Here is a 70,348-nt window from a genome sequence, read left to right as displayed (position 1 = left end):
GTCGCTAGAGGAGTCCGAGTTACCAAGGAGGGGCCCTGGTTACCAAGGAGGGGACCGGAGCGAAGTTACATACATTAGAATTCAATTTTCGTATGTGCATTTAAAAATTAATATGCTATCAAGGCAGCTACGTGAGCTGCTTCCGGGCAGCTTTGTTCAAACCTCATTACCAATTGATGGTGCATCCTGGGGGCACCGCGTGTTATGGACATTAACCCCTGGGCGTGGCTGGCAGGGAGAGCGAGCTAGGTGGGGACACCCCACCGACTGCTCCGGCCGACTCTCCATGCTTGGCGAGCCGTGGAACTGGGAGGACGGGGATTGTCAGAGACAGCAACACCATCCAATGGAGGAACCCTGGGAGGTCAAAGGTCAGCCTGCCCAGGGGCCAGACCCGGAGCCCTGTTACTATGGGGTAAACCCTGGGTCACGCCACTGACTTTCCTGGAGTTCTTGCACCTTTGCAGCACTCGAACTGACAGATGGCTGGCCCTGCAGGTCTAGTCCCACTCTGACACCCACCTGGGCAGCTTGGGGCCCGATTTTTCAGAGAGCCCATCCCCCGTTTAGGCACCCAAATAAGGCTCAGCCTTTCAGCCGCTCCCACTGCAAGGCCCACAGCCAGATCACCCTGAGACCTCAGCACCCAACGTGTGCCCAACACACCCAGCTCTTTGGGCCCGGCTCCCCTCCCACTAGTACAGAGCCGGGTGACGGCTGAAGTCAGCCACTCTCAGTCCCTTTTCACCTACACTAGTTGCATAAAGGGGCCTCAAGTGGGGTGGAAGCAACCCCCAGGGGCTCCTGAGCTGATGGGTTGTGCCTCAGCTCTGCTCCTGGCCCCTGGTGTAGGGATGGGTCTGGATTGCATTGCATTACAGTTATCCTCGGCTTCCCAGAACCCATTGGGAGCACAGCATAAGTTAGAGCAACCCTGAGGCTGCTCTGACACTGGGCCAGGCAGGGCCCTCTCCCTGGCATAGCCCAGAATACAGGAGACACAAAGACGACTTCAAATCACCTTCACCTTCACACATACACACCATCCCAGCCCCACATGGAGGATTGGAGTATTTTAGCCTCAGGCCCCATAGAATTAAACTGGGCTAAAGCCAGCATGAATAGGGTGAGAACCAGGCTTTCCCACAGCTGTATCAGGAGGTTAATCACAGTAATTTACCCTACGGGCATTGCCAAGACACTCACTGTCACACACTGGGAAGGTGCTGCTGCAGGATCCGGTCAGTGTCTGTGTTGCATGGAGCGTCCCCTGGCCCTGTGTCTGTCGAGCGACATCACCCAGGTTAGCCACCCCACAGGGCGAAGGAGGGAGGTTTGGTCTGCAGTGTCTCTTCTCCCCCACCCCACTCCAGTCCCTGCCTGCAGAGTGCACTGCAGGCCAAGAGGGGTCCACGCGGCTTGGTCCCCCTCAACATGCATCATTTGCACGAACAACCCCTTAATGGGTGCAACCCAGGGCCCACAGGAAAGGCCAGAGGGATGCCGGGGAGGGGAGCCCAGGGCCTGATCTGGGGGAGCACGGCAGGAGAGGATTCTGCTAGCCTGGGGGGGTTTAAATCCCCACTGGTGGGCTCCAACGTATGGCAGGAGAATGAATGTCCTATCCCTTTAAGGGACAAACCCAGACACAACAGCCCTTCCCTCAGCCACAGGGCTCAGCAAAGGGGTAGGGCCTGGGACTCAGAGAGGGCCACTCAGCTTCAGCCTTTTCCAGAGACCCTCTCCCAGCCCCGCCCCCCCTGCCTGCCCCCCCCCCCCCCGCACAGAGCTAGACCCAGGGAGGAGTGGGAGTAATTCATCCCCCACAGCTGGTCCAGCCCTGCAAACCCCTGCACCCAGCCAGCAGGAGAGGTTTAACCCCTTCCCTCCTGAGCTCTGGCTGGGGTCTATACACCCCTATTCCAGGGAGTCCCCCCACACTCTTCATTAATTACCCGGCTCCTCGTCCCTGGTGCGATGCAATCCGCCCCTGCTGAGCTGGGCTCTCAGGCAGGACAAGCAGGCACCAGCTGCAAAAGGAAACCCAGGGGAGCCGCAGGAGATGGAGCTAGTTACTCCAGAGGTGGGGCTGTCCCTCCCCAAATCAGTACTGGGCTAAGGCCACAGCATGGCACTAGGGGCACTGTGCTGCTTGTAGGACCTGAGCCCTTGTACCCATTAAAGATCCCCTAGCTTTTTTTTTTTTTTTTTTTTTGCTAGACTGGGAGGTTAGCCCTGGGGTCCTGGCCAAATCTTCACTCAGGCGATCACATCCCATCTCCCTGCATTCCCCCCAGCAGTTTCAACAGGATGCAGGATTCTTCTTCGCTTCCTGTCCCATAGCAAAGTGTTACTGTGTGACTGCTAAGCAGTGGCCATGTTCCACCCCAGAGGTGGCTGCATCTCAGCAGGGGGAGAGGCGATTTACATATGTCCTTTGTAAAGCACTTGGGGATCCTTCAGCCGACAGGGCTTGTTATGAACTGAGGTGATCACGGTCATTTTGCTTTGCCATTTCCTGAGCTAGTCACCTCTTAGCCCAGCTGATTTGAACCAGACCACAAGTGGCCCTCGCAGGCTACTTGGGCAGGGACAGGGGTTGAAAGGGAAAGCAGGAGAATTACCAGCTCCCTGCCTCTCAGGCATTTACCGTGCCCAGTTGCTCCTGCTGCAGGGAGTGAGATGCAGTGTAGGAGCTTTGCTAGCGCTACATGCAGCCCCGCACGGACATGCTCTGGCTTTTAACACATCCCATGAGAGCACGACCTTAACCACAACCAGCACAATCCCCCCACGGCTCAGAGAGAGAGAGACAGAGCGCACCCTGATGATTTGCCAAATGAAAGAGGCTCTGGCTGGCTGACAGATGAGGTCTTCAATCACCCGGAGTTATGGATCATGCATATTCATCTCCGGCGCACGGAAAGCCCGTCCCTTGCCCCACAGCTTGGCCTTCCATCTGGCAACGGGGCTGCCGCTGATGAACCCAAGCCAAGTGCAGCAGCTGTCAAAGGGAAGCCTGGCCCAGTGGGCCATCGATCCCCTTCTTTCACCAGCTCAGTCTGGAAAGCCAACCGCACCCTCCCGCCCTCGGAGCAGGGGAAATGGGCAGTACCAGGGAGAGATCAGAGCAGGCCCCCTGCCCTGGGCAGCACAAGGCTACTCAGTGTATCACCAGGAGATGGCATTTTCCTTGGGAGACTATGGCCAGTCCAGGGCCCTGGCTACATGGTTGTGGCCATGCCATAATATGGGGAGCATCATGGGATTCACTCACCGCTAGGGCGCCTCCTCCTGGCTGCTCTGGGAATTAGCGCCTTCCAGGTCCAACATCCCCTTCCGTCGCTCATTTGCGCACCCCGCAGCCTCTCTCTCTGCAACTCGGGGTGCTCTCTCTGTGGCTTGGCCCTCTGGCCAGGTCAGTGTGTTTTCCCCCTTCCAGGGTATCAAAGACTCTCCCAAGAGGTCTTCAAATTCACTGCCCTGACTGTGCCACTTCCCCAGTGGCTGGTAGGGGAACCCGGGCCCACCCTGTACTCCAGGTTCCTGCTCAGGGACCCTCTAATCAGCAGCCAAGGACTCAGAAGATTTCTCATAGCCAGTGAACTCCTGGTGCTGCGCCTAGCACCGGTGATCGGACAGGGCATACTGCTGGATGGCTGCATCGGGCAATTATCCTTCCCCAGCTGGGAGGGGGGCCAAGGTGGGATATGGCCCCTGAGCTGAGTAAAACAGACCCCAGGCCTGTGTGTTTGCTGCACTTAGCTAACACAGCTCCAGACCCAGGCCAGGCTGGGTGCAAATTCCCTTTCCCACGGTGGGATCATCCCCTGCAGTGCAGGCTGTGCCGTGGGGGGGGGAAAAGAGGATCACAGGCCAGTGCAGCGCCAGCCCTTCCCCCACCAGCTCATTTCTCGGCGCTGGCTGAAATATTTAGCAGGCATTAGTAATGCCGCAGCCTTTGCAATATCTGCACATCACACTCAATAGACAGCACGCTGCCTAAATCAATTCCTGGAGCCTGGACAGATCATCAAGATGGAATAGGGACAAAACCGCCCTGAACCAGCCCAATTCCCCCCCCCCAACTGGGAATGCGAGGGATCTCCCTCTAGTCCCAGAACAAACCCACCTGCCATGAGAACCCCAGCCACCCAGAGCCAAAGGGAACGGGAACTGCCAGCCACAGGGGAAGGGGGCTGGGAGGGCCAGTGCTAGCAGCAGAGAAGGGGCTGACGGGTCGCTGGGAAGATGGATGGTTTGATGCATGCAGCACTAGCTAGGGCAGTGCTGGGTTATTGGTACATCTGTGTCCCTGCTGGGCCAAAAGGGGCTTGTTTCAGTTAATGCTCTTGCTTTTTTTATTAGCCTTCCTCTGTTGTATTAAAAATAATCATCACTTTCCACTCAAACCTCAAATGAAGCCAGGGGGGGTTGGGTTTTTTTTAAAAATGCTAGAATGAAATCCTCCATGGGGCGGGCAAAATACATCATGACGCTTATGAATGAAGGCAGCGTTAACCCTCATTCATCTGCCACAGCAAGCCTCAAAAGGCCCAAAGTGCGGTACAAGGGAGTTGCTCCTAACTTTCCAGCACTGCTGAAATGCGGCCACCTCTGGGGGAAGGCATAACAGGTGTTTCAACAGCATCCAGTGGCAGTTATGGGGAAGGGGTGATGGTGAATCCTGCATGCCAGTGGAGAGCAAGGGGGAAAAACAGCAATGGAACGCACTAAACTAAAAGAACAGGAGATGAAGGAGGCCCCCATAAAAACTCCCTCCACTCACCTGCAACTAGAAGCTACGTCCAGCTCAGGTTCTGGGCTCGAGGCAGGAGCCACCAACAGAGGGTCTCTGCAGGAGTTCAGAGCAGATGTTCCCATCTGGCTTTGAAATCAATGAGGCCATGAACATCTCCCCTGACTTCAGGGCCTTCAAGTGGGAAGCAACCAACCCTGACAGAGCCGAGCTCTCTAGTCAGAGTCCTTTGGTTCGACAGCTTGGGAGATCCTGGATTCAACTCGCTGCTCTGCCACAGGCTCAGTGTGTGACCTTGGGCATTTAGCCTCTCTGTGCCTCAGTTTCCCCTCTGTACAAGAGCAAAAAGAGACCAACCCTGTCTTACGGGGTCTGAGGATAAATTCATTAAAGGCTATGAGGGGCTTAAATACTGTGATGACAGGGGCCAGATAAGTTCCTTAGACAGACGGTGATGTGTCCTTCAAACCCCTCCCTGTCTATCTAAGGACAGATGGCTAGAGTTGGGTAGCAGGGTGCCTGTGGTGATGACAGATGAAGGGGGGCATATGGTGAAAGGTGACAGAGAACTCCAGGCAGCTCCACTTTTCTTTCCTTTGTCATTCCTTTTAATCCATTCCAAAGCTCCAATTAATTAAGCCCTCCAAAAGACAGCCCCCTCCCCCTAGGGTCAAAGGGCACATGCACGCTCTGAGAGAGGAGGGGATGGGGACAGGTTTGCAAACAAAGGGGCTGACGAAGGCCTGAGATGAAGGCGAGAGCGCTCTGGGGACCTGAGCTGGGTCCCCGCTGCTCCTTTGCTGGTGCTGGGCTCCCCAGAAAGCCACCCGTTACTCTAATTGGCTAATTAGCGCCTGCATTTCAAATGGCACTTCAGAGTTGAGGTTAAGGAGGCACAAGAAATGAGGCAAGATTGTCAAAGTGCCAGCTCCTTCTCCCACACTGCCACCCCCAAGCTCCTTTCACACGGCCAGGCCCGAGTTCCTATGGAAAAACAGGGCGGTCGCCTTTTCACATCCCCCAGATCCTCAGAGGTATTTAGGTTGATTTCAAGAGGGGTTAGGTGCCTAAAGACCTTGAGGATCTGGTCCCTAAGAACTCCCTGGGCACTTTTTGCAATGTTATTATTTACGCTAGGGTAGCATCTAGAGTCCCTAGCTGAGATCAGTGGCCCCGCTGCGCCAGGCGCTGCACGGATCCTGACTGAGATCAGCAGCCCTGATGCGCCAGGCGCTGCACGGATCCTGACCGAGATCAGCGGCCTGTCACGCCAGGCGCTGTACAGACACAGTGAGGGAGAGACCCTGCCCCGAACAACTCGCAATCCAAGATCCTGTCTATACACAGTTTTTGTACCACTTTACCCATATCCATTTGAGAGTGGAACAAAAACATTTGAAACCCCCTAGGGTGGACGCCGTTATACCAGTGCATTCTCCTGCCCCCCTCAGAACACCTTTTCTGGGCTGGGCCAAGCAGCACCCTCCCTTGGGCTCCTGTCAGTGCTGCTCCAAGCTCAGCCAGGGAGGAGAGTCACTTTGCCTCAGTTTCCCCCTCTGGAGAGTTATGTGGAGGGGGCTGGCTGTGGCCCCTGCTCCCCAGCCCAGGAGTGGAGTATGACAGGCCCAGACTGGAGTGGCTCCCAGCCTGAGTCCTGCCTGGCCAAGCCATGCAATCAGCAAGCCCTGAGGGCAGCGTGGACTCAGCCAGCGCTCAGCGGGAAGAAGATCCACTCCCAGTAGGGGCTGTCTGCTGTGACCACACAGGGATTTTCATAGCCTGCTTTTCAGGCTCAATTAACCTGCCTGACAAGGACACACTCCATAAACCATAACTGCTTCCTGCCACTGGGCAGGGACCCAGACCTGGGGGGAGCCGGCTCCGGTCAGCCGGGGGGCCAGAGCACACGGGCGTTAGACACAGGAGCATCAGAGACACGTCCCCCGCGTTCCCCATCACCACATGCAGTCCAGAGCTGAACTCTGGGGGTGCTCCTAGATCCCGTCCTCTTCTTCCCCACCCCCACTTTCTGTCCTTGCACCACAAATGGGGAGGGGGTCAGATAGGCTCCCCCTGCAGGTCAGCACAGCCAAGGGGCATACGACTGGGCAGGGATAAGGGGATAGTGTCAAGGTGGCTTGGTAAAAACTGACCTGCCTGGCCAGCAGGGGGTGCCCTCCCTTCCAAGTGACAGCTGACCCCGGGGCCATAGGTGCAGGCAGAACACAAGGGAGGTGAAAGCCAGCGTGTGAGTGTGAGCGGGTGTGAGTGAACATGTGCGAGTATCTGTGGCATACGGCCTTCCCATGGGCAGCACGTGAGACCAACTCTCGTGTGCGACTGTGTCACCCCCCAAGGGTTGGCATACGTCACTGCAGCTAAAGGGGAATCACGGCCTCAAGGCTCCCAGGATTCCTTGCGGCAGCAGCAGGGGCTGCGAATCTGGACAGAGGTGCAGAGAGAAGTGACACAGCCACCTAAAGAGAGAGGGAGAGCCTCCCCCAGCAGGCTATTTGAAGAAGACCATGACGTGGGAGCATGGGGAGGAGCGCACACTCCGCCCTGCCAGGGAACAGCCGGCTCTCCGGAGCCGCAAATAGCCCTTAGCCAGGGCTAACACAGCGCCTGAGGAGCACCAGGGTCTCACCCTCTGGGAGGACACAGGCCTGGCTTCACCTGGCATCCAACTCTGTTACTGGAGAGGTGTCTACTGGTTACGCTGGGAACCAGGGCTCCTGGGCTCTCTTCTTACTGGGAGTGGGTTAAAGCCAGGGGATTGGCAATCAGGATACCTGGCATCTATTCCTGCTCTGGGGGTGGGTTAAAGCAGGGGGGTGAGGGGCTAGGGCTCAGGACGCCTGGGTTCTCTTCCAGCTCTGGGNTAGTCCTGCTCTGGGGTGGGTTAGAGCAGGGGGCTGGCAGTCAGGATGCCTGGGTTCTAGTCCTGCTCTGGGAGAGGCAGGGGTATCTGGTGGTTAGAGCAATTAGTGCCAGAGGCCTAAGAGTCAGGACTCCTGGCCTCAGCAGTGAACGGTGCCCTTCTCCCCGTCTCTGGTTTTCTCCCCCTGCCTGTGGTTCATCACTTGACTCTCCAGCTAGGTCACTCAGCGCTGGGGGTGGGCACAGGCGCCGAGTGGAGCACGATCTATCGTGCCGTGTGACTGGAATGCTGAGACCCGCCACTGTCGATCCCTAGCCCAGACTCTCACCTTCGGCCTGGTGACAGAATCCCTGAGCGAGTCCGGCACCATCCTGCTGCCGTGAGCAGCTGGGCCCAGGCCACTCCGCTGAATTTCTTCCTGGGGCACACGGCTCTGCCTTTGCAGCCGCCATGGGTAGTGGACTGCAGGAGCCGTGAGCAGCTGGTAGGGGACAGCACCTCCTCCTGGCTGGGCTGATGAAGCTGGGCAGGTGCTGGCGTAGGTGGGGTTGGTGTGGGCTGAGGACGATGGTGGCCTCCAGCTCCAGCAGCCGGGGACTGGCACCTCGGCTAGACTCCCCTTGCTGTGCGGCGCCATCACCTGGGGAGCAGCCGCACCTTGGCTCCCTGTGAGCTATTTATTAATGATCTCTAGACCTGTCTATGCATGTGAGCTGCTGCCCTCTGGGGGAGCACAGGTGTATAACAGGCCTCTCTGCTAGCTGCTCTCTGCCTGCGGTCTCCGGGGCTCAAGGTCACCTCTACAACAGCACTGCCAGCCACACGCGGTCAGAAACCAGGATCCAGGCCCCCCGGAAGCAGGAGTTTTAAAGGAATCACAATCCACGTGGGGTACTTTGCCTTCTGGTGTCTGAGCCTTTTCTCCAGCTTCTCTACAAGCATCCGGGCTAGAAACTTTGAATGCTGCGGTGCTCACATGACTCCGGGAGCTGGAGCTTTAAGGAAAAAACACCAGACTGGCATGAGTCAGACTCCATGTGGTTGCCCAATGTTGGGAGGTCTTATTTCTGTGCAGAGCCTGGATTGTTGCCCCTGCCGCAGGGACTGCCACGGGGGGCTACAGAAGGGAGCTGACCCTCCTAAAGAGACGCTGCCCTTCCTAGGGGATCTCTGCACTGCAATAGCAAGAGGGGGCAAGGAGTGGGAACGGGCATCCTTCCACTGCTCCCGGCCCCCCACCCTCTGCCCCAGCCAGTGCTAACCTCTCCAGAGGCGTCTGACGAAGTGGGCATTCACCCACCAAAGCTTATACTCCAATACATCGGTTAGTCTTAAAGGTGCCACAGGACTCTCTGTAGCCTGAATGATGGAGGCTGGAGGGATTCTATTGTTCTTGCCCCCAGCAGCTTGGCTTCTCCAGCAGCTTGGCTCCCCCTCTTCCATCCCTACCACCACCACCACCAACTCTGCACCAAGCCCCATGACTCACTCGGCTCAGTGGGTCTGCACCTGCTGCCCTGCACCAGCACTCCCCCTCCGGGCAGCCAGCGGTACCAGCACAGAGCAGGCAGGGCAGAGAAAATTCCCCTCCTTCGTGCCTCTGGAAGGGGTTTCGCCCATGTCGCTTCCCCACTGCACCCCGCCCAGTGGAATCAGGTGTCTCAGGCATGGCACAGTACAGCCAAATGGCTCCGGCCTCTCCTAGCTCAGCACAGGGGGTCACTGTGCAGGTGTCCTTTCATCTGGGGGCTCTGCAAACAATGCCCCCAACCTCAGCCCCTGCTGGAGCCCTGAAGGGAGAGGGAGAGGCTTAGATGCTGACTCCCAGCATGTTTGTAGTGCCCCACGGGGACCATACGCCCTGGGGTGGGGACTGGCCTTGCTACAGTGGCGTAGATGCCAAGGCTAGGGTTAAACAGGTTCCAAGCTGGGGCTGCAGGGTAGGGTGACCAGAGGTCCCAATTTTATAGGGACAATCCTGATATTTGGGGCTTTGTCTTATATAGGCACCTATTACCCCCCACCTCCTGTCCTGATTTTTCACACTTGCTCTCTGGTCACCCTACTGCAGGGATCCAAGTGACCAGGCTGCTCACACATCACCGGCCGGTGATATCACCGTGGGAACCGCCACAGGGGCCATGCCAACCCCTAAAGAGTAGCAGGGTTGCACTTGCAGCCTGCTCTCAGGGCTGTAGACAAGCTCATTCACAGGCATCTGGACCTTGCTAGCCAGCTGTGACTCAGTGTGGGAGAGAAGGAAGCTGTTGCATGACAATTCAGACCTGGAAGAACAGATTCTAACTGTCAAGCTTGTAGGCAAAGAAACCACAGCTCTGACTCTCACGCACATCCGAGTGCAGATCCACACACCCAGGGGCCCGTTTGATTGCACACAGCATGAGACACACACCCCTGGGCTGTTGCACACAGCATAGATGTGCATGAAGACACACACGTGTGCAACTGGGCACATGGAAGACACATGCACACACAGACCCAATGGCTGGAAGTTGAAGCTAGAATAAAATCAGAGTGGAAAGGCGGCGTACATTTTTAACAGTGAGGGTCATTCCCCATTGGAACAACTTCCAAGAATTGTGGTGGAATCTCCATCACAGGCAATTTTTAAATCAAGACAGGAATATTTTTTCTAAAAGATCCGCGTTAGTTCCGCCAGGAATTAATCAGGTCTGGGTCTGCGTTAGACAGGAGGGCTGAATGGAGGATCACAGTGCTCCCTTTGGGCTTTACAATCTATAAATCCATGATTGTGCAAATGCACACAGCACAGACACACTGGGGACGTGCCCAAAATTCAAGAACATGTCCATGCACTGCATAGATCCTAGACGCACCGGGACGTGTGTGTGCAGTTATATGCATCATAGCGAAGCATGCATACACAATTGCACACAATAGACACATGCACATTGCACACAATCATGCAAATACACACGACCCACACACATACACACACACACACAGGCACAAACACATGCAAAAGCACAGACACACACCCTCATAAAATCTGCAGATGACACTAAGCTGGGAGGGGCTGCAAGCACTTTGGAGGACAGGATTAGAATTCAAAACAACCCTGACACATCGGAGAACTGGTCTGAAATCAACAAGATGAAGTTCAATAAAGACAAGTGCAAAGTACTTCACTTAGGAAGGAAAAAAATCAAATACTGTACACAGCTACAAAAAGGAGACTAGCTAGTTAGGTGGTAGTACTGCTGGACAGGATCTGGGGGGGTATCATGGTTCACAAATTGAATAGGAGTTGACAATGTGAGGCAGTTGCAAAAAAGGTAATGTCATTCTGGGGTGTATTACCAGGAGTGTCAGATGTAAGACACAGGAGGTCATTGTCCTGCTCTACTCAGGAGGACTATGAGGCCTATGGAGTACTGGGTCCAGCTCTGGGCAGCACACTTGAGGAAAGATGGAGACAAATTGGAGAGTCCAGAGGAGAGCAACAAAAATGATTAAAAGGTTTGAAAAACCCGACCTCTGAGGAATGTTTAAAAAAACTGGGCATTTTTAGTCTTGGCAAAAAAAGATCATGGAGCTGATCAGAGTCTTCAAATATGTTAAGGCCCGTTAGAGGAGAGCGATCAATTGTTCTCCCTGTCCACTGAAGGTAGGGCAAGAAGGAATGGGCTTAGTGTGCAGCAAAGGAGATTGGGGATTCGATAGTTGGGGATTCAGTTCTAATGATAAGGGTAGTTAAGCTCTGGAACAGGCTTCCAAGGGGGGTCGTGGAATTGCCGCTGGAGGTTTTTAAGAACAAGTTGGACAAACCCCTGTCAGGGCTGGTCTGGGTTTACTTGGTGCTGCCTCTGCGCAGAGGGCTGGACTTGCTGACCTCCCGAGGTCCCTCCCAGCCCAGCTCGTGGGGCTGCAGCGTCTCTCATGCCTGCCTCTCACACAAGCTACCTCCTTCCTGACACAGCCGGGCTGGCTACTAGTTCTGCTTTGAAACAGGCCAGTGACCAAAATGCACCTAATTCAGTTACAGCAGACTTGAGGCTGGCGGCCCATCTCTCCCCAGCATCCCAGCAAGCAGCACCCGCCTACCCAGAACCCAAGGCAGACAATGGCTGTCCACAGGCAACAGCAGAAACCGCCAAATGCCTTGGCCAGTCTCGTCAGCAGCACTACGCTCCCTCGCCAGAGGGCACAAGCTCAGTCCCTCGAGAGCCACACCACAGAGGCCACCTGCTCCCAGGTGAGGCAAGCCAGGCCCCAGCTGGGAACTGCAGCTCTGGAGATGCCTGGCGTGGGCCTGGGCATCTTGCCTGGGCTTGTTGTCACTCAAACGAGGGGGGTTGGCAGGATGGGATGGGCTGCGAAGCTGGAGTGCCTGGCAGCAGGGCCCCACCGAACAGCCCACAGAAATGAGGCCCACGGTCGGTGCTATCTGTCCTACCAGCAATTATCCACGGAGCTCAGAGCCAGAGCCAGCACCAGCCCCGCTTGTGCCAGCGGTGCTGCAGGGTGATAGACAATAGCGTCATGTGCTGTCTCAGAGCATGCAGCCCCCCGGGGACCGGTGAGCCCTGGCTCCATCCCTCTGCTCCCCTGTTATAGCCCCTAGGACCCACCGCCGATGGCACTGACTTCCCAACGGCACCATGTGTTCGCCCAGCTAACACCAAACAGTGCCCTCTGCCCCCTTTCATCCCCCAGCCTCCCAAAGCACCTCACCAACCGCATGCACACGCCATGCACTGCAATGTGGTCACCTCTGGGGCAGAGGGCAGCAGCCAGGCATACAGCAACGCCGCACACCCCGGGGGGGGGAGGGAAACCCTGACCGAGGACTCGGGGCCAGCCCTGCCTGCTCTGACGGGATGCGCCACGAGGATCTTTAACATCCACCCGGTGCAGACGGGACAGGACATTGGGAGGTTCCAGGGCACACAGCGCCAGGCCGAAACCTGGGGCTGGGGAGACCCTGCTGCTCAGGGGGGCTCGCTGCATTGGGGCTGGGGAGTAAAATTAAGTACCCAAATAGCCTCATTTGGTATCAATGAATCCGGGGATGGGGGTCAAACACCCAGCAGTTATTAGACACACATGTGCAGACGCAGAGCCAGTTAGTAACATCCAGCCATAGAGGGGGCGTTGCTAGGTAACCTTCCCCACAGCTGCTACTAAAGCCTCCCCCACGGGTAAGCGCCTCCCTGTCAGTACAGCAACCTCCCTGGGTCACTACCCACTCAGGGCTATGGATCCACCCCCCTGGAGCAGCTGTGCCACCTTCCCATTAGTCTGGGGAACTGCTACTAGAGAGTGAGCTACAGATATCTGTCTTCAGTCACCACAAAGGACTGCATACAACGGTACCCCACGGGGCCCCTGGCACTAGCTGTCTGGCTTTCTGCCGGGGGAAGATGCATTGAAGGGACCTTACAGTGGCCCTGTAATAAGGCACCCAACCTGAGGTGCACGTGCCTCAGTTTCCCCTCAGCCCAGCCCCCCAAAAAAGAGCAGTCTCTCTCACTGTCTGCTATAAATGATGCCACCTCTGGGCAGAATTTATTCATGTACACGTGCACTAGTCCATGGACCCCTCATGGGAAAACGCTTCTCCCAGTTCCCCCAGTAAAACACACCAGTGCATGCTGGTTTTCCACTCCCCTTTCCAGAAACATCACTTCCAGGTCACTTGCCCGAGAGCCCATCAGCACCCAGTCCCCAGTGCCTTTCCACCCTCAGCGCAGGCCCCCACTCACCCGGCCAGCCACTTGAGAGTGACCACCTCATGGCTCTTCGACCTGACCACAGCCCCGGCTCTCCGGCTTAGGAAGGCCAGTGGCCAGGCTCCTGCTGGTCTCCAGGCAATTCCTCCTTGCTCCAGGGGGCCTGCAGCACCCCAACTCTCCCAGCACCTCTCAACTGTTCCTCCTCTTGCTTGTCCCAGGCAGCTCTGACCCTCTAGGTCCCCAGCTCAACCAGTCTCTACCCCTCTAAGACCCTAATTAAGCCTAAGTGAGGGTCAAGTGACCATTCACAGGTGCACGGGCTTCTTCCCTCTTAAAGGGCCAGTGTCAGCCTATGACAGACCCCATGTCAACAGGCCCTTGGGGAGAGCAAACCCCAGCCTGACGATGACCCGTCCCTGCTGGGCGCTGGCTGCAGCGCTCCGTTCCGGCCGCGCCAAGCAAGGAGACGAGGTAAAGAACTTTGAGGAGAAAACGCAGTTTAGGCACAAATTCATGTGCCTCGTTTCCAAGCAGCTTTGTCTCCAAGCAGGCGGGACCCTCTGTCCTGCCCCTGCTAGAGAGGGGGCCTGGCCGTGGGTATTACACCAGATTCAAAGCCATGCATTCCTCCCACCAACTCACAGCCTGTCGTAACCCTCTGGGGCACGGCCCCATCAGGAGGGCCAGGAGCTGCTATTGCTCAAGTCCCCACGATCCAGCCTGGGTGAGTGACATGCCCTGAGCAGTGATGGTAGGGGACATCTGCCCAAGGAGGGTTTAACCCACTGGAGGAGCAGGAAGGCAAGGATGGGGGCCAGCTCTGCACCCGTGCTGAGCAAAGAAGGAGTTCCAAAACAGGCAGGAGCAGCCCTGGAGAAGCCTTTCTCCCTGGCAGCAGCATGAAGGCAACAAGGCCAGCACTGCTGAGGAGGGAGACGTGCCACCGTCCACATCCCTCGAATCTTCAGATCCAGCCAAAGCCCTGGGAAGCCCATGTCCCAGAGGAGCACTGGGGGCTGGATCGCCTGGGGGTGGCAGCAAGTGAGATCCAGGTGGGCCGGGTGCATCCGGGCAGGTTGGCTCAGACTCGCCAGCAGAGCCGTTCCTGCCAACCTCCTGCCACAGGGCATGGTGTCAGGGAGCGGATCTCCAGCTCCCACCGGGCAATTGGTCACCCACCCATCAGGCCAGGGAGACACTGTTACCAGGCGACCTTCCACATCCAACTGGAAGAGCTCTGGTGGCGAGTTCAGATTCTCACAACGGGGCCAAGGCACTGGAGGCTGGTGCCAGGGTGGACCAGTCCCCTGGAGAGGGAGCCGAGCTAAGCCATGAGCCATTCTCCCAGTGGCCCCACTAGGAGGAGGTGAAGGAGGAGGACCGGACGTTGGGTATGGATCTCTCCAGCGGGGACAGGGGCAGTGGGAGGCACCGGACGATCTTGCGCGCCGTCCTCCACAGATCAGCCCGGAAGCACTTGATGGAGAAGCAGTAGATCAGCGGGTCGATGCAGCTGTTGAGACTCAGCAGGGCCACACTCAGGGTGTGCAGGATGTCCAGAGTGGAGGGTGGGCTGCAGCCGGGGGTCTGCGTCTGGCTGGCCACCCAGGGGGCCAGGGTGAGGTGATAGGGGGCCACGCAGACCACGAACACCAGCAGCATCCCCAGCACCATGGCCCGGGCCAGCCGGCGGTGGCTGCCCTGGGAGGCAGTGGCCGAGAGCAACCTCATGATGGAGGCGTACGCCCCCAGCACCACCAGGAAGGAGACCACGAAGAAGCCCACCATGGCGTAGGCGAGGTTCCTGTGCCACGCCAACTGCTCAAAGCACTTGGTGCCCCGAGAGCCCGCCCAGGTCTGCTGGGCCGCCAGGAAGGGGATGGCACAGCCCAAGAACAGCAGCCAGACCGTCAGGCAAGCTGCCACGGCCCCGTGGCGCCGGTTCAGAGCCAGGTCCAGCCTGGCCACCCGGACAGTGCAGTAGCGATTGAAGCTGATGAGGGTCATGAAGGCGATGGCGCTGTAGGTGGCTATGTAGTAGGCAGCCCCGGCCAGACGGCAGGTGGCGTCCGAGAGGGCCCAGTGCCCCCCGGCCAAGTAGTAGGGAATCCAGAGGGGCAGGGTGAGGTTGAAGAGGATGTCGGCCAGCGTGAGGTTGATGAGGTAGATGCGGATGGCCTTCCTCACCTGGCCACTCTGCAGAAAGGCCACCAGGGCCACCAGATTGCCAGGCAGCCCCACACAGAGCACCAGGCAGTACACCAGGGGCACCAGCACAAACTGCACTGGGTCACTCGGCTCACACTCCCCGCGGGCAGCGCCCAGGGGTGCCTCCGTCGCCTCCAGCCTGGCCGTCCAATTGTTCATCGCGGCACCACTGGAAGACAAGAGGGGGCAGGGTTAGAGGGGAGGCGTGGGCGGTGTGCCTGAAAGGGGGTCAGAGTCCTGAGCTGGGCGGGGGACTGACACTGATTAGGAGCTCCTCGTAAAGCTGTGTCGTCAACCTGGCCCCAGCACCCCTTGCTGGGTAGGAGGAGCCAGCCGGCCCCCCTCAAACTCCAGAGAAGTTCCATCTATCCCTATGCCCACGCCTCCACCTATCTATCTCCCCCTCCACCCATCCCCTCTATTGATCTATCCAGCCAGCCAGCTCCAGAAATACCCCTCCAGCTATCTCTCCATCCACACCCCTCCAATCAGCCATCCAGCCACCCACTCCTGTCTCCATACAGCCCCTCTAGCTATCCATCTCCACACACGCTCCTCTATTCATCCAGCTAGCATCTAAGCACTGAACTCCCAGCAGAGCCTAGAAGCATAAGACTCGGAGCAAACACGAGCACAGCGGCCACAGGTGGAGTTTGGGGGGTCATGGAGGGCTTTGCCCCCCCAAACTGCAAGCCTCAGGCAGGCATCCTGAGTGTGCAATGCAGTGAGTGCTGCAGAGGAGACAGGAGATGAGCTGCTCCCAGCTTGTGCCCTGAGGCAGGGTCCAGGACTCAGAATTTTGTTTATAAAGAGAACAGGAGTACTTGTGGCACTTTAGAGACTAACAAATTTATTAGAGCATAAGCTTTCGTGGACTACAGCTCTAATAAATTTGTTAGTCTCTAAGGTGTCACAAGTACTCCTGTTCTTTTTGCGGATACAGACTAACACGGCTGCTACTCTGAAACCTGTCATTTATAAAGAGAGTGATTAACAGCGGATTAAGATAAGAAAAGGGTGTTAGGAGGTTTCCTAAAGTTAAATGATCTGTTCCAAGCTTGGTGAACTGGGAAAAGTAGCCTAAATGATAGAAAATAATTATAGATTTTTCTACAATTGTTTCAATTGTTGTATTCAAGAGGCGGTAACAAAGTTACTCATGTCTTTCTTTGAGAAGAGAACTGATTTTTTTAGACAAAAGAAATGCAGTAGATCTAATCTACCTGGATTTCAGTAAAGCCTATGATGCCGTTCCACGTGAGAAATTAATTAAATTGGATAGGATGGGGATTCATATGAGAACTGAAAGGTGGGTAAGGAACTGGTTAAAGGGAAGACTACCACAAGTCATACTGAAAGGTGAACTGTCAGGCTAGAGGGTGGTTACCAGTTGAGTTCTTCAGGGATCAGTCTTGGGAACAATCTTATTAAACGTTTGTATTATTGACGTTGGCACAAAAAGTGGGCGTGTGCTAATAAAATATGCAGATGACCCAAAGTTGGGAGGTATCGCTGATACCGAGGAGGATCAGAATATCATACAAGAAGAGCTGGATGACCTTGTAAACTGGAGTAATAGAAATGGGATGATATTTAATAGGGCAAAGTGCAAGTACTTAGGGACTAACAACAAGAATGTTTGCTATAAGCTGGGGATGTGTCAGTTGGAAGTGACCGAGGGGGAGAAAGACCTGGATGAATGAACCATCAATGTGATGCGGCTGTGGAAAAAGCTAATGTGGTCCTGGGGTGTTTCAGGCAAGATATTTCCACTAGAGACAGGGAAGTGTTAGTACCATTATACAAGGCACTGGTGAGACCTCATCTGGAATCCTGTGTGCAGTTCAAGTCTCCCATGTTTAAAAAAGACTAATTCAAACTGGAACAGGTACAGAGAAGGGTTACTAGGATGATCTGAGGAATGGAAAACCTACCTTAGGAGACTCAAAGAGCGTGGCTTGTTTAGCCTAACCAATAGAAGGCTGAGGAGAGATATGAATGTTCCCTATAAATACATCAGAGGGATAAATACCAGGGAGGGAGAGGAGTTATTTAAATTAAGCACCAATGTGGACCCCAGAACAAATGGATATGAACTGGCCATCAACAAGTTTAGGCTTGAAATTAGGTGAAGGTCTCTAACCATCAGAGGAGTGAAGTTCTGGAGCAGCCTCCCAAAGGGAGCAGTGGGGGAAAAAAACCCTAACTGGCTTCAAGACTGAGCTTGGTACATTTCTAGAGGGGATGGTATGACAGGACTGCCTACAATGGCATGTGGTCCATCGGCGACTGCCTGTAGCAAAAATCCCCAATGGCTGGAGAGGGACACTAGCTGGGAAGGGCTAGTGGTGGGTCTTGCCCACATGCTCAGGATCTAACTAATCATCATATTTGGGGTCAGGAAGGAATTTTTCCCTGGGTCAAATTGGCAGAGACCATGGGAGTGGGGGAGGGGTTGCGCTTTCCTCTGCAGCATAGGTCACAGGTCACTTGCAGGTTTAAACTAGTGTCAATGGTGAATTCTCTGTAACTTGACGTCTTTAAATCATGACTTGAGGATGTCAGTGACTCAGCCAGAGGTTTGGGGTCTGTTACAGGAGGGGGTGGGCGAGGTTCTGTGGCCTGCGATGTGCTGGAGGTCAGACTAGATGATCACGATGGTCTCTTTTGACTTCAGTAAGAGTATCTGAGTACGACTAGACATTACAATTTAAACCTCACCAGTGTCCCATAAGTGACTTGCTACAAGATGTCAGAACACATTAGTATTGGAGCTGAGTGGGTCTAATATTGATTGAATTTTCTTTCTTGCTAGGGAATTGGATACAATGCTCCTGTGAGATAATTTCTAAGTTATTATCTGCCAAAAAACAAGTGTTTTCAGTTGCCTAAGTAGCTCCTGGAATCATGGTTAAAGTTCTCCCCCTCCTCCCCCCCAGAAAAGTCTGAAATGGTGCCCCTGCGGGCTGGCAGGGAATTCGCCCACACACACGCGCGGCCCCGTTGGCCTGACTGGAGCCCACCCCCCAATCATTGAAGTCAAAGGACACCGATGCTCAGCGCTCCATGTGAACTAGGCAGCCCACCCTGGTTTGAAAAAGGGGAAGAACCTGGCCCTTAACCCAGCAGCTCTCTGCAGAACAGTGATAATCAGGATGGCCCATTGCAAACAGTTGAAGGTGTCAACTGTTTGCAATGGGCCATCCTGGTCATCACTACAAAAGCTTTTTTTCTCCTGCCCACCTTAATTGATTAGTCTCGTTAGAGTGGGTATGGCAACACCCATTGTTTCATGTTCTCTGTGTATATAGCTATCTTCCTACTGTATTTTCCACAGTATGCATCTGATGAAGTGGGTTCTAGCCCACGAAAGCTTATGCTCACATAAATTTGTTAGTCTCGAAGGTGCCACAAGGACTCCTCGTTCTTTTTGCTGATACAGACTAACACGGCTACCGCTCTGAAACCTGTCACCACTCTCTACGTGACTCTCTGCTCATCATGACCGTCAGCAGCCATGCGGCAGTGGGGGAATCACCCTAGAACCCTAACCTCAAACCACAGCCCGGCACCTGACAGACAGACAGACAGATTGGCCGTTAAGTTCTCAACCAAGCCAGTGCAGTGCTTCCCGCTGCTCGCACGAAGGCAGACGGTTGGTGCTCCAGGAAGCCATGTGGGTTAAGGAGGAAGGGATTGTCTCTCTCTGGATCCGTGCTCCCCTCCTGTCCAGGGCTGGCTCTAACTTTTTTGCTGCCCCAAGCAGCAAAAAAAAGCGCCGCCCCCTGACCTCCCCCGCCGAGCACCACGCCGCTGGAACCCCTCCTTGAGTGCCGTGCCCTGCGCTGCCCCCCCGCTGAGCGCCGCGCACCGCGCCGCCCCCCGCCAGGCGCTGCGCTGCCGGAGCGCCCCCCGCGCATAATGCCGCGCCGCGCTGCCCCCCCCCACCCCAAGATTGGCCGCCCCTTACCAGGTGCCGCCCCAAGCATGTGCTTGGTTGCCTGGTGCCTGGAGCCGGCCCTGCTCCTGTCCATCCAGCAGAGGGGGGTCAGAGGGGTGGGGGGAGTCATCCTCTCTGGCCCCAGCCCCCCAAACTCCTCATCCCAGGCCCCACCCCGCCAAAGCCCACACCCCCAGCCAGAGCCCTCACCCCCCCGCATCCAACCCCTCTGAACCACCCCTTACCCCTCTTGAACCCCTCACCCCCGCACCCCAACCCTCTGCCCTAACCCTGAGCCCCTCCCACCCACCCCCGCCCAACCCCCCCCCCCCCAGCCCTCCCCCCCCCCCCCCAACCCTCTGCCCCAGCCCTGAGCCCCCTCCTGCATCATAAACCCCTCACCCCTCCGCCCCAGCCCTGAGCCTCCTCCTGCATCATAAACCCCTCATCTCCAGCCCGAGCCCTCACCTCCATCCAGAGCCCTCACCCCCGCCTGCATCCCACCCCTCTGCTCCACCCCTAACCCCCTCCTGAACCCCTCATCCCCGGCCCCACCCCGCACCCCTCACTCCCGCACCCCAACCCTCTGCCCTAGCCCTGAGCCCCTCTCACACCCCAAACTCCTCAACCCCAGAGCCCTCACCCCCCCACTCCAACCCTCTGCCCCAGCCCTGAACCCCCTCCTGCATCATAAACCCTCATCTCCAGCCCCAGACAGAGCCCTCACCTCCATCCAGAGCCCTCACCCCCGCCCGCATCCCACCCCTCTGCCCCACCCCTCACCCCCTCCTGAACCCCTCATCCCCGGCCCCACCCCGCACCCCTCACTCCCGAACCCCAACCCTCTGCCCCAGCCCTCAGTCCCTCCCACACCCCAAACTCCTCAACCCCAGAGCCCTCACCCCCCCACTCCAACCCTCTGCCCCAGCCCTGAGCCCCTCATCCGTGGCCCCACCCCAGAGCCCTCCAGGCTGTCACAGAGAGAGGGATTTTCTGGGGGATTTACAAGCCCCCGTGAGTCAGAGGCACAGCTGCGTCCAGGGCCGAGGGTCTAAGCCACCCAGCGAAGATCCCGCAGAGACGCTGCCCCGGCTCCAGCTCGCAGCTGCAGGGGCTTAGCGCTCCTGCCACAGCCGCGTATGTGCGCCCGTCGGAATGTCCCTGCCTGCGTCCTGCTCCAGTCAGGCAGTGCGGCTACGTTCCCACCGGGAAGGAACGAGCAACTCAGATCGGATCAGCAGCTACTGCCCTGCCCCAGAGAGGGGCCAGCTTCCAGCAAAGGCACTCAGCCACTTGTTCAGTGCTGAGACCAGGGGGTCGGACATTCCTTCCTGACCCCAGCAGGCGATCAGTTTGAGCCCTGAAGCTTGAGGTTGAATCACTGCCCCTGTGACCCTGCTTCCAGCTCGCACAGCTCTAGGACTTACTGACACCCAGAAAGGTTTCCTGTCTCCCCCCACCGCACGCTTTTGAAACACTGACACACTGGACATTGGCGGGGCCCCTCGTTAGCAGTCTCAGCAGCGAGGCCAAGCACACAGAAAGACTGTCCCTGCTCTGCAGCTATTCAGAGGGCCTCCGTCTGCTGGGCTGGCACATTTACCAGCTCTGAATGTGCAGGAAGCAAATAGGTGTGTACGCCCTTCTCCTCCCCAGAGCCAAGGCAACTAAGATCTGGAATTGCCCTGTCTGGGATGGCGCTTTAGGGTGCTACGGAGCTACCCCAGCCATGCCATCTCCAGTGCATCTAAATCCCGCAGGAGCTGGCTCTGCAGGGTTTGGGCCATGCAGACACACACACACACACACACACACACCGTGGCTGGGCCCACAGGCAGCAGGGGAAAGCCCCAGAGATGCAGCAAAGAGCCCCCCCAGAGACCAAGTGGTAAGAAAATTGGTTTGGTCCTTACCCACCGTGTCTGACTTGTTCTGCAGCAGCCCTGCCTCAAAGGGGCAGATAAGAGCGTGAGTCGGGGAGAGAGAGAGAGGCTTCCCCAGCCCAGACACATCTGCTTGCCATGGACTGGCTGTCACATCCTCACAAGGAAGCTGATGTTACTTACGCCTGTGGCTTTTTTTGGCGCGAGTCATTTCAGCCCCGTGCTGGGAGGCCGAGACGCTGCCAGGCCCCCTTAGCTGACAAACAGCCACAAAAGGCAGCGGATTGTCTCAAGAGACTCAAACCACCCGAGCTCAGCTTTTCGTCCCAGCCACAGAAACGGTCTGTGCTACAGAGAAGGGATCTCCAGGCCACCGCAGAGTTCAGGCTGCCCTGACCCTTTCACATTGACCTGCACGAAAATCACTCCTCCCTTAAGTGTCAGTATTTCCTCACCAAGGCCCTGATCCTCCGAGGTATTTAGGCTCCTAACTTCCACTGACAACAGCAGGATCTTCCCCTAGACTCTGAACATGCCCAATTTTGTCTGATTTCGGAAGCAAAGCAGGGTCAGGCCTGGTTAGTACTTGTATGGGAGACCTGCTGTGTGGTCCTGATTTTCACTGGATTTCTGGGAGCTCGGCACTCGCAGGTGAGGATGAGTTTTGAACAGATCGGCACGGAGTGCGGGACCTAGCCCCGCGGGTGGGTGGAGAGCCCACAAAAACCTGGTGCTCTTTTAAATGTCACGATGACACAGCACATGTTAGACTATTCTGCAGACACCAGCTCTGTTTCCAAGCCCACTGGCAGAGCAGTGAGTTTGATAACAGAAAAAGATTTGGCCCTCTTAAGCTTTCCCATTAGACTGTTTATTACTAAGCAGTAGTGGCCCTTAGCTTGGAATATAGATCCTCATAATGCACCCTGGAGCAATAGCAGTAGCTCTCAAAGCTCTCTACAAAGGTGATACAGCCATATCCCTCTTGAATGGATGGGGAAACTGAGGCACAGAGCAGCAAAGTGACAGGCCAAGGGGAGAGAGAGAGAGAGAGAGAGAGACTCTTCACACCCACACCCACACCCACGGCACCCAGGATACAAATTCCAAAGCTCACTCTTACCCAATGCTACCCCGCTGCGTTCTGCAGCGCTTAGCCAAAAGCGTTGTTTGTCACAGCTGAGCGGCCGGCCTGTCCCACATCGCAGAAGAAGGAGCCCAGTGATCTCTAGGACTTTCCCATCGCTGGGAATAACAGGGCTCCACCATTCCATGCTCTACGGCTGGTGTAGAAACCAGAGCAGCTATGGAGGGGCAGCCAAATGTTTTTTCAAGGAGGGGAAAGCAGCCTGCCCTGCTAAAGCCCCCCACCCCCAGCCAGTCGCTCCTCTTGGAAGGGGGGGGGAAATTGGCTCTGGGCCCTACCCCTTCTTCCGAGGGCCCCATCCAAAGAACTGGCTAGTTCTGAGCACTCCCCTGCAATGCAATGTCGGGGGGGGGGGGGTGCAGTGGGAAACTCAGGTTCCTGGGTTGAAAGGCTGCTCCAAGCTGGTGTCTTACCCTGCGAGGCTGGCTGGTGGGTCGGCAGCGTTCCCGTCCCTGCTGCACTTCGCCGTCTGGCTGAGCCAGGTCTCTGGGAGGCTTTAAAGAGCCCAGCCAGGCTGCGTGGCACGTCTGATCTCCGCAGCCCTGAGCGCCGTCTCTCTGTCAAGGGTTAATCCGCCCGGTGTCGCAGGGGATGGGGCGGCAGCTGGAGGCAGGGCAGGGCACGGCACCTGTGCATGTTTGTAAAAGGGGACTCCGAGAGGAAAAGCCCTTCTAAGTCTTCCCCAAGCCCGAGGAGGCCGGCAGCACTGCAAGTGGGGCTGTGGGGACGCAGCCCTGGCTCCCAGAGACAGCTCAGCCATGGTCCCACATCAGCCCCTGACCTACGTCATGCACATCTGCCCTGAGTGGGCTGCAGGTGGGAACAATGGGACCTAACAGCTAAGGCGAAGAGTCCAGGGCCCAAAGCACCGGGGGTCACTCTGTGCAGAGGTGAAGGGGGTTCCTGTTTCCCTGACCCAGCCCCCCCGCCCACACCGGCCCGTAGTGCTTAGCCCAGCAGGAAAGCCTGGTGCCGGCTGGGATGAATCAGCCGTGTGTGACTGGCAGGGATAATGGGCCTTTTCATTCCCTGCTCTCCAGGCCAGATTGACTGAGCAATGTGGCAGCTGATGGTGCAAGCCAGGGTCTGCGCTGGCCTGGACTGTGGTGGGGCTCAGGAATCTAACCACAGAGCACTCGCTGCAGGATCAGGGATGGAAAGGAGGGACAGAACTTGGAGAAATTAACACTTGTCGCTCCCCCACCCCTGCCGAGAGCTGGGTGTTGCTAGCCACATTTACCAGTGGGGAAACTGAGGCACAGAGTGAGGCAGTGACTCACCCATACGCAGTAGGAGAGTTGAACACAGAACCCAGGTGTCCTGGGCCCCTTTCTCTCACAGTTGTGAAGATTCTTCCTAACCATAGCTGGGATACAGAACAACAGCACCCGCCCCCATGGGTGAGAATTTGCCCCCCCCCCCCCCAGGACTGGCACTGGTTACACCTGTTGATAGCCAACTACTCAGGCAAGACGCACAGCTGCAAATTAAAGTGCATTGTGTCTTTGCCCAGCTGTGCTAGGGTTAACACCTCTGGCTGGACCTGGGGCAGTGCCTGAGTGTGACTGGTCCTGACCTCAACCCCAGACTCCAGCAGGACAACACTCACCTTGGGAAGGAGGGAGGGATAGCTCAGTGGTTTGAGCATTGGCCTGCTAAACCCAGGGTTGTGAGTTCAATCCTTGAGGGGGGGGCATTTAGGGATCTGGGGCAAAAATCTGTCTGGGGATTGGTCCTGCTTTGAGCAGGGAGTTGGACTAGATGACCTCCTGAGGTCCCTTCCAGCCCTCCTATTCTAGGATTCTATGAAATGAGTGACTCCCATGGGGATTCCTAGATGCAAAGGCCAAGAGAGACCTTCAGATCAGCTTGTCTGACCCCCTTGCATAGCACAGACCACAGCCCCTCACCCAGTTACCCCTGTCCTGAGTCCAGGAACTTGTATTGGGTTAAAGCCTCTTCCCAAAAGGCAGCCAGGCTGGACCATCAAGAGATGCAGAGGTCAACACTTCCTTTGGTAGCACTTTCCAACAGCTACTTACCCTCATAGCTAAAAACATGCACCTCCTTTCTGTTCCCACACGTCTGGCTCCAGCTACCAGCCACCAGTTCTTAGAAAGCCCTCTCAGAGCTGGTATTTTCTCCCTGGGAAGTTATTTGTGCACAGTAATCAAGTCACCTTGCGATAAACTAACCAGAGGGAGCTCTTTAAATCTCTCATTGCAGGAGATTTTCTACGGCCCTCAAATAACTTTTGTGTCTCTTCTTTGCCCCTTTGCCAATTTTTCAACATCCTTTTTAAAATGTGGAGCCCAGAACTGAATGCACTATTGGTCTCACCAATGCCGTATACCAAGGTAAAATCCCCAGCCTGCTCCTGTTGTGAAGGCCAAGACTGTAACAGGGTTCCAAAAAGGAACTAGACTCTAAGTTCATGGAGGATAGGGCCATCAAAGGCTATTAGCCAGGATGGACAGGGATGGTGTCCCTAGCCTCTGTTTGCCAGAAGCTGGCAATGGGCGACAGGGGATGGATCACTGGATGATTACCTGTTCTGTTCATTCCCTCTGGGGCACCTGGCACAGGCCACTGTCGGAAGACAGGATACTGGGCAAGATGGACGTTTGGTCTGACCCAGTACAGTTGTTCTTATGTTCCTACTCACTACACCTGTTTACACCTCTAACGATCACATTAGCTGAATTATGCATATCCCACGGGAATGGGGGGAGCAAGGATCATGGCCTGAGGGGTTTGAACCCCCTGGGCTCTGAGCCAAACATTAGCGGGAATCCCTGAGACCCGGGATCCTGCAGAGACCTGCAGTGGGAGAGCCCACGGGGCAGGAACTAGCATGCATTTGGTGCAGTGCAGCCCGAGGGATGGATGGGGAGCATGACAACTCCATGTGGTCAAGTTTCCACAACTCACCAACGGTGCTGAAGGAGTGGCGAGGGGAGAGCAACGCTGGAGTTTCTGTTCCTTTCAGGTTTTGTTCCTTGTTCATTTCAAAGTGACGTTCAGAATTAACACGCGCTCCTGGGAGGCCCTGCCAGACAGGTGCGCAGCACTAGATTGGTCTGTGCTCCGTCAAAGGCTCCAGCACCGGGGCTTCAGGAGACCTGGGTTTTGTTCTGAAACTCGCAGCATGACCTAGGGTACGTGACTTCCCCCTCTCAGTGCTTCAGTTTCCTCCCATCTGAGCAACAAGGTTTGTGCAGGTTAGTTAGTTACTGCTTATAACGTGCTTGGAGAACCTTGGCTGGAAGGGAAGGGATACATTCTTAGAATGGTTTCTTTTTGGAACCTGTGGGCCCCTTCCCAGCGATGGGTGTGTGCGCCCAGAAACCACACAGAGGGGCACTGTGCCAATGTATGATCGTAGACCCAATAGCGGGCCTGCTGCTCTGCGTTTGTGAGTGGGAAGCAGAGAGTAAATAATTTACTGATCCCCGGGCCCTCCAACCCAGCAGAGGTCAGGCTGTAGAGGGAAAAGTAGTCATCCTCTATTCAGGCTCTGCCCACACCACCAAGCTCCACCCACAAACAGTGAGTCACTGACTTCTTGATTAAAAGGATCCGCAATGAAATGTGCTGGTGTTTGTTTACATTTGTCATTAGGTTTCAGAGTCAACACGCCATGGTGATCGATGCTCACATCCCTCTTGGAGTTTCAGTCTGTCTGCAGACTCAGGCACACAGCACTGTATGGGCCATGTTTTGCAGGGGTTTCTTTGCAGACATAAGGAGAAGTGATAGCGTAACACACACTGTGTTGTACTGGCCAGAACCAGTTAAATAGGACTTCCATTTCCTCCAACGGACCGATCTCCCAACATCCCTGCCACCCTGCCTGTGAGCTGGGAGAATCAAACCTCTGCCAATGGGGGACTTCTGCCCCCTCTGTGATGAGCACCAGACACTGGGGGTCTCTTTGCTGAGACAGGGAGACTATGTGCACCAAGGAGCTTCCTTCCCATCCACTCAGCAACTGAGTAATCAATGCTAGTAGAAACACACCAAGAAAAGCCCTCCCTGCAGCAGCAAAATGTCCAGAGCTGGGGACCGGTGCCACTCTCTGGGGTTCAGATGCCTGGCTGCAATCGCCCAGGGGATTCCAGAATAAATGCCTCACAGGGCTGTCGAGTGTGTTCCCTCATGTGTTCCCCGGTCTCAGAGCCTGCCCGGCTCCCTTCTGACTGGGCGGGGGCGGATGCAATGAACGAGGCGACCTGGTTCTCAGAGGTTGTCCTGCCCACAACTTTCCCAAAAGTTATTTCTCTGTTCTCAGAAACAAAGAGCAAGAGGGTCAGAGGCGCCGCTCTGAGCCCCTGTGCAGGGGGGCTGGAACAATGTGTGTAGTGGGGGTGCTGAGATATTGAACCAAACTGTATATAATGGAAACCACTTCAAGCCAGGGCGTGCGGCAGCCCCCTCCGCACCCTTATTTCCAGCACGTATGCCCCAAGACTGTTTCGCATGGTCTCCTTCTGGCCCCAGTTACAGATACTCATCTCAGGCTTGGGAAGGGGGTAAATAATTCCTTTTGATCATCAGCGAAAATCAGACCAAGAAGCAGTTTGCGTCACTGAGCTATGATGTGGTGCTGGCAATTCAGACATATCAGCATCAGGGTGACGCATAGATGGCTCTTCTTTTATTTTCAAAATGAACCTAGTGCTTTCTCATGCAGCACACAATCGACCTGTGGAACTCCCTGCTGCAGGAGTTCTTTGAGGCAAATGCTGAGGTAGATCACCAACCAAAGATCAGATTCTGAGCACTCTCAATCCCACTGACTCCAGCAGGCATTTCAGGTGCTCAGTAGGTGGATAGGATTCAGCCCATCTTTGTATCTCTGCAATGTAGGATGATGGTGATAATCAACTCCCAGGCTCCACGGTGTAAGCTGTAGGGGTCAGGAAGGAATCCATCCCATTCAGGGAATCAGGGACACCACAAGGATTTCCTCCTCCTCTTGAGGTCTTGGATGTTAGCTAGACACATCCTGTCTGAGCTTGCCTGGCCAATCCTCTGGGCTTGATTCTCCACGGCCCTGATCCTGGTGTAGCTGTTTCCACTAGTGCAGCAGTTCTCAAACTGTGGGTTGGGACCCCAAAGTGGGTCGGGACCCCATTTTAATGGAGTCACCAGGGCGGGTGTTAGACTTGCTGCAGCTCGGGGCTGAAGCCAAAGTCTGAGCCCCACTGCCCAGGGCTGAAGCCCTCGAGCTCTGGCACCCCACGGGGAGGTGGGGCTTTCCCCCCTTCCCGGGGCCGTGTAGTAGTAGTTGTTGTCAGAAGTAGGTCACGGTGCAATGAAGTTTAAGAAACCCTGCACTAGTGCAAAGCGAGTGCCACTATTTGGAGTTGCTTTCCACACCCATGCAGGGCAATGGAGAATCAGGGCCTATATTCTCAGTCTGACAGGGCTGTGTGTGTGTGTCTCTCTCTCTCACCCACACCCACCCCCCCGGCCCTGTGACAGTTGGCCCGGCACATATCTCAGAGGCCCCAGCTTGCCGCCTAGTTCCCGCCCCCGCGGTGGCTGTGCCTCCCCTGCCATCCACCCACAGGCTGATTTCTCTCAGATCTTCTGCTCCCTGGGGGTCTCGTCTGCGCTGTGGTGGCTGATGGGAAGGCTCTTGCCTGGGTCCAGGAAGCTGTGGGGCCCTGCTAGAGCAGGCCCTGCCCCTGGCCCCCAAGACAGATAAGCACAGACCCACCTGCCAACATGCCACTCCCCTGCCCCGGTAGGGCCAAGCAGGGAGCTCGGTCCTCGGGGCTACGCAGCCCTTGGCCTCTGGGTCCGCCAGCAAGGGGTCACCAGAGAGAGCAAACCTTGCTCTCAGCCCCCAAGCGGGGAAGCCTGGCCCATCTCTGCCCCACACGGAGGGTATCTACCCCTGGTGCCATCCTGCTGGATGCGTGGCAAACACCAGACTCACCAGCAGAGGAAGGAAAGTGCATTCTGCTCCTGTAAGAGCAGGAGCCCCAGAGGCTGGGGAAAAATGCTGGGAATGTTACAAGTGATGGAGGGGAGAGGGGCAGGGGTGGGGAGCCAGCAGGAAGCTCTGAGCCTCAGGCAGCCCCCAGGGGCCAGGGCTCCCAGAGAGCCACCCCAGCCCAGCAGCTGCGGCATGAACAGTCCTCCCCCTTTCCCCACCCCCCTGGACCCTGAGTCACAGCTGCACCTGTTGCAGCCAGAATCCCTTGCAGCCGGGCTCTGGGGGCTGTCAGGGCGGGGGAAGCTAAGTGCTGCCAGGTGGGGGTGCAGAGGAGGGAGCGAGGCAGGGGTTTGTCTCCCCCCCAAATTGCCAGCACCTGCCCTGTGATCCTGCGAGCGCAGCGGGGGCCGCGCCACCTGCTCTGGGGACGCCGGCAGCTCACAGACATGCCCTCGTGCAGGAAGCGGTTGTCCCCAAACCAGTCCCTGCTGCAGCTGCATCTTCTCAAGCAACCTAGGGACTAGAAGCCCCCTTCTGCCCTGCGAGAGCCCGCAGCAGGGGCTACGGGAGACCTCATCCTCGAGGCACCAGGAGACCTGCGTCGTCCCTGGACCCAGAGCACCTACCACAGTCGCCAGCTTCGCTCTTGGGAGCCACAGCCCTTTGCAAGCCAGAGTTGTGACCCCACCCCATGGCCGGATCCTCCCCTCCCTGGGTGCATCAGCCAATGCAGTTACAGGGGCAAGGGAGAGGCCCCTAAGCCCAGAGCTGACCACTAGTGACCTACTAGGATCCGCTGCCCACAGACCCGCAGCACTGCCAATGTCGCTCTGATACCTGGGCGCTTGCCTCCCGCCACGGTGCTGCAGCCTCAGGCTGATGCCAACACAGTCACAGCTGCACGGAGCATGCCCAGAGGAAAGGGAAATGTAACCCGCTGTCCAGCGTGTCCATTACAGACCCCAGCCCGCAGCAGCAGGGCAGGACAAGACAAGCTAGGCTGGGCTGCCCGCTTGCATGTGACTGAACTAGGCTGCAGGGGCCTTGTGGCACAGCCCACATCATCGTATTCATCTGGATGGACGCTGCAGGCCCAAAGCATGAACACGACCCCGTCACTGTCCAACATTAAACAGCACTAAATGGGGTGGGGGTAAGCTGGAGACCTTGGCCGCTCCGGACACAGCAAACACCGCAGGAAATCCATGCCAAAGGCTAGAAATTTACAGACTGAAGCCCAGGAAAGGAAAAGAATCAAAACAAGGCAAACACTGAAAGTGGACTTGAGAGATTATGCAACACAAATAATGAAACCTGTTCAAAGTCTCGTTCTAGAGAGGGTGATGGTGGGTGAGAGTCTCATTCTGCCAAACAGCCCTCCCAGCTGGGGAAGAAATTGTAGTTCTGGTCAATTTTGAGTTAGTAACGTCAGTTCCTCGCGTTTGATGAAACACACAGACGCTGAAGGAAGAGAAGAGATAGGATAGCAGTTGGGGGAAATACAGATTTTGACGTTGGCAGGATACAGGGTGGTTGATCAGTTACAAATGGATGGTCTGGACTGGCAGGCCGGCAGTGACAGCTGTTGTTCTGGGCCCTGGCTTGCTTCCCCAATTGGGGACATCATCTGGTTGGTCACGGCAGGTCCCTCTGCTTTATTGCACTTCCTTAGAGCTGGCTGGGGCATCTCATCTTGCCTGCGGTGCAGCCGCTCCCAGGATCAGGTGAAAAGCCAAGAGAGGAGAGCAGGATGATCATGGGGGATGGAAAGCAGACAGAGCGGGCTGGGGGCAGAGCAGGATGTCACATGTAGCAGGCTGGGGTCCTCGCTGGTGCAGCAAAGATGGTCAAGCATCGTCACTGGAGTATTAAGGTCTGAGCATGGCAGTAAAAACCTTGCCCCAGCCGCGGTGGTGGAAAAAGTCCCTTCCTTTCTCCCCAAGCCTCTTTTGAGGGGCCCCAAAAGGGGTGATAGGGAGAATGGTCCCACCTCTCGTTTTTTGCCTACCAATTAGGCCTAATTTCCAACGCACCAATTTTGGTCCATTAATTTCCCATCCCTTACTCCGCCTGGTTACCCGTCATAATCTTACCCAGTCCGCGGGGGCAAGCCACAGACCCCCTCTGTTTATGTTAATTCAGTCCGTCCGTCTGTCTCCTTCGTACGTCTTTTCTTAAACAGTTCTGTAGAACAGGCCCCTTCATGAACCTTCACCACCACTCTGGCCACGGCTACACACTGGGGCTTTCCCCAGCTCTGACCACTGGGGCTCACGGCTGCTTCCCACCAGGTGTGACTCAGAGCCCAGCCCCCCTTCTAGGGGAAGGGGGGAGTGTCATAGCTATTGGATGGCCCCTCCCTGGGCAAGCTCCACCCAGCTGCTCCCCTCCCCCCCAGCCCCACCCACCTGCACCATCCCCTGACCCCAGCATCTGCAGGCACGCATCGCCCATCCACGGCATGGTCAGGGAGTCTCCCCAGAGGCCTGTTTACTCCTCCGCATGCCTTGCCCACCAAGGGCTGAGGATGGAGCTAGCACCCCCCACACCCCATTCCCATTCCTCAGCGGCGAGGATAGCACAGTCCATGGCAGCGACTCACCTGTTTGCAGCAGCCGCTGAGGCCCAGACCGGGAACAGAACAATAGGCAGCCAGTTGGAAATAGAGGTTTTATTTAAAAATCAGCGCTATGTGGCCCCCGTCCAGAGCAGTCAGCACCACCTCCTCGCCCGAGGCCTGGCCAGACAGCTCCATGGGGCACTGGCACCACAATACGATTCTTAGCGATAGAGCAAAGTGGGCAGCCCCTGACCCCCGGCAGAGCATCCCAGGCGGGTGGCACATCCAGTGCAGTGCCAGGCGGCTCCCCCTGCCCTGTGTCTGCCAGGTTGGCTGGTCCTAGGACCGAGCAGACTTGGGCTCTCATTGGAGAAGCTGGGGTGGGCAGCGGGGAGAAGGGAAAAGCAACGCGGGCAGCTGCTGGGAATCAGCCCTGGAGCCCTGCAGCCTGAAGGAATCAGCACGAGAGAAGCCGGGCTGGCTCCTGGGGCGAGAAGAGCGGGTGGGGAGAACTGAGACTGCAGAGCAAATGTCCAAGTTCAGGGAGCGGCCCAGTGGGGTTTGGCCCAGAAGGCCTGGAGAACGGAGGGGGCAAGACGTCTCGCTGGCAATGGTGGCACCTCAGTGAGGTTTGGGGCTGACCTGAATGGAGGAGGTGTCGGAGTGGAGAGACCTCACGACATCCACCCCGGAGAACCCAACGCAAGATCCGCAGCCTTCCGGCACTGCCTCGGAGGACCAAGCTGCATCTCCGTTGGCTCAGAGCAGCAAGGACGTTGCAGGGTGGGAAGGTTCCTCCTTCATTCCCGCTGCACGGAGTCCTTACACACCACTCTCCCTGGCCAGCGGAGAAGGGTGGGCCCCCCAAGAGCCAAAGGTTGTGTTCACCTCAGCTGCTCCCACTGAAAACCCAAGCTGTCTGCGGCTCCCAAGGAATGGGAGCTGCAAAGATTCCCATCAAGAGCATCCCACAGGGCCTGGATGGGGATCAGTGATGGGATGTCAGTGGTTCAAATCCAGCCAGGAGCTGTCTGGACGTGAGATGAGTTTTCTGGGTCTCAGCTCAGTTCCTAGGGGGACTCTCCCCCCAGCACTAGCTGGCAGAGAGGTGAAGGGCTCGCTAGGCCATGGGAGCTTGACCCCCTCCCCCCCGACTCACCCCAGGTCACGCTGGAGGGTGACCCATTGTGGGAACTCACACAGCTGTTACCCATTTGGGGCACACTCCAGAGCTTCCCCCCATGAGGTCCCAGCACAACGCACCACGACCCAGTTCCAATTACCCTGCCCCACTTGGCAGGTCAGGACGGGCCGCCTTCAAAGCCAGGGCAGAAAGAGAAACTTCCCAGCCTCTGTGCAAAGCTTCCAGCCAGGCAGCTGCTCCCCACGCAACCGCAGCAGGTCCCCCAGGTCCCCGGATTAGTCAGCACTGGGCCCCAGTTCTGCTGGTCCCGCCCCAGGATTTTTGAGTTTGTACTGCGCATAAGCGGCGAGTTCATTGGCAGGAAGCCATGTCATTGCAACACTTTGTTGGGGGGAGGACACCATTTCCTGCCAATCCAGCGCCCCGGCCCCCCATTTCATTCCAGTCACTCAAACTTGGACTTGGCCCTGCCCCCTCTTCCTCGTATGTTGAGCAGCAGCAGGAGGCCCAGGCAGATTGTAGCTGGAGCACACATGGCCAAGGGCTCCTTCAGCACCAGCAGGGTGTAGATGGCACCTGGGGAGACAGAAGAAAACATGCTGGGGAAGAGTCAGGAGATGGACCAATGAAAGGTCAGAACCACCGCCTCACCATCAGCCCAAAGCACCCGGCTCCAAAAGGTGGCCCCCTGGCTTTGAACCGTTGTCATTACACTTCAGAGTCAACAGACCCCATGAGATGGATGTGGGCAATTCAGACCTCTGGGAGCTACTGTCTAGAGCTGGGGACTGGGAGCTCTGGAGGACGGGGTGGCATCACCACCAAGGAGAAAAGATCAATTTTGGAGCTCCTGCAGCGAAAGCCGGGACTCCCTGGTGGGCGGGGAGGAGAGGGGGTAGCAGGGCCGGGGAACTCTCAGTAACAAGTCCCGCTGGCCAGCTCGACCCAGGAGCCCGGCGGCCGACACCTACCGATCATGACGATGGTGAGCACGAAGTTGCTGATCTCCTGCAGGAGCTGAGGCCCAAAGGCCAGCAGCGCCCCGGCCACCACCTCGATCCAGCCGACCACCTGCAGGTACTGCCCTGGCTCCGGCTTGTAGCCAAACTCCTTCAGAGGGAAGACGTCGGCGAACTGCACAAACTGGGACTTCTGGAACGGGGAAGGGAGCTTCAGCGGGTAAGGGGCCGCGGCGGTTCCCTTCCCGGGAACGGGGCGTTTGGGCTCACGGCACGGCAGGGGCTCAGTCACGGTGCACGAGAGAGAGGAGATGGGCAGCCTGGAGCCCACGGGGGGCTAGGAAAGGAGCAGGGCGCCCCTTGCTTTGAGGTCTAGAAAGGCAGCTGGGGGGCTCCCAAGTAAAGGGCCTGTCTGCAGTAGCGCTAGGTGCCCCAAGGGCAGTCAATGGGGCAGCAGGGGCGCAGCACTGCCAGAAATCAGGCCCTAGGCCTAGAAGGGACGTATTATTTATTGATTAAGCAACAACAACCTGCCCTGCAGTGTTGCAAATTCTCACCCCGCCTGAAATCCCCGCTTCCGCCCACCCTCTGGCCGGCACCTTCCCATCCCGTAGGATCTCACTTTCCCGGGCTGCCAGCCCAACCTCTTTTCCCAACACCTCCAGCCAGGCTCTCTGAAGTGCTCAGTGCCCAGCCAGGCTGTGAAACAAGCAGCCGGACCTTTCAATCCAACAGCAAATTCAACCCTGGGGTGCCCCCTCTGTGCCTGAAGAAGAGGGTCACAGCCTAGCATTCCTGCACTTGGAACTCCATGGCTCCAACCTGCATCTCCCAGACTGCTTTTGGACTGGCTTGAGGGTCTTTCTGGGAGGGTAAGGGGGGGGCGTAGTTAAGAATCCTTCCTACAACCTCCTTAGGGAATGTTAATTATACGGTTCTTACAGAGCATTGAGTGGGTGGCTTAGGCAGCCAGGACTCCTGGGTTCTCTCCCTAGCTCTGACACGAAATCTGTGGGTCACCTTGGGCAAATTATTTCCCCTTTCTATAGAATGGGGCTAATGATACTTCCCATTGTGGGCAGCCACGTGCTCTTTGGATGGAAGGGGCTATAGAAGGACTAAGTGTTACCATGCCAGAAGCATACAACGCCAGTGCATCCAGACTGTATACGTGCCGTGACCCTAATAGATCATCATCATCAAGGCTTCAGGTGAGGTTACAGGTGGAATTTTTCAAGGTGGCAGAGAATGCCTTGCTGCACTGATATGGACAGTTTATTTCCCTGCAGCTCTAGGCGACATTCCAGTGCTAAAACTCTCCTCTCATGATAGTTTTTGCCAGCTAGCAATATTGCTCCTTAGCCACAGAGAACTGGAAACCTCTGCTCTTTGCTCCTTTATTCCCTGTTGGCCTCAGCTTAAATCAAAGTTCATTTATTTGTGTGTTATATCAGGGAAAGTTCACTGGCAGATTATTTATCTTCTTATCTTGTCAGTTAGTTTCTGCAAAGCCTCTTGGCAGGGCGTTAGAGAGCAACATTGGCAGTTCCTGAAAAATTGCCATAACAATCCCACACTACTAGCAACCGATAGTAAGGGCTGGGAGGCAGATCCTGCATTCACCTGCACTGGTGTAAAACCAGTGTCACTCCATGGAGTTAGTTTTCATGGACATCGGTGGACCTGAGAACAGAATCAGGACCCCCATTTTCAAGTGCTCAGCACCCACATCCGGGGTCAGTTTTTCTAAGCTCAGCACCCAACCTGCTGATCTCTGGACAGTCCGTGCCTACCTGAGTCCAGAGAGCGCTTACTCATAGACTCATAGACTTTAAGGTCAGAAGGGACCATTATGATCATCTGGTCTGACCTCCCGCATGATGCAGGCCACAAAGCCGTCCCTATCCTTTCCCTTGACTCTGCTGTTGAAGTCCCCAAATCCTGTGGTTTAGAGACTCTCCCGATAACCACACAGGTTGGGGCTCAACCGCGTTTAAATGGAAAGTAACATAGAATCAGTGTATCGTAGCCCCGGCACTTTCCAAACTGTGGTTTATAACCGATCCCTGTGCCTGCTGGGTGGGCTGAATGCAGTTGCCCTGCAGCCATGGATGGTGCTAGATTTTCCAGATTGTGCCGCATCCAACATGTAGCCCATGATCAGAGCTCCTCTGAAAATCTGTGCGCCCGCCCCAACTCTCACTGTTGGTGCTGAGTTGTTTTGGAAAATCTGACCCCAGTGACAGAGGTGAGAAATTGAACCCAGTTCGCCGGCCCCCCAGCCCAGTGTTCTAGCCACTGGACCCCCCACCTCAAGCCAGTTACAGCCCTTTCAGATGGCACCTCTGGCCAGAGTCCCCCACCAGTTCTGGGTTTGTAAATACCATTGGGTTTTGTTTGGGGGAGGTGGGGAGTTGCTTTCCCCTGCTGCTGTGAAAAGCCACACAACTAACAGGGAGAACTTACTGACTAGACAAGGGAACGGGGCAAGTGACTACAGGCAAAATGCTGTTAGCCATACAAAGAAACAAACTGGCGGGAAAGCAAAGATAATTTCTCCAGTCCCTGCCAGTTCTGCCATCCTAGGGTTTAATGTATAACTAAGGACGGTAACAAGCCTTCAGGCAGAGCACAATGTTAAGCTGAGGTTTTGAGCTCTCCATACATGTTTGTAAGTTGGGTGGGTTTACCGCTGGGGGGTAAATATTTCCCTCTGTGGCCCTGATCCGACTCCCGCCCCCGCACAATGGGGTGCTGCCCCATGCCTGGCGCTCTCCGAGAACCCAAAGCACCAGTCACAACACTGGGAAGCGCCTTGGCCTGCATCTGCGATGCACTTTCATTTGCAGGGGTCAGTCGCCTCCTGTTCTTTACAACTGGGGGGGAACCGCCCCACACCCCGGGCGTGCTGGGGGAGTTAAACGCCCGGTGGCAATGGGAAAGGGGGGGATGGAAACACCCCCAGAGCCCCCCTTGGGGAGGAAGGGGTGGGGGGCTTGCCAGGCCAGCTGCCCAGAGTCCCAGCCAGAGACAGGGAGCGGTCAGGGGGTCGGGGCTCGCCAGCCGCCCCCGCCCAGCCCCACTGGACCGCTCGGAGGCTGCAGGGCGGCGAGCCCCGCTTGCCAAGCCCGCGTCCCGCCCAGGGCGGAAAACGAACCCGACCCCAGCGCCCAGCGCGGCCGCAGCCCGGCCCCGACCTGCCGCTTGCAAGCGCCCAAACACCCCGCCCCCGGGTCGAGCCCGGAGCCGAGCCCGGCCCACGCTCCGCCGCGGCGGGTTTTGCAGGAGCCGCGGTTCCCCCCGGCCCGAGCCCGCTGCAAACCCCGGGGCCGGTGCAGCCCCCGGGGCCGGGGCCGGGTCCAGCGCCCCCCGCACTCACCAGCTGCTGGTAGAGCTCGGCCGAGATCTGGTCCGTCAGCTTCACCGCCCCGGTGAGCAGGAAGAAGAGGCCGAGCAGCACCCGGATGGCGGGGAAGACGAGCGCCATGGCCGCGGGCAGACACAGCCCGGGCTGGGGCGCGGCTCCGGCGGCGGCTCCCCGGCCAGTCCCGCCCCACCCCTGGGCGCAGCCGGGGCCAAGCGCGTCAGAGGCGGCGGGTCCCGCCTGGCACCTCCCGGGCTTCCCCCGCCAGCCCGTGGGTGTCTCCTGCAGCCAGGCTCCGCCCTGCGACCCCCGCCCTAGCGCCAGAGCCCCGCGGGGCTGGGGGGTCCCCGCCGGCCACACCGAGCGCTTAAGCCACTTGGCCAGGGTGACATTGAGGTTCAACCCCTCTATGTTTTAGAGCAGGGGTCGGCCACCTTTCAGCAATGCCCCGTCTTCATTTAATCACTCTGATCTAAGGGTTCGCCTGCCAGTTACACAGTTTAATGTTTTTAGAATGGAGATATCCCATCTCCTAGAACTGGAAGGGACCTTGAAAGGTCATCCAGTCCAGCCCCCTGCCTTCACTAGCAGGACCAAGGACTGATTTTTGCCCCAGATCCCTAAGTGGCCCCCTCAAGGATGGAGTTCACAGCCCTGGGTTTAGCGGGCCAATGCTCAAACCACTGAGCTAGCCCTCCCCCCTATCCCTTATAGAAAGGTCTCTTTCTATAAGTCTATAATCTATAACTAAGCGATTGTTGTATGTAAAGTAAATAAGGTTTTTAAAATGTTGAAGAAGCTTCATTTAAAACTAAATTAAAATGCAGAGCCCCCCCAGACCAGTGGCCAGGACCCAGGCAGTGTGAGTGCCACTGAAAATCAGCACACGTGCCATAGGTTGCCTACCCCTGTTTTAGAGTGCTGCCTCTCTCCTGGTACGTGTTGGTTTGAACAAACAAGTCTATCCATCATATTATCCTTTTGACCCTGTCTTTAGGATGGGCCAGCCCGTTCCTCATTATCTCTGTGGAATGTGTTCGTACTGGGATGTTCTGGTGCCACCCTGGCACATGTATACATGCAATTAGCAGCCTTCTTCTTGGCAATCTCTGTGAGCAGGGCCTGCCCCTGGCGCTTAGCTTAACTTTGCTTTATGTTAGCAAAGTCGTGACCACTACTTTAGTTCAGGCCTCTGATACAAGGGTTTATGGTTCAGGGCCTCATCTTACTACACTTGGCTTCTGGAGACAAGTGGGCAGCTTCAGGGCATGCACCTGGCCTTTACAGGTATTTATTTGGGTCAAACCAGAGTCAGGTTTCTGCACCGAGTTTTTTTCATCAGTCCTTCCTTTGAAGAGTTTAGCACATGGCACTGTTGAGTATGGAACAAACACAGCCCAGTTCTGTCAGTCATATTTTCCTTCCCCGACCCTTCAGAGGGTGGAGAGCTGGTCAGACAGGGCACCAGCAGGCTAGTTTGCAGCACCCTGAGCTATTCTGGATTGCAAACTAATCAACAACTGGAAATGCGGCAGAGAACAAGGACAGAATTCAAGTGGGGTTTTCTGTGAAAGCCTTTTTAAAAATCCTTTCTAAATAATAGATTCCTGCATCAGGCAACCTCGTTCCCTTCTTCCAGGATGGGATTTTGTGTCCTTAATACCTTGCACATCACTGCATGAAACATTAAACAGTTCTCCCAGGACTCTTGTTAAAGCAGGAGAGGGCAGAAGAGCGAAAGGAGAAGCCAGCCCGAGGAAATCATTTTACTTCAGCTGAAAAAGAATCTGCTTGTGTTTAAATAGAGAAGAGGTTACACCCCAATCCTTTCATGTGTTCTGGAAACTCCCGGTAACTTTGATCCAAATTCTCTCTTGCTGGGTCTGCTTAGTGTGCAAAACAGAGGCCTGCTTTTAATTTTTAAAATGCTGCAAGAACCATTTAATTCCCCCTCACCCAAGAACATAAGATGTCCATTTCAAGTGCCATAAGGATCAAATACCTTGCTGCTGTAACAGCCCTAGCCTTGGTGGGCTTATGCTCGGCCTGAATTCACCCCCGAGGCATTTAAATATGGAGATTACAGAGGGGATAACCTCCTAGGTTATGATTTACCCCAACAGCTTTACATTCCAGCACATCTTAAAGATGCTCTGTGCAGACCCCACCTCTTCTTGGGAGGCACAGAGCCTGCTTTTCAAAGCAGCTGAGTGCGCCCAGTTTGCATTGACTTTGGCCTGTGCTCTAAAAATCAGGGCTTAAGCCTCTCTCTATCAGCGATCAGGATGAGACCGTCACAGGGGCAGATTATTCCACACCTGTCTGGGGGAGGGGGCAGTTCTTCCACCTTCCTCTAAAGCACGTGGTGTTGGCCACTCTCAGACAGGACACTGGACTAGGTAGACCATGGGTCTGATCCAGACTGGGAATTTATAAGTTACCACACCCCTGTAAATCCAATGACTTCAATAGCATGAGAGCAGAAATGTGCCAATTGGGTGCTGCACGGAGCAATCAACGCTGGAGAGACGCTGACATGTGGCGTTTTGGACCATTACTGGAGGATACTAGGGTATTTTTTCCTAACACTTCTTTCAGCAACTTTTGATTGCAGTTTACAAGTATTACTGAATCAAACCCCACAGCAGGTCAGTGTTATCCCCATTATATAGAGACAGACGCAGAGAGGTTAAGTAACTTGCCCAAAGACACACAGCAGTGGGGCTAGGGCTACAACCCAGGAATCCTTCCCTCTGTCCTAAACTCCCTAGAGACAAGGATCTCACAAGATGGTTCCCCTCTCCCCTCCCTCCCACCGACTGTCATCATTAGATTTATAATGGAATAGAATCCATGGTTACATGCTAGGGATGCCAAACTGCAATACAGCAAAACCACACCTGAGACTGTATTGTTAGTGCATTCAAGGCCAGACACTAAATTCCCAGTGAACTAACTCACTTCTCATCTTCTCAATGAACTCAGCTTACTGTCCGTATCTTCACCCAGCGATTCACAGTCTGCGTTGTCTTCCCCTCTGGGTATATAGACGTGGATCTCTGCTCTGGATTTTCTGATCTGGGGCAGCAAAGGCAGATCCCCCCAGGCCAATGGCAGGCAAGTGAGCCCACACACCAGCAAACTCTGCGCTGTAGCACCAGGAAAGGGTTTCAGTGCTGCTGGCTGCATATTCCTCTGGGCCACTGCTCCTGCTGGGAGGTTGTTCCCATTAGGCTTCGACTTGCTGGGAGAGGTCTTGACAACTGGTCGGATGGGACTGGAGAAGTGCATGTAGGCCTGTTGCTTCCTCGGCCCTCGATGGGTTCCTGTCCTCTCCCTCAGGTTGGAAATGCCGCCATCTTGTGCTCTGCTACCTGTGGAGTAGATTAGCCCTGGAGGAGGTCTTAGGAAGGGTAACTTGCTGTTCTTTAGGAGGCCTTGCAGAGCAGCGCGTTCACTTTTGGTAAGGAAAGCTTTGCACCTGCTTTAAAGACAAGACCAGGGGTTAGCTCAGGGAGCAGACACAGGAGAGCAAGAGTTCAAACCCCAAGCTAAAGACCCAATCCAACGCCCATTGAAGTCCTGTGAAAGACTCCATCAGGGCCCAGCTGCCTGGAGCCCATTTCCCCTTCACCCTCTCTGCAAAGTCTAGAGCTGCAAACCCCTTTGCCCTCTCTGCTGCTGGCACTTGGGTGAGCAGGTCAGGGATGACTCTCACTGTGGGCTGTGCTGGCGTGGGGTTCTTCCCACATCACCAGCCCCTTTGAAATGTCAGGGTCCTTGCATGAGCTGCCTTCAGCAGGGGCCGGGTTCCAACTGCTGCTGCCCCTCTCAGAAATGCTCTGCCCAGCAAGAGGCGCACAAGGGAGAAGTCGAGAGCTACTATCCCGCTTCTGCCACAACAAGGTGATTTATAACGGTCGGGTCAGCATCGTTATAGGCACGAAGAGGTGAAATGACAGCAGGTCAGTGGCAAAGCTGGACATGGAACCCAGGTGTCCTGACCCCCCTGTACAGCATGATGTCCCCTGCTCATATGGATACACAGACAGCCCCTGTTCAGGAAATGGAACTCTAGGCAAATGATTGCTCCTGTTCGGGGGGGAGGATGTAACTGGGGTTGTAGGCACTTAAAATACAGGCACTACTTTGCTCTGCTGTTGCAGCATGTCTGCAGCTCTGTGCTGGGGTCCATTATCATCATGTCAGAATCTGAGCCTTGGAATTACTGGACCAGAATTTCTTCTTTACAATCCCAGGACAGGAAGGGGCAGCAGTGAAGGCTGCAGGGATCGATCTCTTGGGAGGTGTCATTTCCATTTCCTGCAAGGAACATCCATCCGGTCTCCGTGGAGTCCTCAGAGTGGGCCAAGTGCAGCCCTGGGGGTGAGTTCACTGCCTACACCAGATTCAGAGGTCTCCCTCCTGTTCTGAGAGTGGGTCTCAGACAGCGGTGGCATGCGGCCAAAATCAGGTTGGTGGCAGAACAAGAATCCATGAGGACTACACTGCTCGCAACCACGTGCGTGACATGCCAGGTACTTGTACAGCTGAGATGTGGGACACCAGAGCCCAAAGTCTGAGAACTGGTGATTTTGAGCAGTGGTTTCTCAAGCTCTTCCATCCCTCCTGGGGGTACAATGCAGTGTAGTCTGGGAAACCCCCTAGTACAGCGATTCTCAAACTTCAGCAACCCAAGGACCTCCATTTTGATTTTTAAAAAATTGGGGACCCCCAAGCCGCTCTGCTCAGCCCCAGGCCCTGCCCCTCACCCCAAGACGCCACCCCCACCCCATCCTGCCCCCAGCTCACTCCATCCTCCCTCCCTCTGTCATTTGCTCTCCCCCCCCACTCACTTTCAGAGGGTGGGGGTGCAGAGTGCAGGCTCTGGGAGGACGTTTGGGTGCAGAAGGGGGTGAGGGCTCTGGGAGGGAGTTTGGGTCTGGGCTCCAGGCTGGGAGAGGGAGTTGGGGTACAGCGGGGGTTTGGGGTGCTGGCTCCGGGAGGGAGCTCTCGACTGGGCACGGAGTTTGGGTGCAGGTAGCAGTGTGGGATGTGGGCTCTGGGAGGGAGATGGGGTGAAGGGTGCAGGGTCCGGGCTGGGCAGGGGGTCGGGGTGCGGGAGGGGATGAGAGGTGCGGGCTCCGGCAGGGCAGTACTTACCTTGGGCAGCTCCCAAAAGCGACCAACATCTCTCTGGCAGCGGCTCCTAGGTGGGGGAGCCAGGGAGGGGTCTTGGCCAGTAGGAGCTGCGGAGTCGGTGCTCAGGGCGGGGGCAGCGGGCAGAGACACCCCTGGCCCCCCCAGGGACGTTCCAGCCGCTTCCAGGAGCAGCGTGGGACCAGGGCAGACAGGGAGCCTGCCTTAGCCCCTCTGTCACCAGAGGGAGAGGAGATGATCCATGGGGCCCACAGACCCCAGGTTGAGAAACGTTGCAGTAATAATATAGCCATGGGGGGCGGGGTGTCGTGAGCCCTAGGGAGCTCTCTGTGACACCCTGAAGCTGACCGCCCATTGCTTTGGACACCCTCAACAAAGGCCAGAGGAGCTAGGCGTTTGCTACAGGCAAGCTGGGCTTTGTTACAAGCAGGTTAATTCATTCACCTGCATAAAAGGACAATCAAGTGCTTTGGAGTACAAAGACCATTCATTCCATTCAAAGCTTTCGGGGTGGAGGGGGCAGGGGTGACATTCACAGTCTCCAGTCTTGACTCTCTTTAAAGTAGGGCAGCTGTAATGGCTTCACCCCTATGGCTGGAGTGGTTGGTGTCACAGCCTTAGAGGGAGGGACGGCTGCTGAGGACATGGAATTTACCCCTTGCAGGGAGACACTTGGGGTATTATTCCCTGCGGATCGCAGAAATGCTGTGTCCTGCAGCCAGGGGCAGCGCTGTATTCAAATTCAGCTAATTCTTACCCCCATGGCCTTAGTCCCCCCTTTCCCACCTACCTCAACCGCTGCTCCTCTCTTCCACGCACTACCGAAGCCCCTAGCCCACTTCTTTGCAGCAACTCATGGCTCTGTCTCCCTTGCCATCTTTTGGCACACTTTCCCCACTCCCACCGCCAGACATCTTCCCCCAGCATTACCTGCTCCTCTGGCTGTTGGAGCTAGTTTTCTCGTGCTCGTGGCAGTTCCACTCCCACCTCACTGCATCCTCCCTCCACAATTTGTAGTCCCATTTCTGAGCCACACACAAAAAAAATGGCCATATGGGGTCAGACCAATGGTCCATTGAGCCCAATATCCTGTGGTTTTTGTCCAACCTGCTTTTAAAAATCTCTAATGATGGAAATTCTACAGTCTCCCTAGGCAATTTATTCCAATGCTTAACTACCCTGACAGCAAGTTTTTCCTAATGTCCAACCTAAACGCCCTTGCTGCAATTTAAGCCCATTGCTTCTTGTCCTATCCTCAGAGGTTAACAAGAACAATTTTTCTCCCTCCTCCTTGTAACCACCTTTTATGTACTTGAAAACTGTTCTATCCCTCCCTCTGTCTTCTCTGCTCCAGATTAAACAAACCCAATTTTTTAAAATCTTCCCTTAAAAGTCATGTTTTCTAGACTTTTAATCATTTTTGTTGCTCTTCTCTAGACTCTCCAATTTGTCCACATCCTTCCTGAAATGTGGTGCCTGGAACTAGACAATACTCCAGTTGAGGCCTAATCAGCCCAGAGTAGAGCAGAATTACTGCTCATGTCTTGCTTACAACACTCCTGCTAATACAGCCCTGAATGTATGTTTTGTGTGTGTGTGTGTGTGTGGGTGGGTGGGGGGGTTTGGCGCAAGTGTTTCACTTAACTCATATTTAGCTTGTGATCCACTATGACCCCTCTATCCCTTTCCGCAGTACTGCTGCCTAGACAGTCATTTCCCATTGGGTATGGGTGCAAAGGGATTGTTTCTTCGTAAGTGGAGTACTTTGCATTTGTCCTTCGTGAATTTCATCCTAGTTACTTCAGACCATTTGTCCAGAACATTTTGAATTTTAATTCTATCCTCCAAAGCACTTGCCATCCAGCCCAGCTTGGTATTGTCCAAACTTTGTAAGTCTCCTTTCTATGCCATTATCTAAATCATTGATGAAGATATTCAACAGAACTGGACCCAGAATTGATGACTGTGTGACACCATTTGATATGTCCTTCTAGCTTGACTGTTCATCTGTGTCTGAATTCTGTTTACTCTAGTTCCAACCACTTTTTCTGAAACTGAAATTAGGTTTACTGGCCTATAATTGCCAGGATCATCTCTGGAGCCTTTTTTAAAAAAATCAGCCATTACCTTAGCTACCCTGACGTCATCTGGTAGAGGCTGATTTAAGTGATCGTTACATACCACAGTTAGTAGCCCTGCTATTTCACGGCAATTACAATCCATAGCATGGCATTTGTGCCCTGCACTGCCTCCAGGGCAGAGAACTCCGGGATCCCTGCTGCCTTGGGAACACAGCAGTGGTACCTCAAGATTTCCAAAAGTACTGCAGCTGCAGAGTGGATAGAGATGCAGAGTTTCCATTTGAGACTAAAGCAACAGCATGAGCCTGTGTGGGGGCCCAGGCAGCATGGCAAGCTATGCCAGGTGAATAAATGACTTGAGCTGAGCTTCAAGTGCTAAAGCCACATTTCTGCCTCGGGTGTGCATGACCTACCTTTGCTTTCTGACTTTGCAAGGTGGTTTGCAGCGAGACAGCTGAGTTTGGATTCTTTTAATTGCAAGTCCTGGATTCTAACATCACATTTAGGGTGTGTCTACACTACCTGCCGGATTGGCAGGCAGCGATCGACCCCCAAGCGCTCTCCCGTCGACTCACCACAGTAAGTTGATTAAGTACATCAACTTCAGCTACGTTATTCACATAGCTGAAGTTGCATAACTTAGTTTGACACCCCCCCCCCCCCCCGCCCATGTAGACCAGGCCTTAGATAGTGGAATAATCTCACAAAGGCAGTGGTAGAAGCCCCACTGGGGGGGGGTGACAAAGCTAAAACAAATCACTGCAGAATAGAGTATTTGTCTGAAGGAGGTGGGAAGAAGAAAACCACAGTCCAACCAGACAGACAAGGTAAGACCTATTCTCCCCCTACCCCATTTCTAATTTCTATGATTTAATCAGGCACAGTAAAGAGATGTCAAGTATTTAAGAAAATGTTACACACCAATAAACACAGGAGGTGGTAGGGGACTCACCTGCTCTCGGAGTGAAATTTCCAACTGCTCTGCTGCTGACGAAGGCTAGAGCATCTGCGAGATAGCTCGGGCAACAAAGCCACATACTTGGCATCTGGAAGAGCAGGATTCATGGGGGATTCAGAGAGTCTCTGGTGAGCAGGGGTCCCTTTCCTTGCTTGCAAGTCCAGAACAAGTGGGCTGCTCACTCCCAAGGATATTTTTGGCATTGCTAAGTGTAATGTTCTGCCACGTTCATTCATTTCACTGAGTAACTTCCCAAAGGCGGTGGCGAGAGTTAATCCTGGAAGAGTTCTCTAAGCCTCTTTCCCTGAGCATCTGCCCGCTTCCATTTTAGCTCAGGTCTAAATTAACATGAATAATTCAGTTGTTGAACTATGTAATATTCATAAGTGATGAGTAAAATGGGACCTAATTGCCGCCCAAACCTAAAGGGACGTTAGCTTGTGCATGTAACATGAGGACTTGCCTACAATCTTGCCAGACAAATGGTTGCGTTAACACACAGAAAATGCAACATTAGACATCCCTCTGCATCTGAAACCCTCATATTTTGTAGTTGCTTGAACGAAAGAGCAAAGACTTTTAGGAGATGCCAAATAACTGACTGAAACCCCCCTTTTCCTGGACAGATTGTCCGGTATCTGAACAAATGTTTAAGTGATTGTATGGATAACTGGATATCAGCTCAGTTCAATGCAGAAAAGCCTGATGGCAAACTCCGCATTGACACTGTGGGGCTAGATTCCCACTGCTGCTTTGCCACTATACCTCACTACTGGCCTGCAGCCCCCAGCTCTGGGCCTGTTGAGCAGGTACTGCTAACCATACTAAACAGGGCGGTTCGGTAAGTTTGACTGAGCACACAGGATTGGAAGCTCAATTATACCACATATTGTCCCACTTGCGCATGTACTACTTTTGGGAGCGAGGTTAGGAAACCAAAAGCCAAAACAGAAGTCGCTGGTATTACACTTCAAGCACCTGTAATGTACATATGGCTGATTGTTCACTTACAGCATGGTTACACTTCCCACAATTATGTACATGCTCCAATCCGGTACTCTCCTCCCCTCACAAGTAACAGCCCAAAAACTGCCAAGAATATTCCCAGGACATTTAAGACACTAAACTCCATTTTTAAAACTTAGGCTGGCCTTCATGGGGCTGACAGCAGGTTTCCTACTCAAATTTCCATGGCTTGTCGGGCTGCTGTTCAGTTTGACCCATGAGCAATGAAGCAAAAAGCTGCTTCTCCCGCTACCACCCTTCCACTGTAACCCATTAATCAAACTGTTTTAAAAAAATTTTCTACAGCATTGTAGAAACCCATGATTGATCTTTTATTTGAAGATTGGTTACACATGGGGAAAATTTAGCTGGTTTTGTTAGTGTGGATTAATGTAATTACAGTAACCTGCGCTGTTGTAATGTTTACTCCCAAGCCTTGGCTAGCAAAAGAATATACACCTCTACCCAGATATAACGCGAATTTGGATATAACACGGTAAAGCAGTGCTCGGGGGGGAGGCCGCGCGGGGGCACGCACACAGGGCTGCGCACTCCAGCAGATCAAAGCAAGTTCGCTATAACGCGGTTTCACCTATAATGCAGTAAGATTTTTGGCTCCTGGGGACAGCGTTATATCAGGGTAGAAGTGTACATGTAATAATGGCTATTGGCAGAGCATAAACTTCATCAGCTGCTCCATATTATATGGCAGGACAAGATCAGAAATATGGATATTCAAAGCTAAACACAGCAACCACTTTCCATCCAGCACTGGTTTGGTTGTGGCAACTTTCTTGGTATAGACATATTAGACTGGAAGACCAACAAATTCCCAAGTGTGTTCACCAAGGATTGCTACTACATGGTCTGCAATCACATGGACGCCAAAAGGTTTGATGGCACAAGACTACCACCAGTGATAAACTGAATGTCCAGCCAAACCACTTTAAGGACCTAGACAGATCAATCCAGGTGAAGCTTCATCTGCAATGAAGCCACACACCTTTGTGATTTGTCAACATGAGAGCATAAACTTAGCTGCTAGCTTGACTCTTTTCTTGGAGAAAAGTAAAGACATGATAGGCCTTCTTTGCTAGACTTAAATCCTTATCCACACACTGAAGTAATAAAGCATCACAGCAGGATTGGACCGCTGTAGGATTCATGCTTGCTCCACAACCAACCTTATTTTGCAGAAAGTAGCTGACCCTGGCTAATGAGTAACTGCAATTTTGAGATCTACTGCTGGAGAAGCAGATGGTCTGATTTAAGAACCTGATCTCTGTAAGGGAGCACTTTGGAACAAGATGCTTTGTCTAGTAAGAACTTTCAGGATCAGGCTTCTAGTTTTGTAAGCATGATAGGCAAGCTCCCATCCCAGCTCATGCAGCTGCCTATTTCTTTCTATGCTTCATTAGGGTCTTGGGTTTGCCTTGTTCAGTACAGATGCAGCTTAGGGGAGGTTCATAGATTCTATCTTTATGCTCCACCCCCATCGCCACCTCATTTTTAGCAGTGATATCCAAAGTACATAAATATGTTCAACTAAATGAACTTCTGGAGTAACAAACTTAAGAAAACAAATGTCATTTGTATAAGCAATTGAATATTTTATTGAAAGAAAAACATTCCCACTTAAGTCCCTGGCTCCTCTCCACTGGGTTCTGGACTTCATACACTGCTTCTTCCTGTGAATGCAAAAACACAAAGTTAGCCCAAAATCTAGAGAAGTTACCAGCAATCTTCATACATAGATCACTTTAAAAAACAAATATTGAATGAACACAAAAAAAAATCATGCATCTGGAACAAATATTCTTTAGCAATTTATATAAGCTTTCAGGATACACCTGGGATTAAGTGAATAGCATAGAAACAGGGACATAGAAGCAGTTCTGAATTGGACTACAGAACATTAGGATCAAATCATAAGGATCTTTACATCACTGGTTTCAAATTTTAAGTGTTCATTCTGCCTAAAGGATAGATCAGATGCATACAACCATCAACAGTGCAAAAGAAAATATTTAGCAAGTTTCCCCCAGGCCTGTGGTTTTAAATACTGGCATAATATTTTGTAGGTGTTTTAGACTGAGGTCTGGGTCAAATGGTGGAGAAAAAAGATTTTTCTAGTTTAATTCCAGCTCTGCAGATTCCTCCTTATGGTCCCTGCATACTACCTCCAGTCTGCTTGCTTCCCCACATATAAAACACGTATAATATTGATTCACCTACCTTGCGGGGTGCTGTGAAGTTCAATTGTTTGTAAAAATGTTTTGAAGATGAAAAGCAGAACCAATATTTTTGTATCAAGTTTAATTTATGTAATTGTTTTACTCAAGTGTTAAGCTATCTGCTCTAGACCTTTCTCCTCCTAATGCACCATGCTTTTCTTATGGTGCTTGAAATTAACATGTTAGGTTCCTTGTGTGTGTCTGAGCATCTGTAGAGTTCAATGAGCAGGGTTTATTGATGCTGCAGAGCCGGAAAGCCTCAAACAATGCTTATCTTGGTTCTACAAAAGAAAGATTAAAAGGTTTTATATAAAATCCATTAAAGAATGACTTCTGATCTTAAGAATCTATATTAAGATCAGGTCAAATTTTAGGTGGAAACTGCTAAGTACACTTGGGGTCATTTCTTCTTACAAATTCAGTATCCCAAGATTAATCTACTACTCACCCATTCACTTCGCAGTCTGGCTACTCCACATCACTGGACATCAGGTCACATTCTGGATTGTGCTCAGGCCCTACTGCTGAATGAGGAAAAACTACCTAAGTTAATGTCTTCCATAAAATGATTTTATACCTCCAAATATAAGTCACTATTTGGGGACTCTCAGTTTGGCAATTCCTTTTATGAGGTGCAGCATCTCAGCAAAGAGGCCATGGCATTAAGAGGAAGTTGGAGTCTAAAGTGACCAAGCAAAAATGACAGTGTGCATAATTCTAACTAATTATCTGGAGGTGTAAAAAGCATGTTAACTGTATAGCAGGGGTTCCCAAAAACATATTCAGAGGGTGAACCATATCAGCAAGATTGTTTGAGACCTACCTACCCCCCCCCCCCCATTCGCTATTATAATGGGCTGCCTGTGGCAACTATCAAAATTGCTTACACAAAAAAGTAAGTTTAGCTTTTTAACTCAATTTAGCTACTGGAAACAACCACCACTACCAGCACTACTCCACAGTCCTTTAGACCAGGTTCTGAACTTTTTTTTTTAAATGAAAGATTAACAAATATGCTTACTTCACATGGATGAGCACATTGATTTCACTCAGCTTGCATCATCTTCACCTAAAGGATAACAACTGAAGTTATTATAAAAATATACACACTAGAAAGTTTCTGAAAACAAAGTTCTAACCCATTACAAAATTCTAACCTTTAAAGTAAAAGTTTAAAAGATACATGGACTGATTAGTTATGAGGGAATTTACAAATTATTCCAAAATACTAGGTGGAAGTAGTATAAGGGGCAGAAGTAGGCTAGTTTAAACACTTGTAAGAAAGTAAAAGAATATGCAGGTGGTTGAGTGAAGAACTGCACCTAGTCTGAACACCAAGCCATAACTGCTAGCTTCACCAGTCTGAATACAATGAAGTTTGATTGCAGTCAGAGGTATACTATCCCTTATGTGAAGGTATGTAACTGTGAAACTAGACTAGTTATTTAACCACAGTTTGGCTTATCTGTAGTAATATTACATGCTCCATATGGATGAAGCAAAGTGTCCCTGATACTAGCTGTGCCCAGCCCAAGAATCCTACAAGTGCATTGCAATCCAAAGGAAGATACTAGAGTTTGTCATGCGCTTATTACCTTTGTTCTATGTCACAGCTTTTCCCCCCTCTGCATATTAAGCCTTTCACTACAGCTTTGTTGAGGGCAAACTGCAAGGGGCTGAAGATCATCTACTCATCAGCAACTAGGGACAAGTCTGTACAAAGTTCTGTGCACACTATTAGTTGGAGGCAAAGCACACTGCCTTCACAATGCTACTTAGCCAGCCAAGTGGATGAGACACCCAAATTTAGTATCAAACCCACCTCTTGGTACAGTGTTGAGACTAAATTATAAGTCGACAAAAAAATGTAGTATGCACATTGTTTTCTATGCTGTGGCACCAAACACCATGCATAAGGGATACTATATCTTTGTGCATCTTTTTAACACTCCAGATTATGCACTTGTAGCCACCCCCCTTTTCCCCAGTTAGCTCTTCAGTACTGGTGTTCAAAAGCAACATTTATAGATGGGGTATTCACAGCCCACTGTGGGATTGCACAATCAAGTCCTAACTTGTCAATCATTATCTAGCAGCAATGACAGACGGGGGAGAAGGCCAATCCTCCCATTTTTTCTTTTCCAGTAGGCAGCCATTTAAAAACCCCACTAGCTGATATGAGAGAAATCAGAAGCTGATCAGTTGATTCCAGCCTTGCTAGTAGTGGAAGAAGCCAAGTAACAGTCCAAACAGCACACTATTTATGCAATTTCTCCAACATGCTTAGCCTCATTTAACATGTTACAACACACAGGCCTTCCTGATCGTGTCACTGCAGCTGGCAATGATTAACAGACATGCAACCCCAATACCACTCAAGTCCTAAAACTACTCACAGGCCTCAATATTTATCTGTTTAGTGTTTTGCTATTGGGGAAACTGCAAGCAAGACTTGGTATGCTTAATGTTACAGTAAAACCCCCCATATGCTACTGTGCTGTGCTCTCCCCTGACAGCACCAGAATCTGATCTAACAGGTACGCATATGTATTCTGGCACCACACTTCCGAGCTTCAGATAAACTTTTGGGAAAAGTATAATTCATAGAGAAAGATAAAACCAAGATGAAACACAATGCAAGCACTTCAGTGTACTGTTATTTCTCATACCCACTTATTACAAGTTGTTTGCTTAAAATAGACATGCCTATTTGTTTTTAAGAGACCTACTGCACCAAGTTTCATTACTGAAGACAATTCAAAGCTAGTATGAAACCCATTGCTGTGTCACAAATTGCTTGCTCCAAGAGTGTCAAAAGCCTATTACCATTCCAAGTATGCAGAAGGTAGATGTGTCCATATAACCCCTCCATGATATTCCTGAAGGCAAGTCATGTGTCTAGTAAATACTCAGCACACTGGCAAAACTGAACAGACCTGACTGTTGGTTTAGAGATACCTAATAATCCAATTCTTGCAGTTTCACAGGAAACATACTGCCATCGATTTCATTACTGAATTTTATTCATAGAAAAGCTCTAAAGTCAATGGCAACAGCCAAACTGGCTTAGATACAAATGGTGTCACAGGTTGAATAGCTGAAGTTCAGCTACACATTCAATGTAACTAAAGAGCTGTTACTGTCTGAGTTATGAAGTGCAGAAATTACTTTGATTTTTCAAAAGAACAGGAATACAAACAGCAGAGGGCAAGCCTATCTAGTTTATAAACTGTTTACCAAGGAGTAAGATTCTTTCTTGGAAGATACAATACAGAAGTTTAATGTCTAAATTTGACAAAAATGTACACCAGAAACAAGTATGCAAAGTAAAACTTTGCATCTCAAGTAGAAAAACCCTTGCAATACCTCTGAAAAAGGTTTCTTATGCATTGCCAAGAACCAGATCAGGGGATGAAATAAGGAAACGTATGACATTCAGACTCTGGAGTTACAGCTAACTAGCACAACAAAGCAGATAGGAGCTGATGGTCAATACATTTAGAAGTTTGGAAACATTTAGGTATGTAACCTTTCGAAATACCGTATCTGGTATTTCTAGCAGTGAAGAATTTAGAATAAGCACACACTTGAAAGATATTTTGATGAAAAATTAAGCTACTTTGATCAGTACATTCACTACCAAGATGAATATTTAAGACAGGAATCCATAGATTCCCAGCATAGTCAGTTGCCTTTAATTGAACATATATCATGATCACTGCCACCTAGAAATTAAAAACAAACCTATCTTAAGTTGATAAACCCTGGAAACTAATGGAGATATTTGAACACAATTTATGACCTAAGAAGTACTTACACCCAAGTCTTAAAGCTCACCACAGTGAGCTTTACATCGTTATCGCCTAGTTCATTCAAGGCTAGAGCAATGATTACCAATATATTTTCTAAGTAGCCAAGACTCTACAAGGGGATGCAATGCAGATGGGATATTTTGCTACTACAGAAAGTTAATACAAGCAACAGGTTTACTAGGTGCAATTTGCACCTAGTTGACTAGTTAATTGATTCTAAAAATCACATTCCCTCTTCCCCACAGAGCTCACCTAAGAATATCTTCATTACAATGTACTTAAGAAAATCCACACAAGCCAAGTCATATGTACAAAGGAATCGGGTCTGATATACTTATCTAAGAATCGCAATAAGTTGCTTATTGCTGCTGAAAAAGATACAGCTTAAAACCGAAAGCCACGCAACTTTGATGCAAGCTAAACATACAAGTATGAAGAGTGCTGCACTGTAATTTCATAGTCGGAAGTGTGATGTCAGAATACCCACAGAATAAGGTTACACAGAAAGTCACCAAGTTATATTATATTGCTTGTTACCTACCTGTACGCAGTCGGCAATGAGAATCTCGGAGCAAGCAGGAATACTACATCCGGGTCCTAATGTCCATTGCCATTTGTGGTACTACGTTCCTCACAGTTATGAACTGCAGAAATGCTGGCTAAGTGCAGTTATGTAGCAGGCCACTACTTTTAAGAGTGTAAAATTGCAGTCTCAAAAACTCCAGCAAAAACTTGCTGCCACAGTAAGTGGTTGCCGCCAAGGAGAAGCCAAGAATTTTTCTACCATAAAAATACCACAAAATCTCACAAAAGCAGTTTCAATTTCTCATAAGCTGTATTTCTATTAGGTGGTGTGATGTATCTACATAGTATTGTAGATATGCTCTGTATTCGTTTTTAAGGAAGTGTGAAAACATGCAAAAGGACACCCATTTCTGTATGCTGCATAACAGATTAAAAGTTTAAATGGGCTCAATTTAATTAAAGCAGACTAAATTGCAAAAGCCAATATTTTCTCTAAGTCCAATACAAAAAAAAAAGTTCTATATGGTCTAGACCATCTGGAAATGGGTCTGCCAGACCAAGGACTTTTCTTAATGGATTTGAAAACCCTTTTCTTCAGTTATGTAAGTCACCTGATTTTGTGAATACTCCAAAACCACAGAACCATGGGGAAAGACCAAAGGAACATGACAACTTCCTTAACACCTCCCACCAACTTAATAACTGGGTATAACATTTTAAAATTCTGTCATTTGTCCGTCAGCTTTTAAGACAGTACCTTTAAAAAGGTTCTGAAATCAAATTGGCCAGAAGCTACTGTATGCAACTCAAAGCAGGACTTGATTGTTTTAAAAAGTCTGCTTATGCAACTACAACACAGGGTACACTGTTTAATAAAACTATTTCAAATGTTGTAGAAACTGCTGAATCTTTCAGTATGTTTGCTAAACACAGTTTAGCAAACGGTCTATTTTTAAGACCCAGCAACAGCTTACATACAAATAGGGGGACTAAAAAGAAAACCTCTGCAAGGTAATGATTAGGACATCAGCATCCTTCACTCTTCAAAGTTACAGTACTACAAAAGAAAGCATTTTGGGATATGTGCCAGCATCTCTTTAATAAAGAATGACATGTAATCTGAAAAATAAACTGAAAAAAATTAATTTAATGTTTACTGTCAGAGTTCCCCATCTCAGACATTTTCACCCTCTGTGGGTGTCCACGAACACCCTTTTGAAAGTATTTGCATTGAGCCCCTACTATAAAATTCATACAAGTTGTAATTGGACTGCTGATTTTAAACTAAGAATCCTATACAAAGGATCCCAGACACTTGATCTCCACAGTTTAAGAACTGCTGATCCAAGATTTCCTACATTTCAATTCATAGAGGTAAAGTGTCATCTACCCTCTTTAAAAGTTCTGGGAAAATAGGAACAGATTTGCCAAACTGGCTGAGTCTCTATTTAGACACTTAATATTTAGTCACACACCTGATTATCAACATTTCACAGCTTGCCAGTATTACATTTAAAGTTTAACAGCATTTAAACAGTGCTCACTTCTGAAGACGGACTGTTTGTATTCCAAGGTAATGAAATCTACGCACTAAAACTTTTATCCATAGACAGAATTTAGGATTAGCCAATGCTTAACACAAACAGTGGAAAGACCTTCTAACAATTAAAACTATTCACAGAATGCTCAACATTTTGGGAGTCAGGTAAAAATACAACCAAAACAAATAAGTTTGCCAACTTTGCACAAGCAGGTTGATGTATCCTGTCTTAATACCAAGGCATTTTACACTGGGAAGCTATGCTCCCAGCTTGTCAAGTACAATCACAGTAATGAAGTAACTACATTAATAACAGAGTCCAGAATACCTTGCATTCTTATGGGGTTTAATTAAGTGGACAGCAAACTGTAAATTCATGAAACCATTTCCTCTGTCAGAATCTTAAGAGGGAGTTTTATTTGTACTATGTAGCATTAGCTATTGAACTCCAGGTTTAGTCCTACTCTTGCCTGCCAAACGTCAGCATTAAGGTATCTGACAATATCAAAACAGGGGTTCTCAACCAGGAGGTGCGGTGAGCTGAGCCAAACTTAAGTGGCACTGTGACCTGGCACATGGGCAGCAGAAGCTCCGAGTAAAAAAGAAATGCTAAGACTGGACATGACTCAAAAAAAGCTGAGAACCCTGCTACAGTGCAAGAGGCTATTTATTTATCTGAATTTAACATGATGCATTTTAGGATTTAAGTACTACAAGGTCTATGAAAGAAGACTTCAGTTTTTACAGACCCCTGAAATTAACCCCAGTTGATTTCTGAACTGTAAGAGTTAGTCCACTCACTTAGCATAAGGACATAAGCAAGTTAGAGCACAAATTAAAAATCTCCTTGTTTTACTTAGGTAATACTCCCTGGTCTTCTTGCCAAGCAATTTCAGTTAGGTATTAAATACTGAACCAGGCCAATCCTGCATCTCAAGCAGACAGCTTGCGTATAAAACAAACATGTGTCACGTTTACAGCCCTTTAATTGGGAAGTCAGTCAATCCAAGCCATTCTGTGGATTTATTTTAAAAAGTGACCTTTTCAACTTCTTTAGAAGATTTCAAGCAGTGGATGCCAAAGAGAAATCTCTGCCACCATCCCACCCTCCATTGTTAAAATCTAAAACTCATTACATGACAGCAGCATCATTTGCTGTTTAGTTTCCATTACTGCATCTTACAACACTTGCAAAGTTTCCATTTATTTCCTTATTGCAGTATAACGAATACTCTGAAAATCTGTACCCATTGGAAGATCAAGTATCAGTCTACAACTATTTGACCCAAACTTAAATCTTGAGGCATAATGAGAGGAGGCCTCACCCTTAAGCTACTTTTCTGCATCCTGGTCTAAATCAGACCTCTAAATCCAAGACTTGTTTCAATTATGTTGAAAGGTATGGCATTTAGCCTCATATTTAGAACCATGAATGGCGAGTTTATGATCAGAATAGTTACTACATTTAGTATTCTATTTATTTGAAGCACAGTAAAAAAAAGTTGGTACACTGCCATCAAGTTAGGGATGTTATACATCAAAAAAACAGCTAATTTTTTTTTTGAAACACTGCATTACATAATTAAATTTTACTTGTCCAAACAGACCACTTACAAATATTAGGTCACTAGTTTCTAACATCCATAAAAATGTAGCTTTCTTACTAAAATGCAAGAATTTAAAAGTTGGTGTCTAAACAAGGCAGACAAAAACAAACTGGAATGAAACTACTGGTCACATCTAAAATCGGGGCTTTTTGTTTGGGCCTTCATATTCTTCTCTCCCTCTACCATATCCTGCTGGTGTTCCAGGTCCCATTCCTCTAGGACCCTGGCTACCCACAGGCCCCGCACCTCCCTGCCCAAAGCGTTCAGCACGCTATTGGAACAGTATTAACAGTTCATTATTATGTAGTTGATGTCCATGTGTGTTAAGTATATATTTTTAGAAGGTTCCGTAGTCAAGGTTCGTCGATACAATCACCATTGAGCCGATCCACAGGTACCGGGAACATAGAAAGGAAAAAAGGGTAATTTAAAAATTAGTTTATTGTAATACATGCCTTGAGGTATGTTCCCAACTTGATGCATTCTCATACATCTGTTACAAAGAACAGATACTCCCTGCAGTGCTAGAAATGTAAGCATTAGTGCAGATGTGAATTTACACCCTTTCCAAAATGAGCTCTAGCAATTTTCAACCAAGTTTACGCAAATAGCTTGCAAACTCTCACCTTTAGTTCAGTACAAGTTTTGTTTACGTCAATAAGTTATTTCCAAATAAGCCTAGCCAGAAAAGGCAGATTCAGTTCACTGAAGTAGGAGTTGACATTAATAAAATGTCATTGTAAAGAGGATGCCTACTCACCAGTTAATGGCATGTGCTGCATTAGAGACCATGTGCTTTTCAAGATGGGTTTAAGACTACATCTGCTGACTAAACTGCAGAAGCCTTAAGTAGTAAAACAAACAACTGTAATACAGTGCTACTGGATTACAAGAATGAAAAATGTGAAAGACTAATAAGCAGTGATTTACCTAACCAACACAATTGCTTGATGAAAAGACCTTCATTTATTCTCACATTTTCAGGTCTACTGCTATATAACCAAATGTAAAAATGGGTTCACAGAACTACATTTTTATCACAGTGTTTCAAGTTTGCCCTTTGTGCATTTCACTAGGTGCACCCATTAAAGCCCCCCTCCCTTCCCAACTTCACCACAAGCTCCTGGAAAGTCCACTAAGACTTTACAATTATTGAAAGACTTCATGGACTGTCTCCCATCAGAGTTGTAAGCGCTGAATTGGACTGCAATAAAGCAGAGACTTCAAATATCTTTACTAATGCATCTAGCTGCACGTATTTCTACCAAGCTACCAGATAAGGAGGTGTGGCTGGTAGCAGATCTCTAAAAGTTAGATCAATACTGTGAAGTCAAAGATAGCTTTCAACTTCCATTTCAAATAAAAGTTTCACTACCCCCTAAAAGAACAATAGTAATTTCAGTTTACTAAACTAAGTCTGTAAATACAGATCATGGGTTAATTCAGACTTTTCTCCAGTTACTGGTATACAATTATTTGAAAGTTAGCTTCAATCTTTCTGAGGAAGGAATTTTCAGAAAATAAGGAGTTTCTAGCTTCTCCATAATTTGTGTCTTCTTTACAAAAGTTTATACACCAGTTAAAACCTAATTGCAATTCTTAAGTTTAATAACAGGGACAGCACTGCATGGCACAGAGAGCCACGTCCTAGGGAACTTTAGGCAGTTAAACCATCTTAACAGCAACACGTTTTGATGGTATCAAGTTGTTTAAAATATTACACAAGTTCAACATGCACCTGTACCAAGCCTTTTAGAATGAGGAAAAAAAATGTACACAGCATTCACCACAGACTACCTAACTGTTCACTAAACGCTTATGAATTGCTTAAAAATGTTATCAGTAGATTATAGATGCATTAATGCCAGCAGCATCATCTACTGAATCAATGCTTTGCAAAGTTAAATACCATAGGTATGGTTTCCATAAAAAGAAGATACCTGGCAAGCTACTGTGGTAGCACACCATATGAAGCCAGAGGCCTGAGTACAGTCTAACCTTAAACCCACCCAGAAAAAGATTCTCTGCATTTTGTGCCAGAGGGTGTGTACCCTCAATGGGGAGGGTGGAAGCATACCATCATCAACCACTTGACCCAGAACAGACTTCCATCCTATTAAAGCATTGCTGTCAGTACTGCTCCAGTGGGATAGCACCAAGCAGACTCCAACCCAATGCACACATATAGTGTGCCAAAAATAGTATTGTTTGGAAACATACCTCTAAACCTGAGGTATGCAGTAGATTAAGAACCTGCACCTACAGTCATGCCCAACAAGTGGGAAACAAGAAGTTAGAACAGGCTATCATTATTCCTTTGTCAAATAGGAGTCACAAAATGACTAAGGTCAAGGAGTACTGGGAATATTTAAACATGCCTAAAACTAACAACTGCATTTCTGCTCTTTTGATATTATGGCAAACATTAGCACACAGCATATGGTGTACTGTTTGCCATTTGATTACTCACAAGTTGACAGTGATGAGTAATCTGTTGCATAAAGATACATGAGAGTACAGATTTGCATTTTGCAGTGTATCAATGCAAGGGTGCACTGATTTTGTAATTAGGCTTGGAAGGATCAGATTTTAATTGGTCTCAGTAACTACACTTTGGAGAACAAGAGTAGAACCACGTAACACTTGCGGACATTTGATACAATTATGAAATAGTTTTTAGATAGAAGAGCTTGCAGCTTGTCAATTCTGTGTCAATTTGTAGTAAATTAATTTCTATGGTAATCACATCTTGATAAATAACCCTTAAATTTATTTGTTAGAGCAAAAGCTGTTGGAAATCAATCCAGTATTTTGAAACATCAAAATTCATGAAAAATCCTTCCAAGCCTAAATATAATGCAGGTACTCAAAACCCAACCAGTAACAGGGTTAACAGCAAATATGCTTAGTAGCACATTTGAATTGATTTACAGACAACTTCTGTCTAAATGACCATACTCATAAGAACTGAGCTATTACTGTACATACTGCCAGACTAGTCCTTAATATTGCTATTACATAGACTGACTGAAAAAAAAAAAAAGCAGTCAGTACTCAAGAAAGATTTAAACCATCTACCATTCAAAAACTGGTAGAGTTCAGAATTTCCTGCCTTAATTCCCCCCATACTAAAGTAAAGCCATCACAGGATACATTACCATGTCACTTCCCATCATAGAACCACTCATGGCTGGTTGGCCAACACCGGGACTGGCCTCATAACCTATGCCGCCACCGCCACCACCACCCATAGGTGGGAATTTCTGAGCTGCTGCACCATAGGGATCTAAGAAAGAAAAATACATAATCATATTCTGCCAAGTTATATGTTAACCACGTAAAGATATTTAACAATCCTTTACCTCCCATGTTCATTGTGCTGGCACCACCCATTCTCATGTCTCTCTCTCTCTGCAAAGGTGAAAATAGATCAGAATGAGTAATCAATTCTGTCCCCCCTTTGAAGGCCTGCATTTCATGAAGCAGGTGCACCATTTAACAGTATCCGTTCACCTACCAAAACTATTTGAGCATTTGTTATTTTGAACTGTTTTTTTTGAAACTAAGAAAATCCCAGTAGCATCTCAAATCAGTTTAATTATCCATAAACCACAAGGTTTTATTTTGTTTATACTTACTGGATCCATGTAACCCATTCTACTGTAATTCTCTTCCCTTTGTCTTCTCATCTGTTCTTCCATCTCACGCTGGCGAATCATCATTTCTTCTTCCCGCCTACGACGTTCTTCCTCCTGCCTGATAATTTGTGTGTTATTATACCTCAAAAAGCACAATATTTACACCTTTAATATGTATATAACCAACATGAGCAACAAAGTTAGCATCTTACAATGTGTGTTGGTGATTGGTGGATGAAAAGGTTAACAAGTGAATTCAACTTCAGTGAGAGCTACAAAAGATTAACCACGTGGTGCTAAGAGTAGTTGAAGGACACCATTGAGAAATATAACATGATTCAAATTTCGAAATGTTTAAGTAAAAAATGATAGCATTTTTACAAAGATAAGCTAGCTTTAACATGCAAACCTCAACTTGAAATTGTATCGGCACATGCACAACTGTCATTTGCACAAAGAACATTGTTGTAATTTAGTTTTTAGTGACAAAATCTTGTTTATCAAACTCAGGCCTACCTTAACTGAATTTCCTTGCGTTTCTGCATTTCTTGATTATGAAGTTCCTCCATACGCCTCAATTCTTCTTGACGCCTCATAAGGTCTGAAAAATTAGTTTGTCAATATATCCTTTGTACATAATAAAAACTTATAAACAGAAAAAGTATCACAAAGTGTTACCTCACCTCAACCATTTACCCTAGCCCCATTTAAGCTCTACATGGCACACAACTGATACGGAAACGTGACTGCTTTTCTCATCAATTACAGTCATTGATAAACCATTCCCCTTTTAAATTACAGTTGGCCAAAGAGAATTTGAGTTATGCTAAAAACATTGAAAAACTGACAACTTTGTGGGAAGCTTTTTCTCCTCATAGCATCCTACTGAGCAACGAGAATTCCCAGTCTCACAGGGCCACAATAACTCTGTAAATCCAGAGTACACAAAGCCAATTTTTAGGCTCCCTTATTTTTATGCAAAATAAAATTTACAGCGAGCAGGAAGCAAGATGTAATGCAAGTTGCAAGCTACTTTTTAAAAGCAATTCTCAAGCTCCACCTGTTTACTATGGATCAGTTCATGAAAACGTAAAACACAAACATCCATATAATAGGACTATTTGTACAGATAGCACACACAAATAGAAAACAAATGGCAACAGAAGAATTAGTGCCAATCACCTTGACGCAAGAGATTTGCCTGATGTTCATGATAGGCATCTTCCATTTCACTTTCAAGTTTGTCCTTGGCATCTTTCATGTTTTTCTCCACCTGATCTCTTTGCTGTTTTTCCATTTCATCTAAGGATTTCCACCTCTGGGAATATTCAAATTCAAAACTGCCATGCTGAGCAAAGCGGGGTGGAGTTTCTCTTTCCCTACAAGTGGAATAGAAAATATTCACTAATAATGAATTTAAAAGACAGTTAAGACAGAAGTTGAGTAACAGGTTCATTTAAATACTCAGTTCCAAATTAACCAGTTTCTTCCTAAATCACAGTATTTTCAAGAAATGTTTGAATTATGCTTAACAATAGAGTTTTAAAGACCTTTTTAAAATGCTGCTGCTGACACTATATATTCTACAACAGGCCAGATGTTCAGAACAAAATCTAGAGAATCCTGTGGTGTCTTCACTGTGGTGAGTCGACTGCTCCCCTGTTGACACTGTCGACACAGTACTCCACTGCTACGAGCAGTGCAGGCAGTCGAAAGGAGAGCACTCGGGACCCGATTTATCGCATCTAGATTAGACACAAATCAATCCCTGCTGGATCGATCACTGCCTGCCGATCCAGCGGGTAGTGTAGACATACCCCCAGTAATAGCAGTAGTAATTTCTTTCAGAAAATTAATGACCAAAGGAGGAACACATTGTCAGCTAGGTCCAAAACATTTTTTTAAATATTAGAATTAGAAAAAATTATGTCTGACAGTTAAACAAAAGACTCTGCCCAGAAGGAAAAGTAACTTAGTAGCTGGACTAAGAAAGGGTATTTACACCCACAGCTCATTGAAAAGTCAAATGATATCCACACCATCACTGCAATTTTCTGAAAGATCATTTTTCTTTAAACTTTTCTGAATGTGTTGGCTTCAGACTATTAATATTAAGACATGTCATTAAAGTGGCATCAACTTGAAATCATTATTTTTAATTTTTTTCCCCCCAGAAGTCCAGTGCCATTTTCAATAATGATTTGGGTACACCTGAACATTTTACCCAGCATTAAATACTACAAAACTACTGCTCCAATGTTTGTGGTTTTGCAATTTTTTAATTTCCTTCTTCCCTGTTGCTGTGTGAAAACTGCCAAAGTGCTGTGAAGTGCACAAAGCAAGCAAAGAAAAATATTTTTTGTTTTCCTTGTAAAAATAGTAGAGTAAGCCATTTTAATACAGAAGGGTGATTTTTAACTTAACATCCTTTTAGTGGATAAAAAGAAAAAACCTATGAGAGGTTGCCAAACTCAATGCTGGCTTCACATCAAAAATTTTATTAAAACTAATGTTTAAAAAAATTATATGATACACAGGTTAATAAAAGTGTCTGTACATCTGGGTATAGTGCTTATACAAAGTTTGTTTTAAAAGTCATAAGATACATATGCTAAACTATCATATATTGTAAATAGCATGTACTGTAATATATTTGAGATCAATATGCGTTATCTCTATGCGGAGAAAAGAAAGAGTGCCCCTACTTTTGATACATTGGATTCTTCTGAGCAAGCTTTTCTGGAAGACCATCTTCATCATCCAGTTGTTCAAGTGGTTCCACAATAACCGGCCTAGGAGTACTAAACAAAAACCAGATTTTTTCAATATGAATGCAGGTTTTAGCTTTTAGAAGAAAAATTGTTTATAACTATTATCACTTAAGCTAACTTGTGATAAAACAGCAAGAGACTAAACAAACATTTACCTCTAACTGCCATGTTTAAATAAGCTACATTTCTATATAGTCAAACAGCTTACGTTGTCAACAAGAATACTCCTTCGGTGCACCGTTCAAATGCCTTCCTTGCAGCTGGCTTAGATGCAAATTCAACAATGCCCTTTCCTGTTGATCTGCCACGATCATCTACAATCACAACAGCTCTTTCAACTGGACCAAACTGTGAAAAAGCTTCCTCCAATAACTCATTGGACACATAGGGTGAAAGGTTACGCACAGACAGAGCAGCAGCATGTGTAGCAAAACGAACTCGAAGCTGTCGGCCTCTCATAGGAATATCATCTAGTTCTGCCTTTGCAATTTCAGCCAGTGCTCTGGATTCCTGGAAAAATGTAATGAGACCCAGTTTCAACAAAACAATTGTATTGCTGTAATTTAGCTGAACAACAACAGATTTAAATGGCTATCGTATGAGAACCCACCAATTTAATGAATCCAAATCCTTTCCCTTTGTTGATAAAAACCTCTCCAGGCTCCCCATATTTAGCAAATAATCTTTTGAATTCTTCATCTGTAATATCAGCAGGCAAGTTCCCCACAAACAGACGGCAACGTTGGGTGTAAGTCTTCTCTCCAGGTCGCCTCAGAAGAGAGAGATTTGCTTTAAAGCCCTACAAAAAAAAAAAAAAACAGAGACCAGTTCAAGCTTTTTTATACCAGTTACAAGCCTTCAATCAAAGGCGCTCAAAATAGATACCCACCTTCTTCCTCACGGCACAGGCTCCGCCCGCCAATCCCACGTCGCACAAACCAACACGAACAAGAGACCACAGGGTCACAGGTACCTCAGCCAGCCCTGAGGTGGGGCTGGGGTTAGTCACCAACCTGTGCCGAGGCGCTCTGTCAATCCTGCATTTAGGCAAGGCCAGGCACCCTGGGCAGGGAAAAGCCCCGCTCAATGGGACCATCCCACCTTCCCTCCCCAGGGCCAAGTCCTCCCGCCCCCCGGCCCTCGCCGCCACCCCCGACAGCCCAGCCCATCCCCGCCTCGCCCTCCCCTCGGCTCCCTTCAAGATGGCGTCGGGCGCGCGGGGAGTCCGAGCGCGGCCGCCGCCATCTTGTAGCTGGCGGGGGAGGGGAAGGGACTCGACTCACCTCGTCCGTGGCCTTCTCGCCGCTGCCTCCGGCCGAGCCCTGCTGCAAATTGAGGCTCTGCCCTGGGTGCTGCTGGCCCTGGCCGCGCCCGCGCTGCTCGCCGCCCGGGCCGCCGCGGTGTCCCTGCCCCCCCTTGGGGTGCGGGCCGCCGGGGCCCTGCTGGGGCCCCCCCGGGCCCTTGGGCCCCCCGCCCGGAGACTGGCCCGGGCCTTTCTTGGGGCCGACGGCCGGGGTGGGGCTCGGCTTCGGCTGCGCCTGTCCCCCAGGGACGGACGGGGTGGAAGGGGGGACGGCAGCGGCGGCCGCCTGGGCCTGCGGCGGTTGCTGTCCCGCGGCCGGTGTAGGCCCCGCGGGGGGCCCGGAGCCGGCCTGGCTGCCGGACGGGCCCGAGGTAGTGGCAGGGGCGGAAGAGGACGAGGCGGGCGGCGTGGCGGTCGAGACGGGCGGCTTCGGGGGTTCGGGCTTAGGGCCCCCGCCAGGCGGGCCGCCCCCCAAGGGGCCGCGGTTCTGGCCAAGACCCATGCCGGGCGGTGGAGACCGGAAATCATGGTTGGGGCCTCCCCGGCCTCCGCCACCCCCTCCGCGCCGGTGGAAACCGCCACCGCCTCGGCTACGGAACCGATCCCGAGACATGGTGCCGCTGCTGCTCGTCTCTCCTCAGGCTCGGAGCCCTGCGCACAAAATGGCGGCGACGCCAAACGGCCTCGCCGGCGCCTTTGTCCGCCCCTTATATACCTTCTCCTCCCCCGGAAACCACCCTCTATCCCCAAGTAACCAATAGAGATCCGAGTTTGTAAAGACTGATAGGTCTAATAGCCAATAGGCCGCACGTCTTATGCCACCTCTTTTCTCCCGTTGGTAGGAAATCTGCTCCTTGCTGATTGGTCCGTTTGACCTCCGAATACCCGACGGTATGATCCGTTATACTCTTGTGTGCTGATTGGACAATTTGACTGGCAGGCGGGTCGGTTATTAGCCAACGTGTATTACGATTGGATGGCAGCGGAGTCACTCATGCTACTAAGCTACCGGCTCTGCAGGGAAGACGAGGAGTCTGTCAACTGCCACAATGTAACCAAGGGCTCAGCTATCCGCCATGCAGCCTCAGCCACGTGGTGCGCATGACCCTGAGCTGCCCGGCTCGCATACCGTGTGGTGTGGAGGAGGGGGTCTGCTCTCTGGCTGTGTCAATGGCTAATTAATACCCACACAAAATAGAGGGGTGGCCACTGATTGCTACAAGAGGTCCTATAATAACCAAGGAAGACTGTTCTTGTGGTTATAAGGCACTGGTCTGGCACTCAGACTAGTGGGATTCTCTTTCAATCATAGAAATATCAGGGTTGGAAGGGACCCCAGTCCAACCCCCTGCTCAAAGCAGGACAAATCCCCAGACAGATTTTTGCCCCAGATCCCTAAATGGCCCCCTCAAGGATTAAACTCACATCCTCGGTTTAGCAGGCCAATGCTCAAAATTCTGTGACAGACTCACTGCTACCTTCAAAAGCAACTTCTGATTGGGCTTCGTCCATTTCTTGGTCCCCACTTTAGGCTGATTTTCACAGGGGCTGAATATCCCCAGCTCCAACTGAAGTCAGTGGTATCTGTGTACCCAAAAATCAGAGGCCGCTGTTGAATATGTTAAACTAGATAATAGGCCCTTTTGTAAAATACTATCTCAGTGGGGAATGTGTATGTCTGAGTTGCTCAGAAACTACAGTTACATGTCCATAGAAGAGATTATAAATAAACGTAAACAATAAATAAATGGTGAAATAATTGTAGGCTCAATATAAAAAAGCATCAGAATGTAATAACATTTTAATTAGACATCTTTTATGTAAGTTTTTAGTGCTATTAAAGGTGGGCGGTTTGGAAGTCTCTCATTTATCCATGGAACAGTTGATTGGGGAAAATGTAGGGGATTGCAATAATTAACATTTTTATTAAATTTAACTTGATCTACAGCTCAGGAAGGCATCACAAGTAAAGCTGGGTAAATAACAGATTATTGGTTTGCTGGCAATTTTGAGATATTGAAAAATCATTTCAGATTGGAAAATGTCCAGCAAATCAAAAAGTTAAAAAATTGATTTTAGGTCAACTTTCCTTGTGACCATTTTTAAACATTTTAAAATTATTTTAAATAAAATAAAAGGAAATGGTGTCTGGATACCCAAAATCAGAAGTCACTTTTGAACATGTTAGGCAACATCTTTTTGTACCAAATAGGTCCTTCTGTACCATACTTCAATATCTCTGTGGGGAAAACTGAAATGTTTCCTTTCAAAATGTCAAACAAAACATTTTTTTGTTTTTTCCTAAATGAACTATTTGGCAAAATCAACACAAATTAACAAAACATTTTGGTGTCACCAAATCTGCATTTTTCACTCCAAAAAAAGCTTAGTGTGAAAAATTTCACCCAATTTTAATCACAAGTGAAAATTTTCAAGTTAGAAAAATAAAGCCATCTAATGAACCCGTGCTATTATATAGAACTAGTCATTACATTTAAGCTGTGACCTTGAGCTTTTAGCCATTTTATCCAACTGCTAGATTTTAGAACCAGCCCCAAGATGGGTGTACAGTAAAAACCCATGTCAACTAGCTGGTGGAAAAAGCAGATTTGGGACCTAAAAATAGTAACAGGGAAGCCCCACTAGAGAGTTACTACACAGATCACTACTCCATAATACTGCTGTCACAACATTCTGCAGATCAATATAGACAGTAGGCCAAGGTGGATAGCACCATTAATGCAATGAAGTTACACCATGGACTCATTTAGTTTGCTATTATTAGAGGTATTCTATAGTTTTAGTTTTGAGTGTTTCAATCCATGAGGATTTGCAATTTCTCTTCCTCTCCCCTCCGTTTCACATTCAATATTAGGTTGAATATTAGGAGACCCAAAACTCAAAGCAACACTCAATCAAAACCAAAAGTTTTGCTTGATCTCACACCGAAACTAAAACATTCATGTGGTTTTGGTGTGAAATTCTAAAGCAGACCCAGGCTTGTTGAAATTGTTTGTTAACCCTTTGGATGATCCAAGGCAGAGCATGGAATATGTACATGAAACAAAGTTTCATGGATTCCACTATGACTTCTGTTTTTTTTTAAAGAGAGATTTCTTACAGCTCTAATTATTTTTCAAAACATTATATACATAACAGGCATGATACTTCAATCGACTTAATTCCAGCAGGATGGAACCCAAAACAATGTTTTAAAATGGATGCTCTCCTGAAATGTGAGTTCCAATTGCCAAGAGCAGTAAACATTTCCACCGCTAGGTGTCTCAGTGGTTGTATGACAGGATAAAGCGTTTTTTAAACTCAGTCTAACCAAACTACAAATAATTGTCATTTTCTCCCTCACACTGGACTATTTCCATTCAGTAGGCAGTGAAAACAGAGAATATTCAATATATAGTCAATTTCAGCCTTTGCTGTGTCTTAAGTGAAAACTATTTTTAGTTTAGGGAGCTTCAATTTGACAACATTCTTTGGATTAGATACAAAGTAACAACTATGATCATTGGCTACAAGCCTACAGGACAAGAGGAGCATGGAAACAAGGGGCAATTCTTGGGACCAACACTCAATGTACTTTTAGTGTTCATGTTGGGATGTAAACAAGATATCTTGTGATTAACAAAGACAGCTAAATAGGCAATATCAAGGACATCCTTGAGTTGCATAAAAACCAATTTTATAACTCCATAAAGCAGAGATTCCAAGTAGGGGAGACTTCAACCTAGCTCTATCAGGAGGAACTTCCTGGGAATATGAGAATAATTGGGAAGGTTGGACCAATGACCACACACGCAGTATTTGTATTGAGCATAGTAAAGAAGGAATTCATAGAACGCTGTAGTACAAGGCATTAGACTTCAAGAAAACTCATTTTAGACAATTATTAAATCTGGTGAGTAAGGTGCAGAGAGAGGAATTATTAAAATCCATGTGTGTGAAAAAATGCTAGGGAATCCTAAAAGACACTATAAATGAGGCACTACAACTACAGTTTCTCTGAAAAGAATACAAGGAATAAGAATCAGTCCATACGGTGTTCTGAGGTCAATATCCATATGAACTGGAAATAGAAAAGGAGGAGGCAACCAAACAAGAATTCTCAAAATCAGTTAAGGTATTCAAGGAATATAGAAAAACAGCAAAATAAGCTAATGCTATCGAATGGGCTAAGAGGGCTTTTACAAATATAGAGGAACATGGCATATAGGGAGAAAGAAAGTACATTAATAAATAAATGAGGAAGGGGATTAAATTAGTGATTTGAAAATAGCGGAGATAATAAACTGCTTTTTAAAATGTCACCAACAAGAAATAAATGTGGCCAGATTATCCCACCTCAAAGGACTATCCACAGGAAGGGTGCAGAAGAGATTGAAAACTCTATGCTGTTTGCCTCATGGAGTTTTCAGGGAATTATCACTTACGTATGACTTTGCACTATTAAATTTTATCCCATTTCATTCCAGTTTCAAGGTCCTCCAGATCTTCTTTTACGATATTCTGCTCCTACTTTGTATTGGCAATACCTCCCAACTTTGTGTCAACTGCAAATTTTATTAGCACACTCCCACTTTTTGTGCCAACGTCATGAATGAAAACGTTAAATAAGATTGGTCCTAAAATTGATCCCTAAGGAGCTCCACAAGTAACTTCCCTCCAGCCTGACAGTTCACCTTTTAGCATGACTCACTGTAGTCTCCCTTTTAGCCAGTTCCTTTCAATTCTCATATTAATCCCCATCTTCTCCAATTTAACTACTAATTTCCCATGAGGAACTGTATCAAATGCCTTACTAAAATCCAGGTAGATTAGAGCTACTACATTTCTTTTATCTAAAAATTCAGTTATCTTCTCAAAGAAAGAGATCAGATAGGTCTGACATGATTTACCTTTTGTAAAGGCATATTGTATTTTATCCCAATTACCATTTATCTCTGCACAGGAAGTGCAGAGAACAAGCCAAATTGAAGAAGTGGCCAACTATTTGTATGCAAAGACTTGTCAGGAAATCTTTGCAGAGAATAGTTCTTAGGAAAGTGCTCATGCATTTGAGGAGGAACAGAAATATTGTGTGTAAGTGCAATGGTCCAAATTTATCCCTCGTGTAACTCTACTAAATTCACTGGAGTTACTAGGAATTAATTTGACACATTATTTTTCTTCTACATATTTAACAGTTTTCTTCTGGTAATAATTTGTATAATCTTAGAAAGACTAAATAAAATGGTTAAACACTTATATGAATAAGAACAGCATCTGCAGTGACAGAAGCATGGATGACTATTATAAAGCTCTCAGTCCTCTTGCTTCAGCACATACGAAGGTTGACATCTAGGTCAGGAAGAAACCCCTGCTTTCTCCCTGCACCTTCCCCCACTTTCTCATATACATGACATAGGCCACAAGCCTTCAAAAACTTACACATGTGCTTAAAGTTAAGCATGTTTGTAAATCTTGACAGAACTGGGGCCATAGTGTGTAGCACAAGTGACCTGTGACACAGATTAATTCCATTCCAGTCTCAAGAATTCATGAGCCAATTACCACATTACAGCCAATTACCATGACTGAGACCTAGAGCCATGATTTTCCATGGAGTTAATTCTGCCCTCAGTTAGACCTATATAAATCTAGACTAACTTAATTGAAGTCTATGGAGTAACTTTGGATTTACGCAGATCTAACAGAGAGCAGGATATGACCAAAAGTCTCATGACATTATAAGTGCATTGTGAGCATTTTTGACGGGTCTGAAATCAAAGACACATTGGCTAAACCGTTGGGAATTTTTACAAAATAACCTCTCTTGACAGTGCCCAGTTTTGTAATTATTCACAATAGGGAGTGTGCTGCTGAAACACAAAAACAAACAAGAAGAAAACGGTGAGACATTTTCCAGATAAATATGCCAAAGACAAATATGTCATAATAACTAAATAATCAATGGCATATTGAGAGGAGCTAGTGTATGCACACCCATAGGTTAACAATCCTATGCTTGGGCATTACCAACACCAGGCTGACCTACAGTGCAGAATGGTCCAGTGGCTACATCCACAACTCCGACTGAAGTGGGGGAAGCTGTGCATGCTCAGCACCTCTGAAAATCAAGCCACAAGAGACTAGAGTGGACCAATGGGGACACCCGACTATGAAGAACCTGGAAGGTGAGGACAAGAAGCTTGCACTTGCTGCGGTGAAGTGAACTGGCGATGTGATGCCCAGGTGGCACCGTTGATCGGAACTGAAGTGCACAGTGGGAGTACTAGTGCAGGGGGGCATGTCTGGAATAGCAGGGGAGCTGCAGGTCAGGGGTGTACATGGGGAAGCTTGCACGTTTATCCATATTATGCCAGGGCTCAAGCCCAGTTTATGAACAGCAAATTGACCCTTTTATTAAATAAAAAGAATGAATGAGGGTGAAAAACACCCATACAGCAACATACAGTACATAGAGATAAGAGACAGCAGTGCCTAATTACTGCTCTAGAGGCCCTTCCGATCAATTGAGCAACTTTCCTAGGTCACTTAAGAATAGGACTCCTCCTGGTCCTCCTTCCCCTCTGCTACAGTTTTAATTCCTGGCTTGAGCACTGATTAACTCTGCTCTCCAGTGGTATTTCCTGTGCACCATAACAAACATGCCGGCAGGTCAGTTGTTAACCAGAAAGGCTGATTAGGTGACTGCAGTGACAGTAAGGCAAAGACATAGATCGGGGGCCTAATTCTCCACTCACTGACACTGGTTTTGCTGTGAGTTAGTTCTGATTTACACTGAGGTAAAGGAGATCAGAATCAAGCCCCACATCCTAGGGAAAAAGGAAAGAAAATCTTAGATTTACAAGGGAAACTGTTGTATGAGTATTGCCATTACAGGGACTGTACATTCTGTTGGACACTGGGCAGGGGAGGGACAAGGTGAGTTAAGTACTTTCCTGTGTTTAATTTCTCTGGATACAATCCTGCTCCCATTGAAGTCACTGATAGATTTGCTGCTGCTGTCAGTGGCAGCAGATTCAGATCCACAGTGAAAATTCAAAGCTGCCATAAAAGTGATTTACAAAGGAGGAAAAATTCAGCTTGTGTAGTTTAAAGATGCAGTGGGACAGCTTTAACTTAGGGACATTACACCAGTGAGGAACTGGGCAGAAGAGAATCTTGCTCTGCCAAGTATCAGGGGGTAG

At 50.0% G+C, this 70,348-nt stretch overlaps 3 protein-coding genes across 15 annotated transcripts; all 3 read right to left on the bottom strand.

Annotated features, from left to right (window-relative positions):
* Positions 1-13,227: 13,227 nt before the first annotated feature.
* On the bottom strand, positions 13,228-23,297 carry LOC117868308 (platelet-activating factor receptor-like). The gene is made up of 2 exons (XM_034754166.1): positions 22,949-23,297; positions 13,228-15,734 (listed from the first exon to the last, which is right to left on the bottom strand). Exon 2 carries the CDS (start codon positions 15,722-15,724, stop codon positions 14,714-14,716), a length of 1,011 nt encoding a protein of 336 aa, XP_034610057.1. The 5' UTR covers positions 15,725-15,734; positions 22,949-23,297; the 3' UTR covers positions 13,228-14,713.
* Positions 23,298-31,137: 7,840 nt separating this feature from the next.
* On the bottom strand, positions 31,138-36,726 carry TMEM35B (transmembrane protein 35B). Its single transcript, XM_034754194.1, has 3 exons — positions 36,525-36,726; positions 33,158-33,338; positions 31,138-32,762 (listed from the first exon to the last, which is right to left on the bottom strand). The coding sequence occupies exons 1-3, from the start codon at positions 36,630-36,632 to the stop codon at positions 32,632-32,634; spliced, it is 420 nt and encodes a 139-aa protein (XP_034610085.1). The 5' UTR covers positions 36,633-36,726; the 3' UTR covers positions 31,138-32,631.
* Positions 36,727-47,299: 10,573 nt separating this feature from the next.
* Positions 47,300-63,837, bottom strand: SFPQ (splicing factor proline and glutamine rich). Of its 13 annotated transcripts, none has more exons than XR_004643608.1 (13): positions 63,124-63,837; positions 62,451-62,639; positions 62,049-62,350; positions 61,775-61,870; positions 60,252-60,448; positions 59,586-59,670; positions 59,070-59,187; positions 58,794-58,842; positions 58,590-58,717; positions 48,969-55,702; positions 48,396-48,471; positions 47,949-48,228; positions 47,300-47,401 (listed from the first exon to the last, which is right to left on the bottom strand). XR_004643608.1 is itself a non-coding variant. In XM_034754216.1 (11 exons), the coding sequence occupies exons 1-10, from the start codon at positions 63,754-63,756 to the stop codon at positions 48,993-48,995; spliced, it is 1,821 nt and encodes a 606-aa protein (XP_034610107.1). In that variant the 5' UTR covers positions 63,757-63,837; the 3' UTR covers positions 48,395-48,468; positions 48,969-48,992. The 13 variants fall into 13 exon arrangements, 1 of the variants encoding a protein (XP_034610107.1); XR_004643611.1 differs by having other exon boundaries at positions 47,300-48,228; positions 48,969-49,016; positions 52,301-55,702; XR_004643614.1 differs by lacking the exon at positions 47,949-48,228 and having other exon boundaries at positions 48,969-49,016; positions 52,301-55,702.
* Between the last annotated feature and the right edge of the window lie 6,511 nt (positions 63,838-70,348).

The sequence above is a fragment of the Trachemys scripta genome, chromosome 20 (genome assembly GCF_013100865.1).
Source record: "Trachemys scripta elegans isolate TJP31775 chromosome 20, CAS_Tse_1.0, whole genome shotgun sequence".
In the NCBI taxonomy this organism is placed as follows: Eukaryota; Metazoa; Chordata; order Testudines; family Emydidae; genus Trachemys; species Trachemys scripta.
This window is presented reverse-complemented; position numbering and strand designations above follow the sequence as displayed.

Coding starts and splice junctions, on each gene's coding strand:
- LOC117868308 (XM_034754166.1), bottom strand. CDS start 15,724: ATGAACAATTGGACGGCCAGGCTGGAGGCGACGGAGGCACCCCTGGGC.
- TMEM35B (XM_034754194.1), bottom strand. CDS start 36,632: ATGGCGCTCGTCTTCCCCGCCATCCGGGTGCTGCTCGGCCTCTTCTTC. Junction 33,339..36,524: donor CCGAGCTCTACCAGCAGCTG/GTGAGTGCGGGG, acceptor TCCCCGTTCCAG/AAGTCCCAGTTTGTGCAGTT. Junction 32,763..33,157: donor GCTCACCATCGTCATGATCG/GTAGGTGTCGGC, acceptor CTGTCTCCCCAG/GTGCCATCTACACCCTGCTG.
- SFPQ (XM_034754216.1), bottom strand. CDS start 63,756: ATGTCTCGGGATCGGTTCCGTAGCCGAGGCGGTGGCGGTTTCCACCGG. Junction 60,449..61,774: donor AAGAATCCAATGTATCAAAA/GTAGGGGCACTC, acceptor TTCCACTTGTAG/GGAAAGAGAAACTCCACCCC. Junction 49,017..58,589: donor CTATGATGGGAAGTGACATG/GTAATGTATCCT, acceptor GTTATCCTTTAG/GTGAAGATGATGCAAGCTGA.